Source organism: Mus caroli, unplaced genomic scaffold, assembly GCF_978045245.1.
Source record: "Mus caroli unplaced genomic scaffold, Mus_caroli_1 scaffold_3, whole genome shotgun sequence".
In the NCBI taxonomy this organism is placed as follows: Eukaryota; Metazoa; Chordata; class Mammalia; order Rodentia; family Muridae; genus Mus; species Mus caroli.
In genome coordinates this window covers 10,878,815-10,946,066 of record NW_028227258.1, presented here as the reverse complement: position 1 = coordinate 10,946,066, position 67,252 = coordinate 10,878,815, and the positions used below count along the sequence as shown (strand labels likewise).

At 43.3% G+C, this 67,252-nt stretch overlaps 1 long non-coding RNA gene across 1 annotated transcript; it reads left to right on the top strand.

Annotated features, from left to right (window-relative positions):
- The first annotated feature begins 27,356 nt into the window (after positions 1-27,356).
- On the top strand, positions 27,357-35,875 carry LOC115030601 (uncharacterized). The gene is made up of 4 exons (XR_003836188.2): positions 27,357-27,653; positions 32,040-32,150; positions 33,271-33,579; positions 35,060-35,875. It is a non-coding gene; the product is annotated as an uncharacterized LOC115030601 (long non-coding RNA).
- Positions 35,876-67,252: the final 31,377 nt, after the last annotated feature.

Sequence of the window (67,252 nt, the reverse complement as noted above, 5' to 3'; positions counted from 1 at the left end):
CACTCATACACAAACACTTGCATGCTCATACACACACTCACATACTCACACATACACATGCATACACATACACACTCACACACACATGCTTATATACACACCTACTCACACACTCACACTCACACATTCACACATACACTCTCACACTCATACATGCACTTACACACTCACACATATACACTCACCCACACTCACATACTCACATACATAGAACCTCAACACACACTCACCCCCCCACACACACTCATACATTCATACACTCACATACACACTCAACACACTCATACACACATGCACACTCAATACACTCACAAACATTCACATGTTCATACACACTCACACACTCACATACACACACTCACATACACTGACACACTCATTACACACTCAATCACACACACATACACACACGCTCATACACTCAAACACAGAAAGTAAATGAAAAACATCAAAAGAAAATAAAGGTTGTAAGATTCACATGTACAAACAAAGTTTTCATAGTAATAAAGAATACTGTCTGGGCTGGAGTCTGTCTTGTTTGTATCTAATGTCTGCTCAGGCACTCAGTATACACATCTGCACTAAAAGCATCCAGTAGATCTAACAGACACCTTTAATCCTCAGGAGACAGAAGTAGGCAGATCTCTATGATTTGATCTATGGGCCTGGTCTACAGAGCAAGGTCCAGGCCAGCTAGGACTACATACTGAGATCTGGTTTTGAAAAACAAGGAGGAAGAGGAGGAGGAGGAGGAGGAGGAGGAGGAGGAGCAGGAGCAGGAGCAGGAGCAGGAGCAGGAGCAGGAGGAGGAGCAGGAGCAGGAGCAGGAGCAGGAGCAGGAGCAGGAGCAGGAGAAGGAGAAGGAGAAGAAGAAGAAGAAGAAGAAGAAGAAGAAGAAGAAGAAGAAGAAGAAGAAGAAGAAGAAGAAGAAGGATAACAACAAGAATCAAAAACAGAAAAAAGAAAAGCCTATCTTTTTTTAAAACAAATGTGATTTTTTTTTCTCTGTGTGTTTGTTTGTTCGTTTGTTTGCTTGCTTGCTTACTTGCTTGTTTTTTGAATGGCCTATTTGGCCAAATGTTTATAGCGCTTATTTCACAGAAGAAAAATTAAATAATGGTTTTACTACATTAACTTATTTTAGAAAATAAGCCTGGTCAGAAGCAAGGAAAGCAAGAAGTCCTAAAAATTAAAAAAAATAATAATGCCACAGCTACGGTAGGCTATGTGTAAATCCACTGCAGAGGGACAGAGAGCAAAACAGAACACAGAGAGAGACTAAGAGACGCAGGTTAAAAACTGGGAGAAGTCTCGCATCAAAGAAAAACAAACAAAAGACATTACAAGCTTTTCTTTTATTGGCAAGAAACGAAGAGTTAGAATATATTGAAACAGAAGCACCTGTAAAAGAAGAAAGCAAGCAAGCCCAAACCTGCATGTGCAGGGAGGTGGAGTCGGTACCTGTCACAATTATGTAAAAGTGTCTCTAGCTAATACAACAGCATTCTTTTCAAAATACTCAAGCATACAGGAGATTTCTCAGAATTTCTACTGTGAATCAGTAAGTTTTGTGTCACATTCATTAATTTTTAATAAAGAATGAGTCTCCTAAACCCTCGTTATTCTCTTTTAGACTTTTGTGTGAGAATCCTGTTTCACTGTGCATAAAAATATCCCAACATGATGCTGAGTGTTTAATCTTAGCTTTCCATTTCGAGGAAAACTTGGATATTTCTTGGGTATTAAACATACGTAAGGGCATTCTCCCTTCCATGAACTTTGCTTAATTTAAAATGACCAGCCACGAGAGAGACAGAGAGAAAAGGAGGTGTGCGGGAGAGGGGGGAGCACAGACACACACAGAGACAGAGACAGAAAGAGACACAGACAGACAGACAGACACACGCACGCATGCACGCACACACACACACACACACACAGAGAGAGAGAGAGAGAGAGAGAGAGAGAGAGAGAGAGAGAGAGAGAGAGAGAGAAGCACATGCAGACACGTGTGTGGCCATGCTCGTGGGCCAGAGTCAAGCTTAGGTGCCTTCCTTCATCTCTCTATCTTAGCCCTGGGGCAGCTCCCTCACTGAACCTTTAGCCCATGCATTCACCTGGGCTGGGTGGCTACTGTCTTTCCTGGGTCTGTACTGTCAACTCTGAAGTACAGGTGGAAGTGTCAGCATCAGCTTGTTTTAGAGGCTGGGACTTTGAGCTCAAGTCCTCATGTGTGGGCAGCTGACATTTCACCCACTGAACCATTTCTCCAGATGCCTGTCTGGTCAGTGTGTCCAAGCAACACGGTGGTGATGGTGGTGGTGGTGGTGGTGGTGGTGGTGTGTGTGTGTGTATGTGTTCATTTATTATTTAGAAGTTTGAGGGCACTTAGTAATGTTTGCCTAATAATAAGATAGCCATTTGTTCCAGGTTATCTGGCACAATCTAGTTTATGTCTCTTGCTCTGGCATTACTAGTAGTAGTATCTGTTTTCACTGTTAAAGGTATCTAAGTTTAACCAAGAAATTATATACTTACATCGACCTACCTACCCTTAAGGAGCTCTGAGAGGCAGGGATCTAAAGTGACAAACCCTGTAGAATTTCCCCATATTCCATCATTCAACTTACTGTGAAGCTATAGGCAATTACCTGTCTACTCTGAGACCAATTTTGCCATCAGGAGCATATGGTTAATAATAGCTCATGGAGCTGTTGAGATAACAGTGTTATATCTGGGTAGGCACACAAATGGGGCTCCCATGATTACCCTGGAAGATTGATGGGCATTTACTCAAGGTGATGGATTTTTGCTTAGTGATCAGCATTTTGGGAGGTACTAAGAAAGCACCCATTAGTCGCATCCATCCCTATCACCACCACCCTACTATGCACCAAAGGAGACTGGTCATAAACATTAGAGATGATCCACTTTCTCCCTCTTGGTTCACACTTACACTGCTAGGGGATTTGTATCTGTGGGAGATACTTAGGTGTTTGCCTGGTACCCACAGCAGGAGATGGAGATGCTTAGGTGTTTGCCTGTACCCATAGCAGGAATTATGATCATTTTCTTGTCACTTCAGAGGACTTTGTTTTACCGAGAGGACAGCATTTGGCTCTGTATGTGTGAGTTTACTTGCTATAAGAATGAACGACTTAGAACATCGTAAAAGTCTTCTAAGTGTACAGCATGCATTTCTACAGTTGGACACTCTGGGAAGAACCCAGACCCTTCTGTCATGTGAGGAAGTTTCCTTGAAGTCCCCATCTTCAAGTGATTTCCTCCATCTAATTGCCCATCTGTTTCTACTTTGATTTTTTTAAATATTTAAGAATTTATTAGTATGTGTCTTACTGTTTCAGCTAGTGAGCTCCCAAGATGTGTCTCACCTGGTGGCATACGTCTGCCTGTTGTACTGCACACACCCTAGTGTGAGAAAGACTGGGGCTTGTCAGCCACACCTAGACATTTCAGAAGTAATGCTTCACTCTATTTACATTGTAGCTTTGAGCATGCACTGTATGTGTGTGTGTGTGTGTGTGTGTGTGCCAGTGTGTGCATCTGTGTATGTCTGTGAGTGTGGAAGCTAGAGGACAACCTTGGGTGTCATTTTAATGCTATCCACATTTTTAAAGGGTCACAGGGTTTGGAGCTCACAAGCAAGCTAGGATGGCCTGGGGCCACCAAGCCCCAGGGATATGTGCGTCTCCACTGCCCCAGAACTGGGACCACACACACACACACACACACACACACACACACACACACATATATATATATTCTACACCTCATAGGTGACACCCGCCTGCCTTCCTCCATCAGAATGTCTGTGGAACACATTATGGACCCTCCCTCGCTGGTCCAGGTTTTCTCTTCCAAATTCCCACCCTTGCTTGACTTTGAGGGGGTGTGGTTTATTAATGGCCTCCCCTGACTGGGCATGCATGGTTTGGAGTCCATTTCCCTCAGGAACTATGTACGTGAGTTCTACTTAGACTTTAGAAAAAGCCTTAGCAATATGGTGTCAAGGTGGCAATCCCAGGTCCAGGGTCTGCACAGCCTAACTCTGTTAGTCCAGCTCTTCATCTTGGTGTTCTTCACTGTCCACAATCCTGGATATACATGTATCCAGGCATAATAATCTCCAGGAAGCGCAGTGGCCACAGATGCAGTACAGCCATGTATAGCTTGCCTAGGGTATACGAAGCCCTGGTTCAAACCCCGGTCTTACTACCATCCAAAATCACACCGACAACACAAATATTTAAACATCTATAATCCCATCACTCAGGAGCTGAGGCAGGAGGATTGTTGTGAGTTGCTGGCTAGCCTAGGCTACATAGGTGGGTTGCAGACTTTGTGTAAGTCGGGTCTCCCTCCTAAGAGTGCTCTGAGGAGGCCATATCATCTCGGTCACTACACTCACAGAAAACTAATGATACATCTCATCCCGTATTCTTTCTCTTCCTTCAGCCTGGAATTTCTAGAATAGGTTTTCACTGACAAGGCAGGAGACAGACCCCTGGGTATCTATCCATTTGTACTGGATATGGAAAGGTTTGATGTACAAAGCCACTAGAATCCCAGCAACATTAAGGCAATGGCACCTAGCACATCACAGTATTAAAGTCAGCATTTGCCCAACTCCCTCCTAATCACAAGAAATTAAAACAAAACAAAACCACTGATTTCCATTAGGAATACCTTTTAAGAATGATGAAAACTATTATAAAATCCAAATCCCTGAAGACATATCATTAACGTTACTTATGACAAAAGGAAAATGCATCCAAAATGTAGTTCAGCATCTAAGAAAGATGACGCAGGAGCAAAGAGAGCCATCTATGGAAATGTACAGACCTGAGTTCAAATCCCAACATCGAAGTCAAACCGAAGAGCATGATTACACATTTTAATGATCCCAGTACAGGGAGCAGGGACAGGCAACTCCTGGAGCTTTGTAGCCAGCCTAGCTACAAGCTTTAGCTTCAGAGAGAGACAAGAGTTCACCCTCACAGTCATGGGCATGCGTTCCATACGCACACACATACATATATATGCAGTTCAATTCTAGCAGAAGTCTGTCTTTCTAAAATCATTTGTGAACTGTTAGTGTCAGGGGCTGAACTAGATGTTCCTCCCGTGGATGCCATTTCTACTTCAGGAGCAGCTGACAGCCACACTATGGTGAACTTGCTTTGCAGAGGTATTCTGCAGCAAACGAATAAACAAGCCAGTCCCTGCAAGGAAGACACCCAAGGAGAGATATTGCCAATGGTAAGACGTAAACATCCGGATAAAAATCATAACCTAGTGGAAGATGAATCTGTCATCTGTGAGCTTGATCCTTTCCCACATCCTAGAGATGGGGTCTGGTGATACACTCAGTGCCGATGCGATGCTCGGATACACTCAGTGCCGATGCGATGCTCGGATACACTCAGTGCCGATGCGATGCTCGGATACACTCAGTGCCGATGCGATGCTCGGATACACTCAGTGCCGATGCGATGCTCGGATACACTCAGTGCCGATGCGATGCTCACAGGTGTTTCTTGCTAGATGTGCAAATACGGTGGCATTTACACACGATCTGTGTGTCAATGAAACTCTATTTTCCAAATGAGCAATTCGTGATGTCTCAGAAACTTGCATATAATCTATGGGGAAATATTCATTTCAAATGTAAGATTTATCAAAGCATTTTACGACAAACAAGTTTTAACGACTTTTTTTCTGTGTGTGAATGTGAACATATGTGAGTGTGAGCACATACATGTGTGCATGTTTGGAGTCTTTGGAGAAGAGGGCGTCGGATCTCCTAGGGATGGAGTTCTAGGTAGCTGTGAGTCCCCGAGGTTGCTGGGAACTGAACTCTAATCCTCTGCCAGAGCTGCAAGTGCTTTCAATGGCTGCATCATCTCCATGGCCCTAACAACATTGTTGTAAAACTTAACATGGTTTCAAACCCCATCTGCAATGGAATGGCCCTACTACAGAAGGTTCATTACTGAACGGAGAATTATGTTTCCTTGAAAGGGCCATTAGAATACTCTTTCCTTTCCTAGCTATTTGTGGACAGCTCCTTCCTCTTTCCGTATGGAACACAGCGCTGCACTACGGCAGATTGGCCTAGAAGGGGAAAGGAGAACGTAGCTCCCTCAACTCAAGCCTCAAACATATTCACAAAATATTTAAACAGCATCTCTTCTATAGCTAATTTTCTATCTTACAAATGTCCTCGTTTTTCTATTTTTAAAAATGTGGCTTATGGGGATAGCAAGATAGACCAGCAGATAAAGGCCTTTGCCACCTGAAAGGCAAGCTTAACAACCTGAATTTGATCCCAAGAACTCAAGGGAAGCTCCAGGGAGAGAGATGACTCTACAAGGTGGTCCTCTGACCTCTAAGTGCGTGCAAAGGAGTGCACATAATAACAATATACTAAATTACATTTTATAGTTCTAAAGATTTATTTATTTATTTTATGCATATGAGTACACTGTAGCGTACAGATGATTATGAGCCATGATGTGCTTTCTGGGATTTGAACTCAAGACCTTTGGAAGAGCAGTCAGTGCTCTTAACCACTGAGCCATCTCATCAGCCCTAAATTACATTTTATAGTGTGTCACATAATATGGGTTTGTTATGACTCTTTTTTGTTGACTTAGCAAAGGCTCATGTGTGAACAATAGTAATAAATTAAAATTTATAATGTATCATAGGGAATGGGCTGATTGTGACTCTTTCAGTTGAATTAGTAATTATGTATTTAATTTTTTCAGTTATAATTTCCAATGTGATCAATACTTAAGGATATAACTCCCATAAAAGCATGCTTCTGGGTTCCTCGATACTTTTTTAATCTGTGAGAGAGGGTCTCCTCTAGTCCAGGCTAGCCTCTTACTAGCTAGATAGTTGAGAGGGTCTCCTGTAGTCCAGGCTAGCCTCTTACTAGCTGGGTAGTTGGAAATGACCTTACTCTCCTGATCTTGTTGTTCTTGTCTTCTGGGTGTTGGGGTGACAGCCACACACCAGAGCACACCTAGTGTATGAAGCACTGGTGCTCATGCCTGCTGGGTAAGCACTCACTATAACTCCAGGCCCCTCCATAACCACAGATAATAGAGAAGGGACGACGTTTGATCACCTCTGCATCAGAAGGGACCGCCTTCTGTCTGTCTATCCAAGATGCCTGGTTCTCCTGAGTTGCTTCTCAGATGTTTCTTTAGCAATGAGTAGGGAATGAGAAGCAGGAATTTTATAGAGTCCCTGAAGAATCTGATACAGTAGCAGAAAATATCTTGATATAAAATAAACTGTGTATCAATTAAGATGCAACGTTAAAAAAAAAAAGAAAGAAAAGAAAAAGTTCCTGGTGCTATTTCTGCTTCGTGATGCCTGACTGTAAAACAGACAAGGGATGCTTGACCATGACTCTTTAACTAACTATCCACTAGTATCCACGGAGAAAAACTGCTAGTTACAAGATGAGTTAGCTATCGGTGTACAGAGGGAACAGAGAACCGGTTTCTCTTCAGACCTCTGTTGTCACAGTCACATCTTTAAGCTTACTTATTTAAGTATCAATTTATAAATCTGACAATGTCTTCAAGAAAGGGTAATTCCAGGACCGTCTCTAGATTTTTTTTTTTAAAGCTGGGCCTGATGAGCCCAGCCTGTCACCCTGGCTGGGTTAGGAAGCTGACACGGGAATATCAAAAGTTTATAGTCTGCTTAGACCATGGATTAGTTCAAGGTCAGCCTGGGTAACAAACTGAGAACTGAGAAGCCACCGTGCACATAGGAGGTGCTGGCCTCGGGTGCTGCAAAAAAGAAAACAAAGGAGGGCTTGTCTGGCTTTCCACTTTGCAGTCCTTGGGATAAAATCCAGGGTCTCAAGTATGCTCGGCAAACTTCGTACACTCCACCACCAGCTTCTTGACTATGTTTAAACACTGTACTATGGTTATGATGTAAGGAATTTCAGTGCCTAGTCAGTCCAGTTCCCTAGAGCAACGTCTTGAGTTCCTCTTAGCCTCAGAGGGAGAAGGAGAGGGAACAGTAGGGTACTGAGGTGCTGGAGTAGAGAAACTGAGTTCTGAGTCGCCTAACTCACCTCCCAACTCTCATAGAAACAAGAAGCACGTGAACTGTGCTCTGTCTTCTAACTTAAACCCCATGGTGTTTTCTTCTTTCCTTCGATAGTACCACTGTGCATCCTGCAAACCAAGCTAACTTCCGGCAGGAGACTAGCTGGTGGTGACTATGTGAAGGTACATATGTGGCCAGGGACAGTGGAATAGATCCAGCGCATCTTTTAGTCCCACTGAATTGAGGGGATAACAAGTCTTATCCTACCAGGCAAGGCTCACCTTTGATTTGTGCTTTCTTAACAGGATTTAACAATTGTGGAGAATATAAATACTTACCTCTTCCCATTGATAGGCTTTACATTAAATGAAATTTAGTTTGGAGACAGAAAAACAAAGAAACAAACCAACAATGAAAAAAGCCTACAAGCACACAACACCCTGCATGCTCCAGTTACACTGTGAGACTGGATTCTGGTGAGAAACCTCCAAGGCCTTCCCATGGGGTAGCTAGCTGTTCACTTCCCTGTCCTCTTGAAGAACCACAAGTGTGTCTACTGAGACCGGATCCTGGTATTCTGCAAGGCCAGGGAACTATTATTATTATTATTATTATTATATAACTATTATTATTATTATTATTATTTAATAATAATTTCAATCTCTGGCTCTCAGAGTTTGCACAGGCCCAACCCCTACCCTCAGCCTCTGCAAAACTATTTAAGTCAAATTCAGAAATAAAATGAGGCCATAGGATAGACATCTAAGGGGTGTATTCCAGTTTTTATGATTCAAAATATTAAGCAGTGCCCCCCGCCAAGTTACAGTCCAGTGTATAATTTAAATGCAAACAACAGCATATGTAAATTTCCTCTGTTCTAAAGCACCAAGGAGAATAAGCATGTGCTAAAGTGTTTCTGCCCACGTCACTCTCTGTCCCTTAAGCAATCAGCACTTTTGCAGATGTGCGCAAGAGCGTCAGGAGCACTCCTGCCTCCTCCACCAGACAGTCATGCTGTTCTGGCGGTACACACACACAGAATGGAAACAAAATTGCTTTAAATGATCAAAATACACAAAGGCACTTTTCTCCCCCCCCCCCCGAGTGATTGGAAATAACCCTGACAAATGCTTGCCTTTGGTAAATTATGAGCCAGCCAAGTTACGTTTGCATAAATATAATGAAAAACATTTTTTTAAAAAAAAATTTAGTGAGCATATAAAGCAAGTCACTCCCTTGATGATGAATTTCTGTGACCGAGAAACCAACAACCATGCGGGGCAACTTCATGAAGATGCCTCCCTGCCTGTGTGTTTAGCAGGTGAAGGAGGGGGAGAACAGGGAGAGAGGGGGGGGAAGAGAGAGGGAGAGGGAGAGAGAGAGAAGGGGAGAGGAGGACATAGACAATGGGGGGAGAGGAGAGAAGGAAGAGAGGAGATTATATATACATTATAAACACAAACAGAATCGCACAGCACTGTATAAATGTCAGGAAGTCTTAACAAGTAAAGAGATCGAGAATGAGCCTAGACTCAGGGAAGAAGAACACAAAGGCTGTGCGAAGCCACGCTGTCGACGTGGCACGCAGATCATTCATATTCCTCAGACATCCCTCTCTGATCACCGAGATTACCTAGCACATAAACACATAATTATATTCTCCTCCAACCATCTAGACACCATACCTCAGCTGCGCATGTAAGCAAGCCTCGGTGTCTAGGTGAAGCCAATTTGTGTGTGGTTAATAAAAATGTATTTGAATAGGGAGAAAATAATTTCCTTCTCCCAGGTAATATGGTGCGATTTGCTACCTGGCCGCTGTGAACACACAGAGTGTCAAATATGTGAATGCCAAAGGAAACAGATATGACTCTTAAGAATTCTGTAGCCTTCGGAGTGAGTGGGGCCGGAGAGAAAGGGAAGGGGTCGGGGGAGGAAAAAAAAGAATTCTGTAGCCTTTCACAGTAGCCAGGACTGGGGGACACACCTTGATACAAAAAGGATATGTCCAAAGCCTTTCCCAAACAGGCTAGTCATGTGACACAGGAATTTGTGCTAAGGGCTATGTCAAAGACAGGCCCCCCTCCTAAAAGATAAAGTGGATCAGGAACAATGGGTGGAGTGCAGGTAACTTTCTTAGGGGAAAATTCTCCTGATTCCAAAGCATGAATAGGAGGAAGTGCTTGCCTGCCATTCAGGGCCTGACTCATGGATCATCATCTACTCTTTCCCATTATCCGCCACCCACCTTCAGTTGGTAGAGGAAGTGTGAGGCGGGGGGGGGGGGGGGGAACCAGGACAGCCAGCCTCTGGGTGGATACATGGGGTGGAGAGCAAGTAGATTGATCCTGCCTCCCTCCGAGAATACCTACGCTCTCCTAGTCCTGTCTCTGTGAGTGAGCTCCCAGAAAGCACACTGGCTGCTCCAGTTTCAGGTTTCCCAGGGAGTAGAGATGACAGGCAAGCCCGAAGAGCAGCATCTGCCTTCTCTTCCCATGAAAGAAACTTGCCTTTGCTGACTGTCTCCCGAAAGTCACAGTGACTAAGCCATTATGACATCCCAGTCTGTGCCTCCTGCTTGCCCGCTGATCAGGCCCTCCTGGAAACTGCCCGGGCCTTGCCCTTTTCCCTCACTGGACATTCCGGGTTTCCTTTGAAGCTATAAGCACAATGCCACCCTCCCACCTCCTCCCAGTCTCTACGCCTGGGATCTAAGTTGGTTCTCTACCTCGGCAGAGAGAGAACTACTTGTCTACTCTTTGGGTCACTGACCTGGAAATGGGTTTTGAACAGTATCCAGCTTTTTCTTTAAAAAGATAGGTACTAGCACAGCCCCCAAAGAATGATGTCCAAAGTGAGCTATGTTCTCTCCCGTGTTTGCACTCCCTCGTCTCTCCTTTATTTTATTTTTATGTTTAGTCGCAGTCTTACTTTGTTGCTCGGCCTGGCCTAGAATTTGATGTGTAGATCAGGGTGGCCTTGAACTCAGAGAGACCTTCCTGCCTCAACTTCCTTTCATGCCTCGACTTTCCACTCCAGGATGGAGCAAAAGAAGTGAACCGTTAACATCACCTTCTTTCCAATTTTTAAAATATGTTATCTCCAAGTTTTAAAAGCTTAAAGTCAGATGTGACCACTTCCCTGACTCTTTCAACACTCATTGGTAAATCACAAATCCCTTCCTCTTCTGGGGGGATTTCAACCCCTCTGTGCCTCCTCTTCAGCTTCCTCTCTCAATAACCTCTCCAATACTCTGTAGGACTTCTCTTCATCCAAAGAGATCCACAGATTGCTGCCAGTAAAAGCCTTGTGAAAGGCAGTTTTGGTTTGTGTTTATTTGTATTTTCATAGTTAAATGCATTTTCTCCAGACATGTGCTTTGCCAATGCCTTGCTTTCCCTATGGAAGAAACGTCTTTTCTGTTAACGTCTCACTGTTTCCGCTTGGTGTCTTTGCACAGAGTGTTGGGGTCCAAGAGGTTTTCCCTTCCCATAGAGAAAATGACACACAAGAAAGGCCTGACATCTTTACCTTCAAATCCCGGAGAACCTGACAGCTCCCCACCAAACTGATGTTCAAGAGTCTTTGAGTTTTAGATTAGAGTGATTATTTTGTTTAAAGATCTTTAACATTTCCCCCATTGACTACAAGGTACATACTCCTTTTCCAGGTAAACAGAGCCCTGAGTTTTAGAATCTGGAAAAGGTTTGGAAGAGGAGCCCACACACGAAGACCCGAAGACCGGTAGGGAGTTGGGGGGAGATAAAAAGAAGCAGCAGTAGTTTCTGGGGGGTCTTGGTCCAGAGTTAAAATCCTAGCACTTGAGAAGTGGAAATAGGGGGGATAGGCATTCAAGCTCAGCTGAGGATGCTTATCAAGCTGGAGGCCAACCTGGGGTACATAAGACCTTGCAAGAAGAAGCCAGTAGTATACCAGCAGCACTCTGATGCCATTTTTCTCCTCTGTTCTTTCGATTACCAGATACAATCATCCACTCAAACAGCATTCTCTCCCTCAGTCTCATAAGAGTCTGTGCCCCGGTTATGCCATGTTGAAGCCTGTCACACCCAGAGGATGCCCTGGGCCCACTGGCATACATTTAAATGAATGTTGTCCTCCACTCCTATCTTTAGACAGCCAAACCGGAACAGCTAGTAGTAGCTACGCTTCTGAATGCCCGTACGTATTCTAAACGTTAATGGTCATCCCAGGCAAGTAGAGCAGAAGTCAGGGCCGGAGAGCCTGCTCTCCTTATCAGTGGTATATGGGTGTTTTCCGCAGTTTTTTCTAGCCTAGGGGTGTCCTGTTCATAGCGTCACACCTTGGGGGCTCTGAGTCAACAGAAATCTGGGAAGGAGGAAGGCATGCTACCGAAGGAAGAGCGGTACCAGACTTCCTGTATGGTTCTGTAAGTTCACTCAGTTCCTGCAGCAAAGCCAGAGGTGACCAGGAGGAAGGCCAGCAGGTAGTAGGGTTTTCCTAAGACAAACCCTATGTCCCTTGCTTCATATATAGATCCCCTGCCTACAATCCAGGCCTTGTAGTTGACAAGAGGAATAACTGATAAAACCTTTTTTGTGCACCGGAAGTAGAGAAGCTGAGGTAGTGGAGGAGGCATGCACTCGCTAATGGCGAATTCTATCTCAGTTCTCACCTTACTGTGGCAGAAGGGAAGCTCTGAGAGGAACTTTCCATTTCTTCTTCTTCCCACCCAGTTTCATTTGGAAAGATTGTAAATTGCAGTGTCTTCTCTTCTGTAGGAAGCTAGAGTCCTTTTAATGACTGTGTGATGTCCACCTTCCCTCGATTCTCAGGAGGTGACTTCGCCGATGTCCTCAATAAGATCAAAGGCATCCTTAAAACTCTCTTCACCCCCATCTCAGGCTGTCTCTGTGACCCTGTCTAGGCCCCTCTCTTGGCATGATGAGAACAAGACAAGCTACTTTGTAGCTATCTTGGCTCACTGAACTCAAGTTCAGCCCCGTTAGTGATTCACCTCCCTGCTAATTGCTCTTGAATTGGTGGATATTTTGTCTCCTTAAAATGAAGTCGCATTGTCTTGTTGTTGTTGTTAGCCAAAGTTGGTAGTACAGGTTTGTACTGTTTCTAGGGGATTAAAAGGATTGCAGGTTCAAGGCCAGCCTAGGCCTGGCAATTTAATGAGAGCCTGACTCAAAAGAAAAGAGAAGAGAAGAGAAGAGAAGAGAAGAGAAGAGAAGAGAAGAGAAGAGAAGAGAAGAGAAGAGAAGAGGACTGTCAACTTACATAAAATGTCCTTACAAGCCCTGATAATGAAAACACAAAACTAGGGTATGGGAAAGCCGTTCTGCAGACACATAGATAGCACTTGCTGTGCAAGGTTGAGGATGGGAGTTCAAATCCTGATCTTGAGCATTCCTGTGAAATGCCGGGTAGGTGCAGTGGTTGCCCACGACCACTCAGAAGTCAGAGCTGGAGACTCCTGGAACAAGCTCACTAGCTTGACTTGGTGGAATTGATAAGCCCTGCCTCAATAAATAAAATGAAGAGTGACTAAGAAAGACACCCAAGGTCAACTTAGGGCTTCTCCATACATGTGCAAACAAAAGCATGCATATCCACACAACATGTGTGTCCACATGCATGTGAACATGCATATACATGTACATACACACCACCTGTGAACACACCAAAACTCTCATAAAATATGTAAGTAAATAGTAAAAGTAACGGAGGCTGGAGAGATGGCTCAGCAGTTAAGAGCAGTGGTTTCTCTTCCAGAGGTCCCTGAGTTCAATTCCCAGCAAGCACATGGTGGCTCATGACCATCTGTAATGAAATCTGATCCTCTCTTCTGATGCACATGAAAACAAAGCACTCATATCCATAAAATAAATAAATGAAATAAAGCTTAAAAAGTAAAAAATAACAAGAACAATAAATTAAAATCCAGTTGCAGGGTTTTTTTTTAACACACATATTCTATTAATTACCCTGGATCCACATATATTTTTGCTTTGTGTTCATGGATGTCTGATCATGATGGACTCAAGATGTTTAAACTCAGGGCATTAGCAGCTCACAGTTCTGGAAAACCTGTATTTCAGATTCTGCCCGCCACAAGTCTAGGCTAATGGGAAGAGCCGCACATCAATCTATAGGCTGTGCCTATTTTTGTTTCCCATGGGCTTTTTGGGAATGGTATTTAAAACTTTCTCTTCAGTATATTTCCCATAAGGCTTTTGGGCTTTTCTAATGGATTACTTCATATGCTCTTCATAATTTACCTCAAACCTTAATATGGGGGCATCTCCTTCTGTCTTAGACAAGAACAGAGCTAAGTGATTGTCAGAAAATAAGTCAGTCTACCAGGGGGCTCTTGAGAGCTGTTTTATGGAAGGTCACGGACTCTTTTGTGTAAAGTGGACTTCTGGGGTAGGAATGCTAACAGTGTTTCCCGAGGAAACCTAGCTGAGTCTCTTCTAAAACAGAAGCACTGACGCAGGGGCTGGGTCGTTGTTGTTTATCCCTTGTGCTGTGGAGTGTGTGTGTGGCACAGAAGGAGCATCATAACCATTTGCAGACACGTTGGCAAGGAAACTGTGGCAGTGTGGGGAGACCTGTGGACCTTTAGCACGCACACCGGAGCGGTGTTTCCCCATACCGTTTTCTGAAGGAAGTATCATATACCCTTGGGGTTGTAATTTAGATAGATTGTCCCTGTAGGGTGTTTTCGAGATGCTGAGGAATGCGCTTGTATCTGATCTCCGTTAAGATCCGGAGAGCAGAGTGGAGACTCTGGAATTAAATACTTGCACAAGGAAGTGAGCCAGGTTTTGGCCTGAAGCCTCTGGACCTGGCTGAGGCTGGCCACAGAGACCAGATTCTGAGACAAGGGGGCAGTTCAGCTGTGATCAGCAGACTTGCTTCTCCTGGAGTTTAGTTATACATTTATACTTGAATTTAATTATAAAGATACACCTGAACGTCACTTCACCATTTGCGAAGCATGATCAGGTCGGACAGTCCTGTGAAATGCTGAGTACAAGCTCCGCAAAGCCCGCGTAAGCGGTCTGAATCCGGCAGTGGATAAATCAGGATCGCGGTGACATTTACTGTTTCCGCCTCTGTTTTTGAAAATCCCCAAACATCCTTTTTTAATCGAGAAGAAAACAAGGTATGTCACTGATGAAAGCGGCACACGTATTTTCGTGCTTATTATTTACAGAAAGAGGAAACATCTGAACTCTGTTTGCGAACGACAGTGTGATGGGAGCGAGCCTGCGGGCGGTGTGCAATCCCTGTCTGCTTGCCAGCTCTGCTTAGTCCCAGCGTATTAATGAACAAGTGCAAGTATTTGAAGAATCAGCATTTCCGCGTTTGCATGCAAACTCTCATGCTGGGTAATTATACACAGAGCTGGCACTCAAATTAATTAAAGCTGATTTCTCTGTGACTGCAAACTGGTCCTATTCTCTGCGCCCCCCATCCCCCTGCACTCCCTCCTGCTTCATCCTCCTATGAAGTCATCTCTCTACACTCAATGTGACACTTCTGTCTCTGGTAGTCTCAAGAACGGTAATGTTTGACAATTGTGAAGTCGGCAATAGTTTGGAGAGCGGCTGACAATGGCTGGGTGGTATTATGCTTCCCCCAAACCCTTTATGGTATAAAGATAAAGAACAGCTTCTAAGCATTTGCTTTGTAATTATCTGAAATAATAACATAGACAAATTATATATATTGTTCCAGTGGGTTCCCTCCCTTCTTGAATGACTCCACCCACTTGATTAGAGCTTACAAACAATTCATCAAAGTTAAAATTTTCGTTTATCTAATGTTAACAAACAATTAGTCTTGATGGGCTCAGTCTTAATTTTGAAAAGACTATATAACAAATGGTGTTTTCCTTCCAGAGCTCTGGCCCAGGCCATTCAAGATCGGGGAGATTATGAGAGAGAAAGCAGCGATGACTGCTAGATTTGATTAAGATGTTCTGAGTCCTCATCAAACAGAACAGAATTGAAACGGAGACTCTTATTTGCCAAAGAGATCCCTGGACATTAACTCCTAGGACAGAAGGCTTTCCTAGGCTCTTCTGCAATCAAGCCATCTCCTCTAGTTTCTTGCTTCCTCCGAAGGAACTATTTCTGCCACAATTCTTTTGAAAAGACATCCTCAGAGCAATTAAGATATCATTATGATTCTCATTCATAAATTTAAATCTCTGGATGTGGGTAGCTACCAAAAATCCTCCGATAGGGCCCCTGGAGAGGAGCCATTTTGACAAGTCTCCTTGAAATCACTCCCTACCACTCAGGCCTCCCCCTTCTCTCCTCTTCCTCCCCCTCCCCTTCTTCCTTTCCCTCCCCCCTCCTCCTCTCCAAACTCCTCCCCCCCTCCTCCTCCTCCTCCTTTCTCTTCATCGAATTAACCAGAAATGGCACAGACAGCTCCTGCCAAGGCTGGCTGTCTCTTTGGTAGAGAAAGCAGCACACAGTTCTGGCCGTCCAGTTCAGGCTGCTTACTACACAGCCACGTTTATCCTAGTAATCGACATTTAAAAGGCAAGGTATAGGAGGAAATTTAACGTGTCAGTAAACTCCAAACAAGAACTGAACAAGCCTTACCTTGTCAGAAGTCCTCGATCCACACAACACCACTTATTACCTCCTTTCAATTTGAGGCAAGTGGTCCAAGAGAAGGAGACGTAAGCCTTCTTCTCAGAAGAGGCTTCTGGCCAGAGCAGCCACAACACCACTACTGGGATCCTCCGAAGCCTGCCCTTCTGGCCCGTCATGAATTTCCTACGCAGACAGGTGTCATATTGGCATGAATTTCATTGCCAAGTACATTTTAAGAGGTGGGCGTGGCTGTCATCCTGTAGCCGGTCCCACTAGTCTTTAAACTCCCTTAACCCTCTCTGCTTTTAATATTTCGCACAGGCACCCGGTGACTTCATAAGTACCCACGCACAGGGCTCAACTCACTGAGGTGTGGGAACAGTATCGAGTTAAGTAGCGCAGTCATTGTCGTACACAATGCTCGTTGCTACTGGCAAATACCTATTTGCTGAATCAGGATTGGGCTGCGGGGAGCCGGACTGGGCAGTTCGATGGCTTTCTGTTTGTTTCCTTTTTACAAACCATCCTCTTCTAATTAACCAGTTAGCAAAAAGAGATTCTTCTTTTGATATTTATTCTTTAACACGAAGGCTTTCATCATAAAGGATTACTCCATTTCAATCTTTCTTTTTAATTACAGCAAACATTTACAAAACAAAAGACAGAGTCCCACCACCACCCCCCAATAATTGCAATTAAGTGCTTGCTTATCTTGTTCATTTTGCTCTTAAATTATCTGATGGCAAATCAAACATATGTGTCAGCTAGGATTCAAACATATTCAGTTATAATATTCATTTTTAAGAGGAAAAAGTATCCCATAAACTTCTTGAAGATCAGTAACTTTCTCTAATTCCTCCTTTTCTCCCCCCCCCCCACCCCCATACAACTTGCATAATAGATGGGGATATTAAAAATGATTTTTATATACGTATCTGTCTTATAGACATTTATAGAAGCAGAATTTTGGATATGTCACAACCATACACATTATCTGTTAATATATCATGATAAAAATAATGTTTAGAAAATGAGCATCTCAGTGAACATGAAGGCCTGGCACTACATATGATTTGAACTGTTATGTCAACGGACTCAGGGCTGAGATTGCAATGTACTCAAACCTCTTAATTCCTGTAAGCAAACTTGCAATTTTAAAAGTTATTTAATCTCAAATATCCAAGTGTCAACCGATACTCTCTGAAAGTATGGATTTCTTGTATCATACCATAGTCTTTGCTTCAAGCTGCCCTCTATCCATCTCAAAATTGACAGATAAGGATGCTCAGTTGATAGCTGCAAACAAACTTTTACAGGTATGTTGATGATTACATAAGTGGAAATTGTATGAGGTTCACATGAACTAACCTGCAACCTTCTGTTGCTGCCCTCTGTGTATTGGAGTGATAAGCTATGCACATAGGTGCACATGGGAATTGTTTCCTAAGTAAAGGAAATCCAGATAACTTTAAGAGAACACATAATTAGCTCTTAGATTACTCATTCTTGTTTTATTTAATATACATATATATTAAATACACATGTATGTATATACATCATATGCATATGCACATACATTTACATGTACACATATAGTGAGTGTAGGGGGAGTGAGTGTGTGCATGTGGGTGTGGGTGTTATATGTGTGCAGGTACCTATAGAGGCTGGAAGAAGGTATCAGATATGGAGATGGAGTTATAGTCAGTTGAGAGCTGCCTGATGTGGGTGCTGGGAGCTGAACTCCAGTCCTATACAAGAGCAACAGACTGAGGGAATCCCTGAACCATCTCTCCAGCCTGCACTCTTGTTTTAAATAAAGCTCTTCATTAGTTTTAACCATTCCATTTCTGAATAATCTATTCTTTAGTATGAGTGGGTCTGTTATTTTTTTTTTCTTTCAGGAAAGCTTCATAGGATAAATTTAATCCCTATTCCACATGAAAGTTATTCAACTATTTGAAAATGGCTATCATTTTTCCCAAAGTCGTCTTTTCTCCAGATGGAACATTCCTTTAATCATTATAATATGATATGGCTTTTAAGGCCTATCATCATGTTGGATGGATTCCAGTTTGTCCGTGTCTCTCCTAAATGTGGCAGTCAGAACTGAATGTATTACTTGAAATGTGGTCTAATTATGCAAAATACAAGCGTCCTGCAGTTGCTCAGGCCTCTATTTCAAGTCATTTATAGAGGCAGGAAATGCATGCTGCAAAGGGGGGTGGTATCCTGATCATATTCTTCGTTCCTGAACTTGAACTAAAATGCCTGTCTTTTTTTTTTCAGACAGAACTCTGTTTAATCAAATCTTTCATGTCTTGTTCTTGTTGGAATTAATATTTTGAGTGGAAAAAATGAGTTGTATGCCTATCCACACTAGAGTTCGTCTTTGGTGCTGGTATATTGTTCTAATCATTTATGATATATTTTTTGATGCCTGACTTGGCTAACCAATGTGTCTGCTACCATATTTTACTGGGCATTGTTAAAAGGCATCTGGGTGGTTCTGGTGGGTCAGACATCATGTTGTTCACTGATGATACCAAGTGCAAGAAGATGAGGGTTTATCCAGAAAGAGCTTTGCACACAGCAAGGGGCCTGCTGGCATAACTGTAATAACTTAGATGCTGTCTTCTTAATGAAAACACTCTAATTCTGCTTCTAGGTGTGCCTATATTGATCAAATGGCTTCCCCGAGTCCAGTTCCACACTCTCCTGGAAAGGAGATGAGATGGGTTACCTTAAGGTTGTTTAGTTCTGAATAGAGCAATGTTCATTTGCAATAGCCAGAGCTGTGTTTTCAAAACGCTCTATTTGACTTTATGTATTCTGCGTAAACTTTCTTAGAGAATGATGTGAAACTCAGACTCTACCTTGCATTCTTCCTAAATCCAGCTCAGCATTAACTGAGTCTGCCCGACCGTCCTGTTTCCTTTGATTCCACGGACATACTGGGCAGAGCTGCTCATCTGAAATAACTTTCTAGGGAAGGCGCTAGAACTTACTGATATTTATTCATTTCTGCTTCTTGAGGTTCGCTTAATGTAAAGGCATTTATTGGGAGGAAAGTAAAAAATAGAATTTGTTCTGAAAACAAAAACACAAACAAACAACTCAAAGATACTCCTTAAAATATCTACCAGGCAGTTGGGTATCAGGGGTGGGGAACATACAGTGATGTTTTGTAAGGAAGAAGTCAGAAAGCATTTCAAAGTCACAGCCTCAATTGGTTGATGCTTGGCTAACATGCATGACACCCCGGGTTTGAGCCTCAGCAGCTTCTGTAGTCCCAGACTCCGGAGGCAGAAGGAATTAGAAACTGAATATCACTTAAATGAGCTGGAGGTTAGCCTGGGCTACATAAAATCCTATTTGAAAGTGAAAATAAAATAAACAATTGCAACTCACAAATCTAAAGTACATTTGAAAATAAAAGCCTATGGTGGCGCTATCTGTTCTCCTTGGCACAGCGCTGTTTCGCTAATTCACCGCAGCTGGAAGACCATGCTCACTCAAGAACTGAAGTCCAAATTCCCAGCAGTTGCTTGCAGAGGGGCAATTAGGGGAGCTGGTCTGGTCTGGTCTGGTCTGGTCTGGTTTCATCATCCAAGATGAGGGAGAAGAAAACGAAAGGGGAGGCTTAAATAGTGCAAGGCCCGTTGTGCCTGAGAGTTCTTTTTGTTTTAATTATCTAAGTTTTCATTAGTAAGTGCTTTGAAATATATGATCTTGTTGTTGAGGTAGCTGTTTCAAGTTTAAAAGATTAGTAGTTTGTTTTCTACTATATTTAACTGTAATATTGCTAAGAGCTAACCTTTTATACGTGTGTGTCAGAGACTGCAGTGCTAAACATTTTCCAGTTTCTTTTTTAACACTAATTTCAACTAAAAAATGAGGAAAGCTAGGCAAAAAGAAATTAAGCAACATGTCCACTTCACACTGTTATTCAACGAGGGAGCCGGGATTGAAATCCAGGTAGCGTGTAGACTATACACCCCTATTCATTTACAACCGCTCGATGCTTTTTAATGCACACCTTATATTTCTTAACTGATCTTCTATGATCTATACTCTTATGAGAGAGAGACTCATCTTCCTAATTTATTTTATAGAGTTAGAAATTCTTAATGCCTTATCTAAATTGAGTATAAAATGTGTAAGATTTTTTGTTAGGCTTCTGCTCAAGGCAGTCAACTTGATTTCATCAGACAGCCATGTGTGCCATCTCCTCTGCATCCCTGTATAGATGCTCATCTGTGCCCACAACAAACACTGCACCTATTTGTTTACACGTCTCCTTATCACTAAGCCTTAAAACACTACAAGCCCTGAAGGACATTTGTGGAATGAATCGATAACTGGGGCCAGTTCTTATCATTTCTTTATCATTTTTTGACATATAATTTTCCCTGCCAGGTACCAATTTGTCTCCCGCTGGGGTGAGGCAGAATGCTGCCTTCTTGAGACTGAATTAATGTTCTCCCTGTTTACTGAACTAAAGAAAGCAAAGAAACGTAGAGTCATAAACTCTCTGTTCAAGCAAGGATTCTCCCTCTCCCTCTCCCTCTCCCTCTCCCTCTCCCTCTCCCTCTCCCTCTCCCTCTCCCTCTCCCTCTCCCTCTCCCTCTCCCTCTCCCTCTCCCTCTCCCTCTCCCTCTCCCTCTCCCTCTCCCTCTCCCTCTCCCTCTCCCTCTCCCTCTCCCTCTCCCTCTCCCTCTCCCTCTCCCTCTCCCTCTCCCTCTCCCTCTCCCTCTCCCTCTCCCTCTCCCTCTCCCTCTCCCTCTCCCTCTCCCTCTCTCTCTGTGTGTCTGTGATGACAGGCTCTCATGTAGCCTGGCTGGAGTTGAACTCCCTATGCATACAAGGGTGACCTTGAGCTCTTGGTCCTCCTACCTCTGCTTCCAGAGTCCTAGGACTACGAATGTGCACCGATTTGCCCAGTTTTACAGTGCTGTGGACTGAATATAGGGCTTCCTCCGAGCTATGTAACCACTCAGCTGAGAAGGGTCTCCACCCTACAAGGAACATTTTTGAAAACTAATGAGTTTAGCAACCTGAATCTACAATCCTTCTATTGGTTGCCCTAACTTTTCCTCATTGCCTAGGATAGATTCTCAAATCTCCCTTGTTAGGTAATTTGTCCTTTAGTTTAAACAGGCGAAAAAGCCACAGGGTTGCTGCTCGGACACAACCTGAGTGACAAATCAGCCAAGTGCAGGCCAGTGTATTAACAGATTCTTGCTATTCCTTTCTTACGTCACTCATTATTCAATAAAGGACATGGAACAGGTAGGAAACTGAAGACAGACTACAAGGACGAAGCAGAGGACCAGGCACATCACAAGCAGCAATCAAGACTAAGGTTATTCAGGAGAGAGAAGTGGGAGGCATTCTGGGGACCATCACCCATCACACTAGGATGCGAAGGCCGCTGAGCCTTTGGACACTAGCCACATCCAGTGCAACAATGGAATGCTGGACAGGGGAAATGATGTGCTAGCCCAGTTTGCTTTGGTGTGAGCACTTCGTGGTAAAAACAAACAAACAAAACAACAACAACAAAAAACAGATTTTAGGCTTCCCTCCTCAGGGGATGAATGGCCTTATAAAAATCCTCTTACACCAGATGTTCAGATACAGAAGACCTAAAAAGGCCAAGTGAGTTCGAATAACTGATAGGAGTCCGGGCCCTGGCATCGGGGTTCTGGTGCTGATAGACATGGGGTATCTGGGCTTGAATCTGCCCCATGCAGTTGCCATTTTCAGCTTTCATGTACCCAAGTTTTTATGGTATAATTTTTAATTTTTTTCTATTTAATTAACATTTTGTTAAGTATGGTAGTAAAAAAGTTACTTGTGACGACTCTACAGCCCTTGATTTAACTTTTTAGCCAATCAGAATGCTGGAGTACGCTTTTGTAATTTACTGAAAAGATAAACTTGATTTAACTTTTTAGCCAATCAGAATGCTGGAGTGCGCTTTTGTAATTTACTGAAAAGATAAACATAGAAAGTTGCAGTGGTAAGACAATGTATAAATCAATCCTGTTATCATTAACACCATCAATTTTCATTCATCCAACAAGCTTTGTCTGCCTTGCCCTGTGTTGCCCTTTTTTATTCTTTGATCCTACAATGATCTGAAAACCAGCAGAGCATACAATAACCTGTTCTTCAAGAAACTGTCCCAACATCACTGGGTAAAGACTGGTTGGCAATTCTGCTTCTCCACAAAATTCAATCTATTTGAGTAATTGGGTCTTTGCTTGGCAGTAAGATGAATATAAGCGCTTTCAAAATACATTATTTAATTTGGTTTTAAATATACTTATATATGTAAGGCTGAGGGAAAGTGGCTTGAAAATACGAAAGCCACCTTGCCCCCATCTAAGAAACTCTTATTAACTGAAAGCCTTAAAAATAAAAGAGTAGACATTATCCAAGTATGTTGGTATGTACAGTCAAAATAGTCTTTATTTTTAAATTATTGTTTCTTTTCTCCAGCGTCAAGATTCTCATGCACTTACAGGAATTAACTAATTCCTTGTTAAGCCTTATTCAGTCTCTGTGCTGAACAAACTCAACAGAACTGAGCCCAGGGAACGCTCGGAACACCTGAATGGCTGCTGGAACGAAGTATAACGACCAGATAAGCCCGTGGCAGCCTTAGAACTGACCTGACTTGCTTTCCTTGAGAGCCAGGAAACAGGATTTACCTCTGTCTGTCTCCCATGAGGTTGGTGTGACCCTGCCAAATGGCGACCTCACAGGTTCTGCACCTGGGCCAGTGTGGGTGGACAGGGCTGCAGGGTTTTCACAGAAAGTGCTCAGACTCGCCACAGCTTGTGAACTCTTCAGAGAGCAAGCATTTCACAAGAATCTCATGACTGTTGCCCCACTGCTGATCAGAACTTACTTCTTCAGGAGCAGCTTTCTAACAACCAGCTCTCATCTAAGCGCTTCTGAGAGGACTTCTGTCATTTCATCAGCTGTGGCAGAGGCTTCCGTGGTGGGCCACGCAATGAGGCTTTAGATTAAACAGCTCTCTCCAGGGTTGCCCTCTGAATGCATCGAGCAGCAAAACTGAAGTGAGTCACGTGCTTCCTGACACATTTTACTGTAAATCTTAAGGAATCTAGCAAGAAAAGTAGGCTTGTCTAAGAAAAGAGAGCAGGAAAAATGTACAGGGAAGAGGAAAATCTAGAAAGAAGAAACCAGGTTGCCAGTTCTGTGCTTTTTAACCGAGAATACTAAAGAAAACAGCACCACCTCAAACAAACAAAGCCATAAGCCTATAACCGTGTGTGTGCTTGGTGGTGAGGAGTGGGTGCATGGTGGCATTTACACTGTAGATGAGGCTTCAAGCAAACAAGACTGGGAACATCGGAAATGGTAGAAGGGATGGCTTCGGTTACCCATAGTGTGGACTGAAGCCAGAAAGAATGAAAGTAATTTGCTCCTGTTGTCAAAAATGCCCCCTTTTCTTTATCTCTCAGCCCTGTGACTAAGCTGGAGGAAAGGACCCTTGTTAAGGAGGAATGGAAGAAATGAAGAAATTAAGGTTGCAGGCTACTGGGAAGTGGTTTTGTCGGAAGGTTGGGTCTTATCACATTTTAAAGACTTCCAAGGGGATTACCATCAAGAAAGTTTCATAATCTCAATCTGATATGTGATGGACTATCATCTGTGAGATTAGATCACTCAAACATTCGAATTTAGCCCAGCCTTCACACACACCAGTTTCCCCCTGCCCTGTTCTGAGCTTTTCCCTCACCCCACCCTAAAGCCATCACTAAAAGCCTATTCAGCCACCCCAGCCCCCATGACATGCATGGGGGTGGCATGTGGCAGGAGGACAAACAAGGTGGGATGGAGTGTGACCTTTGTCCCACTGGCCAAATGTCACCACTCCTTGTTTTCTATCCTTTCCTTTCTATCTCAAGATGAGTTCGGATGAGCGGTTTTGAAAAATTACAGTCTCACAGAAGATCTTCTCCATTTACAAACAGACTAGAGGGTTGATTAGAGTTTCTCTCCATAGATACATGTCTTCCGCAAAGCCATGGAAGGTCTGGAGAAGACAGCAGTGTGTTATATTATTTCTAAAAGCCGGAAGTACTTTACATTAACTGGTGCTTAACAAATCTATGTTGACTAAGAGAACAGTGCTCAGAAACAATCGTTTAGAAAAGCATTCTTTTAGATGGTCGCTTAACATAGCTCCAGGTCAGCAGCTGGGAAAAGAGTTGTGAAATAAACCCAGAGGAGCCTGGGCAGGCAAAAGTGCAAACTCTTCAATGCTAACTCACTGCGAGAGGAAGGCAGAGGTTACAATGTAACTGAGGCCAGGAGCTCACTCTGACCACTGCGCTAAAGTTATACTGGCAAGCGGAAGCTGTGGTTGTTAGCAGGAGTAACAGACTTTCTTTTGGGAGTGGGGGATCCCAGGAATGTTCTTCACCCTTCCCTGAGAAAAAGAGACGTTCATTCCGACTTGCAAGATTTACATCTCAGGCAAACCGACATCCCAGGTTAAGAAACTTCAAGATGACGCCTTTGAATGGTGACCTTCAAAGTGCAAAAGAGGCCATTCAAGGAGAGGTTTCTGTTCAGGTTCGGAACAATAGACTCTATCCAGCACACTTAGAAATTCCATCCATTCCACTGGGCTGAATTGAAAGAAAGCTAGCTGCATGGGGTGCCACCCCCTCTCTAGGAAGGTTACAGGAGATTCAACAACACCCCACAGAACAGAAGAAGAATCACACAGCTGGCTTATGGTCCTACCCTCAGCTCTGGCAGCTAGAGAGAGGCACAGAGTAGGTTCACAACACACCTTAAAGACTGTAAAAAGGATGGGGCTTGTGCTTTGAAACTTCAACCACTTGCAAAACTACATTCAAAGAGATATTGCTGTTAATAACAATAATCTGCTTCTTCAAAATGCTTGATCCTCACATCTCAAATGTGAGCCCTGTCATTCCCTGAGACCCGGAGGTGGGAGCAGTTCTTGCTTGTGAGGGACTGTTCTTCCTTTCAGCGGTTTGTTTTGTTTTGTTTTAATTTTCTTCTGTATTTGTGTACAGTGTGTGTGCCCATGCCCATTCAGGTCAAGGGGAAGACCGGGGATTGGCTCTCTCACACTGAGCCCAGAGCTCTGTGTTTTTGGATAGCCTGGGAACCAGCCAGCCTCAGCAATCCTCCTGCCTCTGCTTCTCTAACGTCACTCCCCCAAGCCCAAGGGCTTGGTTCCAGGCTCATGCTTTCTCTCACCCTTGTGTGGGTGCTGCCTGTCTGAATTCAGCTCCAAGGCTCTGCCTGGCTCGTGTTTGCTTGTTTGTTTGTTTGAGAGTCTCACTATGTAGCCCTGGCTGACCTAGATCTCAGTCTGTAGACCAGGCTGGCCTCGAACACAGAGACTCTTGCCTCCCTCTGCCTCCTGAGTGCTAGGATTAAATACCCATGGTATCATACTAAGCATGAGGCAGGGTTCTGGAGTCACCAACTTGCCTACTAAAGCAGTCAGACCTCTTCCCCACTGAGCATTCTTCCTGCTCCTTTATGTCTTTTCTCTTTCCCTGGTAACAGCTTCCTCTAATAGTTTCCTTATTGCAATGGCAGAAAGAAATGTATATATATATATATATATATATATATATATGTGTGTGTGTGTGTGTGTGTGTGTGTGTGTGTGTATATATATATATATATATATATATATATATTCTTACTGAGCCAACCAGAATCTGAACTGTTGCTTTTTAAAACGCTTTTGTAGCCAAACAGATGTATTTCTAAATTTTGCTTGCGTTCATTCACTGGCTTCTAAGCTATATTTAGGATCCATGGCTCATTCTCTTATCATTTTCGATTTCATTGCCTTTGTTTTACATTGGAGGAATCAGAGGTCAAATGTAATCCAGGCTGTTCTGTTAAAAAAAAAAAAGCTAAAATCAGATAGAAACTGTATGATTAGCAGTATGAATCATCTGTTTTCTAAAACCAGGAATGTAAACAAGTGCTCTGTGGAGCCCCACCTGCCTGGCTGCTGTTGTGGGGGCTGTGTGTATCTGGAGGAAAACAATCCCTCCTTCTCAAGGCTGAACTAAAATTAGGCTCCACCTGCAAGATGTTAAGGAAACGTACACAGCTGCATTCCGGAAACAAGTTACTCAGATTGCTTTTGGAACGCTCTGTGTCAATGCAAACTTGTTAGCTCTTTGCCTAATTCCCAAAGTGTAGTATTAATTTTAATGGTGATTATTAGCACAATAACTGACTGATAAGTAATCTTAAAATAGATCCAATATTATCAGATTTGAAATATACTGTGTTTTTTTAATCCAAACATCCTGCCTAGTTTAACCAGTCACTCGCCAATGATGCTCTCCTGCCTCTCTCTCTCTCTCTCTCTCTCTCTCTCTCTCTCTCTCTCTCTCTCTCTCCCTCCCTCCCTCCCTCCCTCTCTCTCTCTCTCTCTCTCTCTCTCTCTCTCTCTCTCTCTCTCTCCTCTCTCTCTCTCTCTCTCCCCCTCCCTCTCTCTCTCTCTCTCTCTCTCTCTCTCTCTCTCTCTCTGCATTTACATACTCATCCAGGGTCAGGGGACCATGGGAAGTCACTAGAACAAGGCCCAGACAGTTCTGCCTTTCCTGGGCTCCTTGAAGGGACGAACGGGCAGCTTGTGTTCTCCTTGCCCTTGTGCCTTTCTGTGGGTTCCGGAGCTTTCCTTCAAACCCAAGATTCAGATAGAAACCAAATCCCATCAGGCTTGGGGCCAGCTTTTTCTGCAGATTTCAGATAGGGAGGCAGCCTGTGAATTCTTGCCAGAGAAGGCGAGTTCACTTTCTACGGAGGACAAGCCATCCCAGCTCTACTCCGGAGGTCAAAATGTCCATCCTTGCCCCCGCCCTCCTAGACTGCACTTCAGCACTTGCCCCTTCACAGGGAACGGTAAGAGTTTAATTATTTACTAAAATTTCTGTGTTAAAAAATTCAAGCAGTTGAGCTGTGGAGAAAGCTCAGTGGATAAGGTGCTGGGCGCAGGAGGAGAGGAACCACATTAGAAATCGGGGAAGGGGGTGAGGGCACACAATCCCGGGTCCAGGAAGGTGGAGACAACTAGAACCAGAGGCTCAGCTTACTTTTCCAGTTCCAGGCTGGACCCTGTCCCAATAAACAAAGTGGAGGGGCACCTAGGGAGTCATCCTCTGGTGTGTGAACCCCCACAACCACAGCCACCACCATGAACCTCGCGCATACACACATGCACACACACACACACACTCAAAATAGACTTTAAATTTCAAGAAGGGTGTAACTGGAGGAAGGAGAATCTCCAATTCGTATAAATCCAGTCTCACAAAACCACCCATAAACCTTCTTTATCATTTTCTTTATTGCATCCTCTTTCCTCTTGAAGGGAGCAGGACACAGTGGCAGTGCTTTCGATTTGATCTGCTCCCATTGTCACCTGTGTCGTTGTATAGACTCTTAGCGTGGTTTTTTTAAATTAATTAATTAATTAATTTTTTTAATACCTGCCTCTTTCTAAAAGCTCTCGGAGACTCTTTAAAATCAACTAGAAGTCAAATAGTCTCAATTAGGTCCCGAGCGGCAAATTCAGTCTCTGTTAGAGATTAAACAATGGGGAAAAAAGCGAGGCTAACGAGAAGGCTGCTTTTCATTACCCTATCTGATTTCATTAGCCTAATTCACGCTTATTAATTATCGGTCTGATGAAATCATCAATGCAGGCAAGCCAGGCTCATGACGGCTACATTTGGGAAATAGTCTTTCTCAGGCCCTTCCTATAAGTGCTGAGATAATATGTCGGTTTTAGTTCCCCTTTAGGCAAGCTGTCCGACCCTGTAACTCCATCTGCACCACCTAGGAAACCAGCATATCCTTGGCACAAACGGGGTTTCCCACATAGACCTACTTTGCATTGTCAACAGTGAGAGAGAAAAAGAGCTGTGAGTTTTCATTCCTAGAGAGTGAACTCCTGTGAGTTTCGACAATGTGGGTCATTATAGACTGGCTGCCCCCTGAGATTGGGCAATTCTCGCTCGCTCGCGTTCTAACAAAGGGCTGCAGATCTGGCAGGGGTGGGAGTGGACTGGGCCACTCAGATAAGTTTCATTCACTGTCGGAGCCCAGGGGAACAGCACTTGGAGGCAGCACCACGGCAGCTCCTGGTGTAACTTTACACGATTTTTCCCCCTTTAAGTCGCTACTGATCCCTTGGGTTTCCATGTGTGGAGGAGGGGTAGCGTCAGAGAAAGGCCGTGTGAAAATGACTGACAGCCTGCTTATAAATAAGATCATATAGACTAGCTCGGAGTATGAAAAGACAGACGAGCCTTCGAAGGTTCCCAGGAACCGTAGGACAAGGCTCCCAGTGTGATTTTTATTTTTAATTTTATTGTTTGGGCTGTGTCTAATGACAGCAAACAATTTACTCTCCAGGTTCAAATTTGGTTTTTAGCATGTTTCTTGTTTACATAATTACTAGTGAACGTTGCTTGTTTAAACTTGAACTTCTCTTTCTGAAACAAGTCTTATTCTTTCTAAGAGTCCTGAGGGCAATCAGGAAAAGCAAGAAACCTTGGGTATCAGAGGATGCCTAAGCATGCAGTGTGTCCTGACTGAGTTCCCTAAACAACGTGAAGGAGAATGGTGGAGAGTGTTGTCTTTTAATTCTCAGGACTAGTCTTTGAGGTCTTGTTTCATTTTTCCAGGTCTTGGGGGCAGAAGCTAGGGGCATTCCTATTCTAGGAGCATGTATGTCCGTTCTATGTAAGCGCTCAGCCACCGTGTTATACTCTCATCCTTTCTTACAGGCGCATTTTAAAGACCGAAACAGGCTTACTTAGCACCTTACAGAGAGACAACAGTCAGTGAAGTAGCAGATGAGCCACCAGTCTTTGTTACACTTTTGAGACCCGGCCTCCCTAAGCATCAGGCTGGTTTTGAACTTGAGCCTGTCTGTACCCTAGGCAGGTTTTGAACTTGTGATTCTAGGAATCCGGGTTTCCAGATAACTAGAACTGCATTCCTGCCCAGCTCTGCTGTTCCCTATCAAAAGTGAGGAAACTGAGGCTGAGAAATGGTCAAGCTCTTCTTGGGACTCGGATCCACGATGTCCTTTATCTCCCTACCAACCTGGGAAGCCGGAGGCCTCCTGTCCAGCAAGGACAACACAGACCCACATGGCCAGTCCAACCTCCACATCCCTCGGGGTCTTCATTATTGCCAGTCCATCTTTCATCTCATTCCTTACGACTCTGGAAATTGGCCTGACCTCTTACCCTCTCCCTTTTATGAAAACACTAACTCTTCTCACACCTCCCTTTGCCATACATGCCATCCTGTCCGCCCGCCGGCCCCTCCTTGGGTTTTTCCGCCTCTCTAAGCCCTCCTACAAACAGCCATTTGGAAGCAATTTCCAGGTCTGCCTCCTTCCTTGTGCATCTGTCTGTGGTAATTTAGAGGTTAGGGACTGTGTGTTTTCTCCTTGTCATGTTTATGCCTCACACTCTCTGGGTACCTAATAAATGCTGAATAATAGCAGCTCTATGATAGTGCAGAACCAGAAACACAGGGTCTTATATTTGGTATCTCATCACCAGCAAAGCTCATTTATTCATGGTCAGCCCCAGGCTAGGCACACACCGGACTTCATTAGCAGAGCCCGGAACCTACCTTTGCATACCAGCTTTTCTCTCTTATTTTCTTAACAGAACCAAAACAAAACAAAACAAGGCTACCATGGACCTTCCCTTCTCGTTATATTCTCAGCATCCTAAAGTCAGAGGTAAACAAGACACAGAGCCTCTTGAATGAGAAGTCAGAGTCAATGCCAAAGCTGTACGAAAGAGTCAGTTTATTGCTGTGCGTTCCTGTCCTTGGCCTTCCTTTTTGATAGCATGCCAAAAACAAAAAGGGAAAACAAAACAAGACAAGAAAAAGCAAGGAATTGAATGACCTAAAATTTTTATGGTTTATAAATAACAAAATACCTGTGTGTTTGTACTATGTCTAAACTAGCAGAGGAAATAGATTATTAAGCTTGAATATTTGGGTCAAAATGCATTTGCTTGTTAAATCAATGCAATTGACTCAAGGGAGCTTTAGAGTTGGCCCAGGAAATACTGCTCTTACTAAGGACCTGAGTTTGTCTCCCAGCACACAACCTCCTGTAACTCCAGCACCAGGCTTAACCAGGCTAGATACCTCTAGCTTCTTTGGACATCACCAGTCATATTTCAGTACTCCCTCCTTATGCATACACACAATTGAAAATAAAAAAATCACCTTTAATATAGAGATGTAAACTAGCAATGGTTGTTTCTGCTTTCCAGACTTCCTTTAATGTACTTCAATTCTGTTTCTTTCACTCACCAGTGTAGAAAGAAACTGCACACACACACACACACACACACACACACCATGAAAATAAAAATCCACTTGTAAATTGGGATATGTTAATCTAGGAGCTGATTTTGTTGTTGTTGCTGTTTGTAATAGTTAATTCAGTAAATACTTACCAAATACTACAACGTTTTTGGCCTTATGCTAAACATGGGAGGGTGCTTGTTCAGTGCAGAGACAGAGATATGCACAAGTAATTGATGAAATATGGTATGATATAAGGTATATAATTACAAATCCTACAGGAAGACAAATTCTTCTATGTGTCTGAGAAGACTACATATAAGAAGTAACATTTCAGCTATGTCATGGAAATGAATGCTTGTTCTCTGTCTGAGGTGGGAAGTGTCTCCTATAAGGATGAAGAAGAGTGAGCTCAGAGACAGATGGTAGAGCTTCAGTAGCTAGGTCAAGAATAGTGAGTTCCTTACTTAGAGGGTGTGGTGAGGAGAGCAAAAGCCAGCTCTGAATCCCCTGACGACCAAGTCCTCCAGATATCCCTTTAAGAAGATTACATTGTGTTTTATGGCCATTGGGGAAAATTGTAAGCAGCAAGACAGCATGACTGACTATGTTTATTCCCAGGAAAGATTTCAACATTTAAGAAATGGGTTAGGAATAGTGCAGTCTGTGGGTAAGAGAGAAGTAAGCAGCCGTCATCCTAGTCAAGGGGGGGGTGGCAATGCAGGGCTTGATTTAGGTGATATAAAGGAGGACTGAAGAAAGACAGGAGTGAGAAGCATGGAGGGCAGACAGGCATGGTGGCTGGGCTCTTAGGGGAAAGGAAACCAAGAAGTCGGCTTCATCCCAAACAGCTCAGGAGCTGTACTGGGAAATTGCTTCATATTAATTAACTCAACTCTCACAATAACATTGTGACACAAACCATACGTGCTGTTTTCTTAGGTTCAAGAAACTGCAGATGTTGCTGAGTGTCACAAGAGCATGGGAGTGGGTTTGAACCCTGGTACCATGGTCAGAAGAGCTGTGGTCAACACACATTGCCAGAGTTTCCAGGTAAGAGTCAAGAAGTCTCATGTCTAAGATCATAGTAAATCCTGAATGTTACTGTTATAACAAGTGAAATTCCCTTCATTCTGCATGAAATGCCCTTTCTGTCTAAAACTCTGTTAGAGCTGGTAAGATGCCTGGCCAGAAAACAAACACAAAGAAAGTAAAACACAACCTACAGGAAGCAGACGCTTCTGTCTCGCTCTTTTTCTTTAAGGAGTGAAATCTTCGTCAAAAAGAAATCTTTGCTGTGACAGAGTGTTCTAGAGATGAGCCTAGTATGTGCATAGAATAATGTTAGTTTTCAAATAGCTAATCATCTTTGTTTCAGCTCATTGGCAATTTGACTTTCAGTTTTTCAATATGACTGATTGGAAATACTTAGGAGGCTATATTATCAAATAAAAATAGGTCTAAGATTAGCTGAGCAGAAGTTTCCCCCCCCCCCCCCTGACTGGTGCAGAAGGCTCCTATTTCACAAGCAGTCATTAAACAGGGGGCGGGGCGTTTTCTTTGTATGGCGCAGGCCACCAGATTTCTCCTGCTGACTCTGCTTGCCCTTCAGCTCTTCCTGTCACTTCACTTCAGGGTCTCTTGCATTTGTGGAGACTTGGGAAGGCATTGGTTTGCATGAGCGTACAGCCCTGGCCTGAGATTCACGAAAGAATCCAGGATGAAAAAAAAAGAAGAAAAAGAAAAGAAAGGATATAGCCTCCAGCGCTCTCTCCTTTCTTCTCTTTTTATTTTACTTTTTCCTATGAAACATCTTCCTGCAAGGATCTTCTATATACAGTGGAGGATGCTTTTGATATGTAGATCAAGCAAAATGGTAAATACATGGCCCTGCCTTTCAAGGCTTCCTTATTCTACAATGTGCCTCTGGTGGTAGCGTCTGATTTTTCATGAGGGTTTGTACTGTTAACTCGCTATCTTCCATTGCCCCTTACCACAAAAATTCCTTCCTGAAACCTACATGCAGCATTTAATCCGCCAAGCTGCAGCTCATTTTTCCTCTCCTTCCTTCTGGAAGATTGGGTGACTAAGTCTTTGCTTTGATTTTCTCCCTGACTTTGAGGGTTCTCCCTTGCCTAATTGCTACAGTCTGTTGTCTCTCTTTTTTGCCTAGGAATAAACAAAAACAGAAACAACTGAAGGCACACAGAACTCTCTCACTCTCGTGTAACCATCACAGGGGGAGTCTGGCCCTCTGGGTCCGGATCTTTCCACCCCACCGTGGGACCTCAGTTTCAGGACAGTCTGTACTGTACGGCAAGTGCTCCGTTTGGCAGAGTCTACAGCTCTGCTGTAGGCGACACCATGAGTCCCGTGGCTTCAGACTGAAGAGCAGGGTCCCTCGAGATCATTCTCAAGATCATTTGACCCCTGAGTCCCACCACTGTTTTCTAGACCTGCATTTTTCAGTGTCCAGATTGAGGTGGGTAATGGCTGGGTAGCTGTGAGCAACCCTGTTAGGGCCAGTTAGAGCCGCTTTGGCCTGAGGGTAGATGATTTCATGTTATCCATTTCTCTTGATCCAATATGGCAAGGTCTGTGTTTCCTCTGATGCTTTGGGACCTATTGATAATGTTCTAAACACAGAGAAAATGGGAAAATGCCCATTAAAGAAAGGAAAGGCAGAAAAGTAAACATAGAACTGTTGTCTTTTTTTTTTTTTTTTTTTTTTGCAAGTGTTAAAACTCGAAGAGGAAAATGGCATCTTTTAATGTTACCTGTGCTTTTCTGTCTTGGTCTTCCATAGTATCTCACAATGGAGAGAAAGATTTGAAAGTAACCATTAAATATGTTTTAACTTCATATTACTTTGAGTAACATAGTACTAAAGAAACAAGAATACAATTTTAAATAAGAACAGAAGTATATTAACATGCTAACAATGTGAATTCTATGAACTGGACCTTAACATATAGTTTTAGTTTGTCTTTCACAGCAAGAAAGCTAAGTCCTACATGAAATCTTACAAACCAAGAAAAAAAAATGAAATTTACATGTTTTTCTGTATGGAGGAGAGATTCTCGGGCAAATATATTAGGTGTGTTTGTTTTGTTAAGAGTGTGTGGACAAGGCCAGCCTGGTCTACAGAGTGAGTTCCAGGACAGCCAGCGCTACACAGAGAAACCCTGTCTCGAAAAACCAAAAAAAAACCCAAAAAACAACCAACACTACCACCACCACCAACAAAAGAGTGTGCGTACAATTAAAACTCGAAGCATAGTTAGGATTCTGTCAATCTTATAAAAACCAGTTACATAACTCGCTTACTAAAAGAAATACAGTGGCCACTCACTCCGTAGAACCTTGTGCTTTAACCTTGGATGCCTCCGATGGCTACATGAAGAACATGGGGCAGAAACCTCTCCACCAAGCACTCAGGAGACACAGGCATGGGGATCTCTGTGAATCTGGTCTGCAGACACAGCTGGCGCCACACTGTGGTACCTCGTCTGGAAACTTACATGGACACCCTAAGAGTACCACACGCCACTGTTACATAAGCTTAGACTCTTTGGAGAAAATAAATTCAAGGCAGTATGTCTTGTTTAGATTTCTTTTTTAATTGAGAGGTAGAGATCTCTCTCTCTCTGTGTCTCTCTGTGTCTGTCTCTCTGTCTCGGTTTCTGTCTCTCAGTCTCTGTCTCTCCGTATGTGTGTGTGAGTATATGAGAGTATGCATGTGCACATGTGGTTATACATGCCAAGGCATGCTTTTGGAGATGTGGGGACAATTGTTATCAAATCAGTTCTCTCCTTCATCTGTATGTAAGTGATGTGGGAAGTGATAAATGATATGATGCGGATATCAAATTCAGTTGCCAGGTTCACAGCTGCCTTTACTTACTGATCCCATCTCACTGACACAATATGTGCTTGCTGTTCCCCCTTGATTACGTCTCCAGGATCACCTGTTGAACGTTTGATGACACACACATGGGTTCTACTGTTCTTAGAAGACCGAGAGAGCGATTCTGACTCGAGGGTTAGCTACGAGCATCCTGGAAGAGAAGGAATTTAACTGAGCCTGAAAATATAACCAGGAGTTTGAAATGTAGGAAAGACTGAAGACAAATATTTGTCACTGTGAGATCACATGGGAAGCTGTGAGCAGTGATGCCTGTCTGGAGACTGGGGTCGGGCAGGGGCAATTGTGAGTTCAAGGACAACCTGGGAGTATAGCAAGCTTGACTGAGCCAGCTTGGACTACAGAAGGAGACACTGCACAGAACGAAGTGGACAAATTTTCATTAAAAAGTAGGGGTACACTCACTGGAGTATGGTCACAGTCCCAGGGGCCAGCCCCTTATAGAAATTCCAGTCCTTTCCCACCTGCACCCCTCAGAAGCCACCGATTGTGGAAAGCGGTACTTCAGCATCCTTGTCACACGTTTTAAGGGATTTCTTCAGTAGCTTTCTATCTAGGCTGTTACCTTTTGGGGGTTGGGGGTAGGAATGGTAGGAGTTGTCACAGAAACCTTCCGTGTCTCTCTTTCTCATCTCTTGAATCTGCAGTCATCAATACCATGGCAAAAACAGCCTTCTTGCCCTTTACAGGACTTACACATGGTTTCTGGAGCCAGCATGGACCATGGACCGCCACAAGGTCTCTAGTGGCAGGCAGCACATGCCCTGGACCTCAGCTTAAAGGAGAAGAAAGTTGGCATATGCAGCCAAGAAGGAAAGTTGAAACGATGAATAGTCTTTGCTTCAGTGCCAGAATTAAGATATGTTTCCTTCTGATTGTGTAAGATAAATAAGGTTGAAAGCTGGAACACCGACAAAGTCAGTTTATTCAATGAAGCAAATAAATGTGCAAATAAATAAATAAATAAATAAGGGTCTCAGTCCAGTGTGCTCTTTTCCCCGAAGCTGGACGAAGCCAGTTCAGTCCCCACTGCTGAATCCTATGGGTGGCCCAGCAGTGCAGTGCGGAGCCATAAACCCTGTAATCGCTTCTTGCATGTTTTTAGACAATCCTAGTTCACTTTGATTGTGACTAACAAGAAAATGGCCGTTTCACTTACGATCTGTAAATTCTCCAGGGGAAACTTCATCCAAAGCACAGGAGGGCATTTCACATTTTATTTTTAAAATGTAGAATGATACCATTGGCAAATATATTTACCCTTAAAACATTAGTCAGTTTTCCATGATGTAATCTTGGTTCAATGTCCACCGGTTTTTAATTGCCATTTCCCACAAGTCTGAGCTGCTTTAAAAAAGCATATATTTTAGATTACATCTCATCTAGGTTCAATGAAAAATGGTAACATTTCCTCCCCGCAGTTTTCAAAATGGCTTTGAGCTGTGTCGCCAGAGGCACCACCGTCCTTTATGTGGCTGAATTTTGCTGGGCTACAAGGAAAAATACTCATTACAGCAAAGAAGATACTGAGTAAAATTTCTCGAAGCCAAGTGTTTTCGAGCTAGCAAAGATGTCCTTAAATATGTATCAGTTCCTATCAGAGGACACAGTTAGCCTGAGTTAGAAGGATACAGGCTGGAGCTGCCATCCAAGAGAGAGCAACCCGTGAGAGCTTGTTGAAAGCAGAGAATGATTTAGAGAGGGAAATTTCCGAGATGACAGCTGTTTAAATCTAATCAAAAACTCTTTTCTACACCAGGAGACAGTTAGTCTTCCATTTGCTCTAATATGTATCTTAGGAATCTGTAGGGTTTTAGAAGGCTGCCGGAAGCTCCGCAAGCAACACTTGAGAGCCCAGTTTAAAGATAAGAGCTGATGCTAGCCCCGCCAGCAGATAAGAGTGGAGGCAGAGTGGGTACGAAAGGTTGGGCATAGTCTGACACAAGATTCTAAAGAATACATCTAAAAACATAGCTTTTAAACTCAGACTGCTGTAAAATGCAAATTATTTGATTTTAATTTGAATTACTATTATTATTATTATTATTATTAATTTTTGAGACAGAGTCTCCATGATTTACCCCTGCCAGGCCTAGAACTGGGAACGTATTCCAGCCTGGCCTCAAGTTCACAGAATTCTTGCTGTCTCTGCCTCCCAGATGCCGGGGTTTAAAGGGACAGAACAGCAAGCCTGGCTTGTGATTTTGTTTTAAACACAGGTTATTTAAATCTCCATATCACACACACACACACAGACACACACACATACACACAGACACACACACAGACACGCACACACAGACACACACACAGACACACACAGACACACACACAGAGACACACACACAGACACACACAGACACACACACACACAGACACACACACACAGACACACACACACAGACACACACACGTACACACAGACACACACAGACATACACACCCCCCCACACACAGACACACACACACAGACACACACACACAGACACACACACGTACACACAGACACACACAGACATACATACCCCCACACACACAGACACACACATGCACACACATACACACCCACAGACACACAGACACACACACATACACACCCACAGACACACACAGACACACAGGTGATTATTACTGCACTTATTGATCTTGCCACTCAAAGCATCGTCTATACGCCCTTATAGAGACAGTTAACACTTCAGCTCACAGGGCATCGTGGTACACACTTTAATCCCAGCACTCTGGAGGCAGAGGCAGGAGGATAGCTGTGAGTTAGAGGTCAACCTGGACTACATAATGAGTTCTAGGACAGGCTGAGCTACATAGTAAGACCCTGTCTTGAAAAAAAATCTTGAAAAAAATATTCAGAAGCTCAGCCACTACCATCTCCCCAAACCTGGATTCTATCTGATCCCTGTGCGACTGTGGTACACGTTAAGTTTTAAGACACATGGATTTAAAGGATGCACAGCTCTCTCCTTTAAACGTGTGCACCTTCAGTTTAAAACCATTCTGAGCTGCACCAGTCCCTAAGGCAGCACTGCTTAATGAGGGACTGAGGCAAGAACAGTTCCTGTTTAAACGTCCCGCTGGCCATTTCCCGGGCTAGCTGGGGTTTCTTTCCAGAGCTGGCCCTGATGATGTGACTGAATGGAAAAGGCAACATACAGAATGGAACACAAGGTTGTAGGAGGTTAGTGTTGGCCCTAATCTAGAGCCTCTAGTGGGACTCTTGCCCAGACCTTGTAATGCTATGAAGTGTGGTGGATTAAAACCAACCTGTAGCTACAATGCTTATGTTTTCGTGAAGTCATTTTGTTACTGTATATTTCTCCCATCTCTCTTCCTGTTGCCCCTGGCTGGCTAGATGTAGATGCTGGCCCAGTTCCCCTGTCCTTTGTCACCTGGTTTCTCTGTCCCCACTCACACAGGAGAGTTCTCTCTGTCTCCTCTCACTCGGGAGAGAGTTTTCTCCTTCAACTCCCATTCCTCAGTGCTTCTGGGCTCTGTGCCAGAGTCTGACAGTGACACAGGGCAGTTCGCGTCCCTACATACACAGGTAGAGCTCCTACCACGACAGTCTGTGTTCTCTAATCAGACTGTGAAGAGGGAACAATCTAGAACTGGAAGTTTTCCTCAAGGTAAGTCAGCACCAATGATTCCAGGCACAGAAGAGCACACCTCTAATGAACAAGAAAACACACGGGGCATTTAGAACCCAGTCCCTCTATGCCCTGGGAAAAGAGGAAGGTGACAGTGAGCTTAGTACAGATCAATCCCTGGGAAGTATTTGGACGTTCTTTAAAGGAGTGATAGTCAGCCATCCATTTATTAAAAGATCTTTTAAACCTCCCGTTTCCTCTAGTTTGAAGACTCTAGAAATAAACAAAATCTCTTAATGTCACACATTATTTTAGGCTGTTTCCCTGGACCCAGGCTAATTCTCCTCTTATCTCTAGTGAATTGGGAAGTCTTCCTAACCTAGCACAGGTGTCTGGGCTGTTTGAAACACTCCAAGCATCCTGCATGCCTTCTTTACAGTCAGTATAATTAAGGATTTGGATAATCACATGTTTTGTGTTTATCTCTCCAGCTATAAGCATTAAGAGAATAGGGCCATGTCCCATTAGGAGGCAGAAGCAGCAAGCGTGCTTACTGGATGAATGAACACTTAGTCATGTAAGTATACACTCCAAAAGTCTTATAAAAAGCAGAGCCACCCAAATGAGCATGAATCCCATACATTTTCTCTCTAGATGTGATTTGGGTGGACTCTTTTGTCTGTTTTTCCCAAATTCCAAAAACAAAATCAAACCTTACAAGTAGTGAAAGGCAGGGCAGGGGAGACAGATAGGAAAGGGAAGAACAACAGTGGTGATTTGATTGGCAGTTTCCTGGTACAAGATGATAGGAAACAACCAATGAAATAACTCAAGTACCCAAGCAAGGCGGAGCCCTCACCAGAGCCGATGCTCCCGAGAACAATGTGGGATTCCCACGGTTAACGCCAGTAATTATAAATCTCAGCTGAGACAGGTCTGAATGGGCAGCTTATGAGAAATGTTTGGCGGACGTTCCATGAGAAATAGGTTGTCTAAAACTGAGTCTGTGGTGGCAATGGTGTGCTTCACCAATTAGGAAGCATGTTTTAAGACTTCACCTGGCTTGATTTCTCTTACATACAGGAAGGGGACATGGCAGAAACACCAAGAACGCTTGGTGTAAACGGCCACTTCATTCCATAAAAAAGCTAAGCAATTGCTACCAACATGCATGACCACTGAACACCGCCATTAATGTAGAGATTTGATTTTAAAAGATTATTTTTTTGGAGGAGAACCATTTGGTTAAACTTCCCAAAAGGTTTTTAGCCTAATTTTTTCAATATTGATTTATAACACGTTAGATATTGTATTTAAATAAAATGGTCTACATATTCCAGCAGCACCAGAGAGTTGCCTCAGAGGGTCAAGGCTGTGCACCAACCCTGAGGACCTGAGTTCAGTTCCCGGATCTCACGTGGTAGAAGAAAGGAACAGACTCAAAAGTTGTACTGTTACCTCCACATGGGCACCACTGCCCGCGGCATCTCCCTCCCCATGCAGAATAAATGATTAGATGTAAGAAAAAGTAAACCCTATAGCAGTGGCTCATAAATAATATAGAGCAGGCCTTATAGACATTCAATAGGTGCTCATCTTTATTATTTATCATATTTTAAGAGTAGATATGTGCTGGACATTAACTTATAATTTTACATTCAATATGCCTTTGTATTGCTACAGTGTTCTTTCCTTAATGATGGACTTCACAAAAAGCAAAAAAACCAAAACCAATAACAATAACAACAACAACAAAAACCCACACTTACTTTAAAGAACAGAAAGAATGCGAAGCTTAGCATAAATTTCAAATGTGCTAGTATCTAGAGGCTTTTTTTAAATTGAAATAAAGAATAATAGCAACCAGTTAAAAAAGAGTAACATATGTCAGAGGTGACACGGACTTGGTGACAGATGAAAGACAGTTGCAAGGAAGTGCTCCACTTGATAGCCACTGTGGCACAGCTGTGTGACACTGTCTCTGCATAAACTGTTCTGTTGAAGGTTCCTTCTACAAGAGATTAAAGTTAAGTATATGCAGGAAGAGAATTGGAGGACTAATGGTCAACGCCAGGGCATGAAGGGAAAGATTTCCAGAAAAAATAAAAGGTGTGACAAGCACTTTGTCTAATGATTGTACTTTAAAAATAAACCCAAACTATAGTGTCAATTATTCTCATGATGTGTGCGAGAGGTCACACTAAATACTTCCTCTCTGGTTTTCCACCCAGACAGAGACAGGTTTTGCCTGTGAGATTTCCAACCTGGTGATCACAACAAAGCCCACTCTTTGTTGCCCTTACAGTGTCTCTTGGTCTCAACAGGTCATCAAAGGCTCGGGTTAGCCAATCACTTCTTGGTAATGTTATAAAGAAGCAGAAGTCTCTGCATTCTGACGTCACTCAGACAGGAGTGGTGGCCTCCTTCTTTCACATGGCTTCCACATTTCCTTCTCCGATCCCTTTTTTGGAGGACTTGTTCCATCTACAAGGCTACACTATACTAGATGCCTCTTAAAACGCTAATGCTGTAATTAGGGGAGTGTTGTTCAACCCGCCAGCACTTGTCCCTGTTTACAAAGTTATAATGAGATGCCTGACCATCAAACCCACGAGTGGAGAATAATGCCCTAAGCCTCAGGGTGAACCAAGGATTGGTTAGACTTTCTAAACACTGCTTGGACACTCACAGGGACCAGTGTGCCAGCTTTAAGCAGTGTTAGAAGTTCACTCATCACAGAACCATCTACATGACTGTGTTTCCATCAGGCAACTGGGGGAAGAGAAATTCTTTAATAGCTGGCCCAGAAGAAGCACTTGGTCCAGAGATGCCCGTGGACAGCTAAATGATAAAGAAAGATAAGAAATAAAACAGAGACAGAGAGTTTTATCCTCACGGATATGTTCTTATATCTTGTCAAAAAGCATCAAGGTTCCGTTGCCTTTCGCAATCCCCTTCTTTTAACTACTTTTTAAAAAACTGGAGAGAAGAGCTGCCAAGGGGCCCGTGGTACGTCGTAGCCCATGGAAACTACTTCCTTAGAGCTAACAGAGCCTTCCTTACAAACACCTGTGTCACCATCACAGTCTTCTGGCATCTCCTCTCTGTCATCTAGGCGACGCATGGAGCATCCTACTGTTTCTGAAGTGCACGTTAGTGGGTTGTCGTGACGTGCAGTAGCTGCCTTGCCTGGAGAGTCTGTTTCGAAATTGATTTAAAAGGATACATTACATTTTAGCCAGGCATGCATGTCACTAGGCCCGAGTGCTTATCGGTTTGATTGTTTAGGGAGGGTTTCCCACAGCCTTACTTAGTGACACCATTATCTTCTGGGAGACATTATCTTCTAACAGCAAGGGAAGACGGGACCAAACTCAGAGGACCATCAGTAGATCTTCCCTTTTGGTTCTGTTGACTTGGCTTTTATGAGTCAGAAAGGCAGAAAGATGGCAACGTGGAACCACCCACAGTGTCCTGGAGGTGATTGACCGGAACTCAGTTCTCTGCAGGCTCCTGAAAAAGTCAGTCATAGCCATGACAAGCTAGAAAAGGAAGGTGCCTTGGCCATCACTCTGCAAAGGCTCAACTGCATTGCTGCTAATACTAGAGGCTCCTGGATGTATGTAATCTTTCATTCGGAGATTTGTGTCTCACATGGAGACACAGTAGGAAACACAGAGGGTGTGCTTCTAACATGAATACTGATTCTGTTGTCCAAACTAAGAGCAGTAGATACTATACCTCTGCCTGGCTCATATTCATAGTATATCTCCGGGATTAAGTTCAGTAATGGCTACAATATAGCAGCTCAAATACCTATAAAATAAATAAATAGAGCCTCGAATTTACTCAGATTAAATCCATTTCAGGCTGAAGTCCCAGTCTGATACATATAATTAACAGATTAGATGAACTTAATCAAAGACATAATATTGACAGATACTCTGAGACCAGAGGGTGTCAAGAGAGGAGATAATGTTGTCCTGTCGTTCAGGGGCTAACAGAAAAGCTGTTTCTGAAACTGTCTCAGTGCTCTGTGCCCTCGTGTCATTTCTCAGACTGAGGAGACAGTACAGCTCTTTTTCCTACTCTCTGGTAAGCAAGGCAATCAATGAGACATTTCTTGAATCCATGCCTGGTTAGGGAAACTCTTGAGAATTGAAAGAATTTGATTCACAAAAAAGGTTTAGCAGCATTCACGGAACGCGTGTTCTAATTACTACATGCTGTTTGTGGAAAAAGCAGCGCTGATTATTTCAGAGGGAAGCGCGCCAGCACTACCACAAGCAGAATGAAATGGGGATTGTAGGCTTCTAGGCTGAGACTTAAAAGAATCCCTCCCTAGGATGGTTAAACACACACGGAGATTTGAAAGTGTACAAGGATTATGAAAACACGAGGACATACTATTTATTAAAATCTGGGATGGGTTTTAGTGTCCTATGTTTTAAAAATCTAAGATACCATAAAGGTATAAGGTAAAGCTGTCTGTTCATTTTTATTTTTACATTATAAATACCGTGTGCCCGAATCTATGTACATAGTGCGTATATATAATCATGCTTGCAAGTGAGTGTGCATGTGCATGCCTGCATGTGTGTGTGTGTGTTTAGATAGATTGTGTATGTGTGACACCAGATACTATCCTTCATCATCATCTGGCTTAAGACATTGACACTGAATCTCTGATTGAGCGTGGATGGGGCTGGCTGTGTTTTGAATAAATTGACTGAGCTGAAAGTTGCAGGAATCTGCCTGTCTTAGCTTCCTCCCTCTCTGATGAGGGTTTACAGGGCATCCAGGCTTCTTCCTGAGTTCACATGCAAATTAGGTCCAACGAGGTCATCACACTTACACAGTAAGACTCTTGACTATTGAAATGCCATCTCCCCAGCCCTGATAAATATTTCTTCAGGAATTGGCTATATAGCTGTTTGGTGAGCTTTGTATAAAATACAAAGATTTCCCAGACATAAACAACATGGAAACAGAAGTTACAAAAGAAAATGCTAAGTCAAAAGCAAAATGAACATCAAGATGCAGAATTTCCTTTTGCGGCTGGGATGCTTTAAGCCAGCAATAAAATTACAGAGCAGCAGGAAAGCAGTTTTCCCATGATCCTTCTTGCTTTGTAAACACAGGATAACATAAAGCAAGATAGGCACCCTTCCTTCTCCCTCAAGAGTCTAAACCATACTGAACAACTGTTACTGTATTTATTTACCATCATTGAAGGACATATTCTACAAAGCATGTGAAGACTATGGACGTTAGGATCTGATTCGTGCTTCTACCCTTGACTTTAATGATTAGTATGGGCAGCAAATGTCTGCAGCACACAAATGGAGATGTCGTAACCGGAACAAATGGCCCAAGGCCACCACCTGCTCAGGCCCTTTTGCAAGAGCCCAGTCCTAATTTCAACCAAACAACAGAGTCACATGTATCACTTAGTTGAAAAACTGGATGAGGAACTATTGGCAGATGGCGCGCAAGTAATCTTGCCCCTTCTTTACTAATGTGCTGAACTAAACTGTATCCACAGTACTGTCTCGCCTGTACTCTATCATAGTGAAATCGTATGCTGCATCATTCAGTAATCAAAATCATATTCAGAGTATGAGAGGATAGACAGCCAGGAGGGTTAGAGATTAGAGAGGGCACACATTGTTCTCAACTCTCTGAACAGAGTTTGGAAAACACACAGGCAGCCGTACAAATGATTGCCTGAACGCAGTGCTTTTCAAGTGTGTGGGGAGGATATTATTAATTACATCAAACAATTGGTATAAACTGGGACTGTCCCTAGCAAATTGGATTGTATAATAAACCTATGAACAAGCAGCCATAACTGTATAGTTTCAGATGAGCTAATCTCTGAAATGAGTCCACAAAATGGTGACATTAGTTGGCACACACAGGCTTCATAAGATAACAGTTTTAAAAACAGTACATATTTTTGTAGTTTCTTATTTGTAATTTATAAATTCATGGGTACCATGTGAACACAGGTGCCCACAGAGGCTAGTGGGCATCTGATTGCCTAGACCTTGAGTTACAGGCAGGCAGGCAGTTGTGTCTGCTTGATATAGATGCAGAGAAGTGGACTTGGGTCCTCTGCAAGAACTGCGCATACTATTAACATGTGAGCCCATCTCTCCAGTCCTGAAATGTTTTTAAAATTCTTGCTTGATTCCTGCCTACCTTTGAAAATGGTGGATGTGACTGAAAACATCTTGCCTGTTTACCATGGTCTCTGTGGCTTAAAATTTTAAATATGTTTGAGATACTTTCCCTAAGGAATGGTTTGTGGAGTCTTCACCTTCATTGTCCTAGGAGGTTTTAATATCTAAGCCTGTTATTAGAATACAATTTCCTAGTCCAGAAAGAAAAAAGTACTACTAAGTAAGCAAGATCTCCAAGGCTAGAGGGCCAAGGGCCTGGAGTACTGTGTGGCTTTCTTGACCTCCCTCCCTTCAGCCTATTTTGGCATTCCCATTGCTTCAAAAGCAGTCGTATCACTTGACGATTTCATGTTAGCTTCTTAGAGACACAATGAGGAGAAATGGGATGTTTTGGAAATTCCATACACACCTAATATATGGAAGTCTTTTATTTTTCAATCTGTTGCACTAAAGAAGCAACAGAGGTGTTCTTGAGATCTGGAGGTGGGGATAGATCAGCGCATTGGCTAAAGGGTTGGCTCCATGGCTCCATGGGTGAAAACACTTGCTTCTGGCTGTGACAACCCGAGTCATATCATTTGGACCTTTAAGTAGAAAGACAGAACGGATTCCTCAAAGTTTTCTTCCCATCTTCAAAGGTATATCATGCATGGTACGTATATGCATACCATAGACTATGTAGACCTATACCTGAGTGCACACACACTAAATAAATAAAATATGTATTAAAATAATGTAATGTGAAATATTTAAATGGAGGAAAACTTTAATTTTTAACTGGAAACCTCATTTATAATGTATTAATAGCTTCGGCAGGCCTTCCTACAACCCCATAACTTCACCTTGAACTCTGCCTGTAATAGTAAATCATTACTCCGTGTTTATCTCCTTCTCTTACTAGAACTGCACGCCTTCCAAGGTTCAACCACATTTTATCCATTATTAAATCATAGAGTGTTTGATCCAAAGTAGACTCCAAAATGATCTTTGATCAAATTAATATTGATCACAAATTTAGAGAGTTTTCTCTGTTTGGCCATTAATATTCCTCATTTGATCACCACCAGAGTTTATTTTCTTTTGAGCTTTCTGTTTGACATTTTTTCCAAGTCCCACCCACCCCTCCTCCCAGTTCCACTAAAATCTAGAAAGTCAGCCCATAGGAAGGCCTGGAAACTCTATGTGTTATCCTCACAAGACATCTTTCTTCGGCAACTCAGGAAACGCCAGTTTAGAACTTCAAGTTGTATGTGGCTCTGTGCAAGGCGTCTTCTTCCTTGCAAAGGTATTGATGTTAGTGAGGGGACAGCAGTAATAAAGGTAAGGTTACGGGTTTTATTAGCTTGACACAGAGAAAACCTACTGCCGTGTCAAAGACTGTGCCTGCACCCTCAGTGAGTTGTCTTAGGTCACGGAGTGTAGAGATTACTCAGAACAGGATCATTAACTGTTGGAAAAACAAACAACTCTGAGAGAGATGTAATATACAAGAGCCAAGGCAGTTTAACTTTTACAATGCTGACACAAACCAGGTCTACCAAAGGAGACACACTTAAAACCTGCATTTTTGTCCCGTTCCCTTAGACCTGGGAGTCTTCCTTCTACAATGGGCTGAATTAGCAGGAAAGATCAATTCTAACTGCTAGAGACTGTATCTAATTCATTGCTGGAACCTCCACTTGGTAACCAACTCTTAGAAGTGTAGCTATGCGGCTGGAGAGATGGCTCGATGGATATGCAAGCTTGAGTTGGATCAGCAACCTTTAAGGCTTGAAGTGCCTGTAACCCTGGGGGTGGGGCAGAGAAAGGGCGGAGTCTGTGGAACTCATTTGCCTGCTAGCCTGGCCAATGGATGAGCTCCTGGTTCGACAAAATAAGATTGAGAGTGATCTAAACAGACACATGGCATCTATCTCTGGTCTGCATGTATGCGTGCTTATATGTACATACACTTATAGTCACATGTATATATATATATATATACATATATATATATATGCATACATCACACACACATACACAGGGGGAAGGGAGAGAGAAGGAGGGAGAGGGAGAACACAGTCCATCTGAATTTTTTTTGTGGTGATTATGGCAACCATCAGAAAGTGACTTAGTATGCTCTAGGGCATTCGAGACCATGCTACGAGACAGACATAAGAACTGGCAAGATTGAGTGAGCTCAGACCCCAGGAATCTCAGAGATTTGATGTAGGTAGGAGTAGAGCCACTCCCTGTCTGTGTACCTGTCCTGGAACATGTAACTCTGACACCCCACTGAGGACTATGGGCACTGAGTCATGTAGCATTAAGACCTGGAGGTCTTCTCCACACTAATGAGGTATCTAGATAGCTCTGAGCATTTTGTTTCCTGAGTACTCCTTCCTACAGAAGGTATTTAATCCTCCCAGGTCACCCCGAATAAAACGTATGCACTTATGTCCACCATCAGAAAACAAAACAAAACAAAACAAACAAACAAAACCCCTGTATGTACAAGCAAAGGATTGCCTCAAAGAGATGCTTCATTAAGGATTGCCACAAGGAAGGCCTTCAACTAAAGAGCTACTCCTGAGGAAGGCTTTCTCCTCTCCAGCCCCTCTGGTATTCTCAGCACTCATTCCCAGTCAGCCCTTGTTCCTCTAGTCCCAGGCTCTGCCTCCTCTACTGCCTGGCATTGACTGCTCGGGGGATAGGGTGAACCTCAGACTCTAGTTCCTGACTTCTAGCGGTATGGGCGGGTACAGGTTGGGTACCCAGATAGAAGACCGGGAACCACAGCATTCGTCCGAGATCCTGCTCTTCCTCTTCAGGTCCAGCAAAGGTGAAGGAAGAGACAGTGGACGCCCCCTCCCATCCTAAACCCCTGTTTTGGACCTTGCTCTGAGGAAAGGTTGGTTGCAGTATGCAACTGATACTTTACTAAGCCAGCACAACCCCCAACTTCAATCTAAACATTTGTTCTTAAACATAGATAACTGTAGATGTCATCTGCCATCAAGGAAACGTCTCTGCAACAGAAAGAAACCACTGTGGAAAACCCTAACTGATGAAAATGTAGAATTGTGGGGTCCACTCCAATATCAAATGGTCAGTGCTGAAAACAGACAGTTTGTACTGTGTATTTAGAAACACACACACACACACATACACACACACACACACACACACTCAGTACCACCACCATCAAGAACAACAATTAAAGTTAAAGGGACCATTGGTTTGAAAGAGAGCATAAGAAGAAGCAGGGGAGAGGTTGGAGGTAGGAAAGGAATTAATAAAATTATAGCCCTGGCCGTCCTGAAACTCACTCTGTAGACCAGGCTGGCCTCAAACTCAGAAATCCACCTGCCTCTGCCTCCTGAGTCCTGGAATTAAAGGCGTGCACCACCACGCCCGGCTGGCTTTTGTTTTAAAGACATGTTTTCTTAAACAAGAGCCACACATTATTAGACGTGACACTCTGCTTTTTCTGATAAGTACGATTTCCCAGCGCACTGGTTAATACCCAAAAGGAGCCATTGAGGAGTACGTTTTACACATTCTCATATGATAAATTCGGTTTCAGGGCATGCAATCAGAAAGCAGAGAATCAGTGTGACCCACTGACAGGTAAGGGAGGTAAACTGTGATGCCATTTACAAGCCACACGGTCCTCAGGAAGTGGTACTTAGGAGGAGACGTTTGGTGATACGGTGGGTACTCTGCATAGACCTGCACATCCTGTGGTCCAGGTTTTAAGTCAGCATCCTTACTATGAAGACTGACAATAACCAGTTATCTTGGCTGGGTTCTCGTGTGAGAACAGAATCTAGCTTTTATCAGGAGAGGGCAACTGCTACCAAATCCCTACATAATCATTCTTTTCTGAGTTCATTTTTCATTTCCATTGCTTTTATCAGAGGCTATATTGGGGATAAGTGAAACAAAGGATCATTGTTGAATTCTCAAAAATGTCACCAGAGGGACCTCAGGGTCCTGCAGGCTCTGCTGGCAAAGTTTCTGCTATGCAATCATGAGGGCTCGAGTTTGGACCCCCAGAAATCATATGAAAGCCCTGTGTAGTGGTATAAATTATAGTCCCAGTGCAGGTGCTAGGGACAGAGACCTCACTAACCAACAGCCTGGCAAAATCAGTAACCTTCAGGTGCAGAGAGAGTGTCCTTAAAAATAAGGTAAAAGGTGATGGAACAAAACACCCAAAGTCAAACTGGCCTGACTAAATATGTTCACATACACATATCCCAAATACATGTGGACATACACACTGCATGTGTGTGGACACACAAAATGCTAGGATGCATTGATACCATGAACTGCATATCAGCAGAGAAATTTAAAGGCATTATTTTATACAGCAACAGATAATAAGACATGGATAAATACCAAAGACTAGACTCTATGGTCTGTAGTCACACTGAGTAAGAGTGTCCCTGTCAGCAGCCTCTCTCAGGACTCAACGTGCCTCTTCACTTGCTGTCACTTCTGCTTCTGTGCATTGTGAGCAGCTGAACTATCCTAGAAGCAGTAACATAAGGACCAAATAATCAGCCAAGTAAGAACCAATCTATTATTGAAAATAATGTCGTAACACGGCTACAGAAGATGCAATGATTATTATAGGTTTTATTTAACCTTGCGGTTTTGAAGCATTAAATATTTTGGGGATATCCCATGATTTTTTGGTCTTATTCATAAGACATTTTTTCCCACATTACCTAAGAAAGTACTGAAACAGAGATATCCCATTGTGGTTACCTATGAACGCATGCAGAATGTATGTGAGATTTTCCTATAGGCAATATTTTCCCTGGTCGCACACACACACACAGACTTCCTTAAACTGACTCAGCTCTGGCAGACGTGAGAGCTGGGAGCCTGGTGCCCAGAGATGAGTGAGCGGAAGTGGAGCGTCTCAGACAGTGCTGTAGCTGGACAGGTCCATTAGATTATCATATGCCCTAAGCCTCAGTGTGTTTGAGCTGCTATAACAAAATGCCTTAGACTGTGCAGCTTATAAGCTTATAAACAACAGCCATTTATTTTTCATAGTAGTTGAGATTGGGAAATCCAAGATGAAAGTGCTGACAGGCTTGGTGTCTGAGGAAGATTCACGCTGCTCTTTAGAGACATGTGCTTCCTGTGTCCTCGTACAGACAGAGGAACAAACAAACTCGTGTGGCTCTTTTATAAAGGCAATAATGCCTTCTTGAGGGCCTTACTCTCTGACTTAATTGCCTTCTCAAAGGTAATGGTCACATGGGGGACTGGGTTTCGACCTACAAGTTCTTCAGGGCCACAAACTCTCAAACCACAGCCCTGTGCAATAAAACCAGGCTGGGTCCCTGGTTTATGTTAGAACTCCCTCCCTAATAAACATGTGTAACTCTCTGAACAGTTTAAAATTACATAGGCTGAGTGGCCCAGATACCAGCAGGCTGCTTTGCAATCCCTGTGGCAGAAGAGGATTCAGGGGTTAGGATGCCTAGAGCTCGTTCAAAATGTTGTAATAGATCCTGCTATACAGTGGAAACACTGGCTAACGATGGCTGAAAGCCAGACATCAGGTCCACAGTGGGTTATCCTACTCGTAGTGTTTAGAGGTACAACGGTGCCTCTTAGTACAGGAGTCAGAAAGACCCAGTAACTTGCCAGATAACACAGCTCGTGAGAAGCAGACAGGCATCTGAACTTCAGCCCATCCGAATTTAGAATCTGAGCCACATGATAGGATCTTGACTTCTGTCACCCATTGTCTGTGTGAACATAGACTTCCTGTGTTCGGAGAGGTAGCCGTCTATGTTTATATCTTTAAAATGTAGAGAATGCCTGTGTCGGGGAATGGACAGAATTGATCAAATCTTTGAGACAGGATAATTTAAATGCCGAATATTGCATCCTTCCTCCATAGACCTGCCTCAGATAAGTAGCTGCTCAGCCCTGCCTGAGCTAGATATTCAAGACAGAAGATTTCCCTTCCCACCAGATACTGGAGACCTAGTGAAAGAGAGACAATTGTCACTTACTGTGGGAATGCATTTTGACCTTTTTCTCAATGTGTAAAAGAAATGAAAAGGGCATACTCTGTTTGAAGGGCTGTGGGTGTGTGTAAAGACAAGGGTCCACCCACTCAGCCTCTCCCAGTTGTGTCCTGCTGCCAGGAGTCACCTTCTCTGAGCTCTGAAAACAGTCTGGGCCATCTCAGGTGGGGGTGGGGGAACTTCCACACGGTATCTTGATTCCTGCAGTAGATGCAGATATGAGCACAAGAGGTGGCCCACGTATGACAAGAGGCACCAAGGACATGTCCATTCAGGCAGAAGCAGATGACAGTTACCCTTTCATGGAAGAAGAGAAGAAAAGGTCAAGACTGGGGTCACGTAGAAGGCGGCCTTTTACCTCCCTGAGAATTTCAGGCAGCTGAGATCACTGCTGAGGAGGACGGAGAGGAATGAACTGTTTTCAGAGGCGAGGTGAGACATAAGAAAGGAAGGAAAAGAGGAAAGATGAGGAGGCACTTGGGGCAACCGTGGGTAGCCAGCCTGGACTCTAATTTGGAGTCCAGGGGAACGGAAAATAGGAGAGACGAGCCTGGAAACCAGACACAGTGAAGGTCTCCTCCAACAAGCAAGGGCTGTGTACTCAGACCTGTGGGTTGAATTCTTGGTTGGCCACTCATCAGCTCTGGGAACAGGGACACCTGATGTAACCTCAGAGCCTGTGTCCCTTGCTTGGAAATGGCAAGGGTAAGAATGATAATTCAAAATAAGGAAACGAGCAGAGATGCATTTATTGAGCAACCACAGATGTTAAGAGACGGATGCAGGAGAGGCGGACAGACCCACCTGCTGAGTCACTTGTCACACAGTTGATAAGATAGGGATTGGAAGGAATCCAGACTTTCTGGTTCTAGAGCCTCCCTCATTATCACATGGCTACCCCAGAGTGTGTTGAGAATCAAATAACACCTATCACCTGCCTCACCCTAAGTCAGGCACAGAGGAAGGTCACAGTTGAATTAATACTAGCACAGAAAAGGAGGGGGAAGGGGAAGGAGCTGTGAGCGAACCTTGAAAGTCTTCCATACGTAGAAGCTCTGACATTTGTAGTTAGTTCACTGGGACACGTGAGGTTACAACAGGCCTGAGGTCTGGTCAGAGCTGGGACTTAAGAAAGATTCATCTGTTAACAAGGCTCAGCTTAAAAGGACCGGTAGTGAGTGATGACCAATTAGACTTTTACTGCAGTAGTCATTAAATGAACCCCAGAACGCAAAGTGGGGGTGGAGAAGTAAAGAGGCAAACAGATGTGAAGGCTTCATCCAGCTCGCTGTGGACAGTGAAACCAGCAGACAGATATAAAGGCTTCATCCAGCTGGCTGTGGACAGTGAAGCCAGTAGATGAGAGGTAAAGGCCTCTGTCCAGCTCGCCGTGGACAGTGAAGCCAGCAGACAGATATAAAGGCTTCATCCAGCTGGCTGTGGACAGTGAAGCCAGCACATGAGTCAAGGTTTGAGGCTGGGTGAGTGGGAACACAGCTGATGTCATTAATGTTACTCCAAAAACCAAGGAAAGAAGCTGGACCTTGAGGGGACAGAGGGCGATTGCACGATTACAGGCTGAGTTTAAGGTAAGGACATGTCACTCAGGTGGAAACATTTAGCAGATGGTTAGTTTAACAGAGAGAAAACACGCTCTGTGATAAATATATCTCTCCCCCAGAACAGCTTTACTGAGTATTTTGAGTCTCCTGACACATATTAACAAATTCTTTGCACACACTTCCCTCCCAATGTTACAAATGAAATGCTTCAATAATTATGAATTAAAAGTAACTCCCCTTTTCACCCCAATGTTCTGGGAGGTGTTTGGTATCTCCTGTGATAGGTTACTTCCCATTTTGGACACTGTGGCTGTAACCTCTGTTCCTTTTCTGTGTGAGGAAGCTATGTGTTTGAAACAAAAAGATTGTCTTATGGCTCCACGAGCAAACGGATTTTCCTCTTTGTCACACCTCTTGATAGAGTACTAACAAAAGGGGAGGGGGTGTCTGGACGACTTGCTATTCTATAAACTTTCACCAATAAGCAAAAAGCTCTCCACATAAGGTTTTGATGTAGCACTGTTAGCAAAGATGACGGCAACCAAAATGCTCAAAAGTGGAAAAAACTCAGAATGCTTGCTTTTCTGTGCAAGGACTCAAAATAATCCTTGATGCACCAGATGAGGTGGAGGGATCTTTAAGATACACTAGATTAAAAAGGGAAACCAGTTGTGAGACGGGCATCTTGATGAAGAGTATCTTATTGGCAGTGAAGTGGGCTGGGGGGTGCTAAGCAGACAATGGCCTGCTGTCTAAGCATGACTTGAGTTCGAATCTCCAGTATTTACATAAAGCTTGCATAGTAGCAGCACTTGTGCTTTTGTTTCCGGTGGCAGGGACAGGAAGATCCCCAGACTCTTAAAGGCCAGCTAGCCTGTCACATGCAGCAGAAAACAACAAAGGAATCCTGCTTCAAACAAGCTAGACACCCAGAATCTACTCCCAAGGTTGCCCCCGACTACCACATGTGTATACCTGCACTCTTATGCACTCTCATGCATATACATGTATGCACACACATGCACACACTCACATGTGCACACACTTATATACACACATACACACAAACATTTTTAATCTTAAATACATACATACGTACATACACGTTCATTCACCCATCCATCTTTACATTTGACATTGAGTTGGACTGAGTAAGCCTCTAACAGAATCATCCAGCTAAGTCTCCTCACACTATTAATTTCTAGTAGTTACAGAGAACGGAGAAAAGCATTGGACAACACCAAGCGAAAACAGTCAATAAAACCCAGACTGAAGTATCTACTCAAGACAAGTAATTCATTGTCATTAACAAATTTGCAATAGAGAAAGTCCTGGATGGAAACGATGACGTGAAGAAACAAGACAACAGCAAAACCAACCTCTATTGCCCACCGGTGCCTGCAGAGTGACAGGGAAGAAGGAGAACGTGGTGTTGGAAGGAAAATAATGAGACCCACGGGTCAAGAGCACATCAGGATGAAAACTAAGTTGTTTATGGTTATTAGTGAAGTCCTATGTATGAGATGAAATATTGTACTATAATTACATAGTTTATATACTTTTCAGTTGTCTACAAAGTCTGCTGTTATCCACAGGTATCCAATGATGGTGTGCTATGAAATGGAAGCAAGAATGGGTTTTCATTTTTATTGTGTTCTATATGATTCTATCCTTTTACAATAATGTGACCATCTGGGGCAGTGATGGCGCACGCCTTTAATCCCAGCACTTGGGAGGCAGAGGCAGGCAGATTTCTGAGTTTGAGGCCAGCGCTACACAGAGAAACCCTGTCTTGAAGAAGCCAAAAAAAATCACCTATTACTTCTGGAATTAAATGTAACATTAAAAGGGAAACGGAAAAATAGCAAGCCAGTGTGCACAGAGTGATTTGGTCATTTCTGTTCAAGGCTGGAGATAAAACAGACATTGTTTACTGGTGCTTATATTGTAAATGTGAGGACCTGAGTTCGGGTTGCCATGGCCCATAAAACACTGGGTGCAGAGATGGATGCCTATAATCTCTGAGTCTCTGGGAAAATGGAAGTTAACGACAGCAGAATCCTGGGAAATTTGCAGACAAGCTATCTTTACTGTATCCAGAGACAAATAACAAGAGGCTCTTCTCTGACTTCTTCACATAAGCCATTGCATGTTGCCTGACCTACACATGAATGTACATACAAGCATACACATCACACACAGAGACCTCCTCCCAAAATGCTTAATAACCAAGAAATGGACTTCCATGGATTTTTGGATTGGAAATGCAGAATTATAAAAATAGGCTTAATTTGGAGAACTGGGAGCCCTGAATCAACATTTGGACTGGGTTTGTTTAGCTGGTTTCTTGTTGGATCCCCAAATATCAAAGATACTTTTTTATTATCTGATACTACCTCTGATTCACAGGTCTGTGCGTTTGCCAGGTACAGGAAACTTAGGAGAGACTGAGATGAGAATCTCAGGTTAATGACAGGGATGCACTGCGATTTTCAAACAGATGCCAAAACACAGTGACACATATGTAAGGATTACATACACTCATATGTAAGGAAACTCCTGTTCCAAAGGATAACTGGACTCTCAAGAAAGGCAAACTGCATCCTCGGAAAACCAGTATTGTCCTGGCATTCTTAATGCTACATGTTTGCTTTAGATCTTTTTTTTTTCTCCACAGAATAACATCTTTATTGCATTATTTTGTATATGTTTGCAGTGAATCTCGCTTAGGAAAATACTGCTCTATGCAAGGGTCCCACTTGGTCTGTGGGTAGAAATGTATGAATCCGTTTTGCAAAGCTCTGCGATGCATCTTTGGTCTTGGAGCCATTTGCAACAGATTCCTGATTTGCTATGCAGATCCTAATGGAGATGATTGGAGCTGTAATGGTTTGATTTTCTTTTCCTTCTTTCTTGTAGGTAGTAATGAACTCTAAAATGAAATGAAGAAAGCGAGGGGAGGGGGGAAGCCACAGTGCACATCTTTGCTCTCCACGATCAACAATTTCCAAGCTATTTAGCAAATATAGGACAGCTGCTTTATTGAGCTAAAAAAAAAAAAAAAAACTGACTAGAAAATGTACTGGTAGCACTTTGGACTCTATTCTGATCTCCCTTACACTCCACACAGCTTGGATTTTTCTGTAATTTTAATGAAAATGTGGCGCCCCCCCCCGACCCCCACTCATTTAAATCATGCACTGTCAGTGTTTTCTGCTTTGCAACTGAAGCACTTCTTGGGACACACGCCAGGTAGGAGATGGGAGGGGGAACCTGAAAATAGAATGCAGAGGTGGGGGCGGGAAACTGGACAAATACCCGGGAAATGGCCCAGATGATAAAGAGGGATTAAGGTGGCCTTAGTGGGTCTAACTGGTGCTCAACCGGATTCGTAACAGGGGAAGGAGTACAACCCTGAAGCCTGTTGAGCGTTGAGAAGTTGAAAAGGATTTTAGACAGTTTATACTTATTTCTACTTAGCTCGTTCAGGTTTTCAATGAACAAAGCCTATCTCCACCGTGCCATCTTTGTGCGCTAAGCTTATTAATAAGTATTTGTAAGAGCTTGAGTTAAGAACCAGAAGAGGGAGGGGAGCAAGGGGGCGTGGTGGAGGGGGAGAGAGGAAGAGGGACCAGAGAGGAGAGAGAATATGGTAAACCCTGCTCTTTTGTAGAATTCATATGTACGTGTTATACTTTGAGAGAAGTGGTTTGTGTATTCTCGTAAAGGAAGCACACTATATTCTCATCACCAGGGGCATCCATACAGATGTGACATAACTTTTAAATGGGGGCTGGGATGTAGTTCAGTTGGTAGGATGCTTGACAGGACTCGGAAGACAGATGTGGATTCCATCCACAGCACCTCGATCTATTGGGTGTGATGGAGGCACATGCCTGTAATCCCGGAAGTAGCCACTGCTCACTGTCACCTTAGCCCTACATCATGCTGCCTTCTCTCTGTTTCTCAGCCAACACCTGGCTTTTCCGACCAGGTGCTTTTCTATTAGGTCTCTCTGGTTGAGAAAGAGGCTCTGCGTTTTGACGTGGGTTTGACTCAGAGCTCCTTATCACGACCTCGGGCTAAATGACTTAATGCTTCTGAGTCTGTTTTCTGTAAAACGGAGATCTTGATAAACCTCCCTGGGGGGCTGTGGCAAGGAGTCAATAATACACAACTTACGTGTCCCGGCTCAGAAAGAGTTAATGGGTTTTAAAAATAGAACTCTTGAAAAATGAAGGAAAAAAATCCTTCCAGTTTATTATGCAGTAAGTTAACAAGATAAGTCTGAAGACAAAAAAAAAAAAAAAAAAAATGGAAATGAAACACTTAGTTGGGACTAGTGTGGGGAATAAGGAATGCCCAGGGAAGGCTAAGGCCTCTAGACCAAAAATAACTTTGCACACACTAAGAGATTTCCTGCAGGATAAGTTAGCAGATCTCTCGAAATGTAAACCCTTGGGGGGTAAGAGAAGCAAGGTGATCCTGTTTCTGGGTGACTCACTCAGCTGCAAATTCTATCTAACCTGAGATCTCCACAGTGAGAAGCTGGAAAGGAATTCCTTAGTTCACTTTGAGACAGAGTGGTTTCTGAATGAGAGAGACCTTAAATGCCTTTGAATTGGCCCATGGAGATCCCAGAGCCCCAGGAAAAGGAGAACATTCCAGAAGAGGGGGAGGGGTCTGTGGAACAAGAGGCCGGTCCAAGACAAACTTCCTGAGTTCTGCAGCTTAGGTTGGCTCACTAGCTTCCCGTTGTCGATAAAAATGGGGCTGATGCCAGAGTTGGAGTCTGGTCTGGACAAACCCTGCCATGTGGCCCAGACCCTGTGTGGTCCAAGGGACGACCCAGCAGGGAGAGTCAATAGCCCAGGGAGTGTGGGGATGGCTTCTTTGGTGAAGCCTGCTTGCATTCCTAACAGAATTATGGCTTTGTTTTCATTTTGAGACAGGGTCTCATGTAACTTAGGCTGACCTCTGACTCTATATGTAGCTTTGAACTGCTGATCAACCTGCCAGAGTTTTGACTACAGGCATGCACCACCATGCCTGGTTTATGCTGGGAGATCAACCCTGGAGGGCTTCTGGTATCCTAGGCAAATACTCTTCCAATTGCTATCCATCCCTAGTCAAACTTGCTGTTGTAAAGTTTAGGGTTTTTTTCCCCCAAAGACTTTCAAGCAGTGGTGCCTAGGAATATCTGCTTCTCGTTACGACCCATTTAGTAATGGGGTGGATAGAATGAAAATTTAGGATTCCAGAAGTGTTCAATGGGAGCTGTGTCCTGGGAGGTTTGCAGCCCCCACCTCCATCTCCCACATTACCATGGCCAGTCTCTCCTTCAAGCAGGATGAGAAATTTCATTTTTTTTGTCATTAATTCTTTCGTCCCCTATCTCTGTCGAGTGCAATCCCTTGTTGGTACACCACATTTTAACTATAATTATCCAGGACCTCTGGACATGGTATAATTATCCACAAAATCTGGACATGGTCTTGAGTCCAGTGTTCTCAGAGAAAGGTGTACCTTTTCTCTGTCTTGCTGCAGTAAACACAAAGGATTTATACAGCATTGGGTTCGGCCATGTCCTCTCAATGTTCAAGGAGGAGCTAGGGCTGAGAATGAGACAGGCAGAGAACTTGAAGGCCTTGGGCTTGGAGTCCTATTTGACTTTCATCTGTGACCCTTGTCTGTCTTTCCTTTTCTGGATCAATAGTGTAAAGGTGTTGCCTTCTTGGGTATCTGTCTCTAATACTTCAAATTTGCGTGGTCCTCTTTTCCCCGATGTAGAGGTGATTCTAAGTTCAGTGTTCAATTAGAGGCTCCTTGGTTCTGATCTCATTACAGCTCACGGGATAGAACAAGCATTTGTTCTCCAATCCCTGTCTTTCAGGCTGTGTTTAAAAGCAGAAATCCCTAAGTAGTATCTTATCAAGGGCTCCAATCACACCTCCCTTTTGGTTTCTTTGCATCCAGCCACCCACTGACCCACACTGGAACAGGAGGAAGTTACATGAAAAGGGAGCAGGCATAAAGTTAAGTCAAAGCTGAACTGCAGATCAGTGGTTGCAATTTTACCCCAAAGCAAGGCTGTGCTCGTGGAAGGACTAAGATTTATTGGTTGCAACACATGAAGATGTAAAGTGCACAGTTATCGCTTTTCCCCAGAATGTGTCCTGGCACCAGCCTGGGGGAACTGCATGGAATAGCAAGTTCGGGCTGTCATCCTGCGATAAGTCAGAGTTCTAAGGCAATGCCCCATCATGCTGTCTTGTTGGAGTGAACCCTGGACTAGTATTCATTATGACTAATTTGATTATGATGGTTTAGACGCTTTCATGTTTAAATGAGGCAGACTCTCATGGCATTCTAAAGTTTGCATTCAAATAGAAGGGAAACTCAAATTGCTTAAAAAATGTAATTTAGTTTTATTTGCATGCTTGTATTTTATTTATATGCTTGTATGCATGTATGTGCAGATGTGTTCATACACACACACACACACACACACTCACACACACACACACACACACACACACACACACACACACGGGGGCTGTGGAGACCAGAAGAGGGCATCATATCTCCCAGAGCTTTTGAGTTAGGGGTGGTTGTAAGCATCCAGGTTAGGAACTAGAATCACAACTTATATCCTTTGCAAGATCAGCAAGTTTTCTTCATGGCTAAATCATCTTTCCAGTCCCTAATTACATTAATTTTAAATGCACTTATTTTGCTCTTCCTATTCTTGATATACTGTAAAATAATGAAATTATTATATGCTGAAAAGGATGTGGAGTTTTAGAATAAAAAGATTTTATCTGAGCCTTTTGGAATATGCTGGCATTTCTTTATGATGCTCAGTTATTTATTGTTTATCATCTTCATCATCATCATCATCATCACCATCACCACCATTGACAAGGTTGGATATAGCCCAAACTGGCCTTAAATCACTGTTCGTAACTGGGTTTGATCTTGCCACCTTTACTTCCTGTGTGCTGGATCCCAGGTCTGTGTCATCCATCACCCTTGTTTTATATGCAGCTGAAGGTCAGACCTAGGGCTTCACACATGGTAGACAAACACTGAACTGTATCCCATTTCTATTTGCTCAATTGAGTTGCTACTTTCTTTTCTTACATCTTTGGGAGGTAAATTCAAGTGTCTGGCTTGTCTGTGTACTGAAATAATACTTTATTAGCAGATTTCCTTAACAACTATAACCTCCATTTAAGAGTTGACAAAACTACTTCCATACATGGATCTACATTTTGTTCTCAGCCCCCTCTGGAAACTGGTAATGCCATTTTAACTCCATATAACAGATAAGAAAATTGAGGCCCAGTGAAGGTGTGGAGACATAGACTGCATCAGACATCAGCAAACTGGATATTAGGCTCAAAGACCATCCCCATGACAATTCCCCAATGAGAAAACCCAGGAAGTGCCCTCTCGGGCTATGCACAGAATGTCTGAGTGACCTTATGGGCTCAGAGGAGGAGAGGGCTGGTCTGTGAGCATGCAGCTGTGCCTCTGTGGTGTCCAGTCTCTAGGAATACATGCTGCAGTGGGAGTCTAGCGTTCACCTCCCCTGCTTCTGGAACTCACTGCCTTTCAGAGCAGGTTGGGCTGCATTGCCATCTGAAAGCTGCTGGTTCTGAGATGCTCTGAGCAACATAAACAAGTGCTTTTATTTTTAAAGAGAGGGCCATATGTAGTCAAGCTAGCCTTAAACTCACTATACAGCTAGGGATGACCTCCAGTTTAAGATCCTGCCCCCGACTCCTCACTGCTGGGCTTGGAGGCACACAGCATTCCACTCAGTTATATGGTTATGTTCCTTGCTAGTGACTGGCCCAAGATTTCACTCATGTTAGAGAAGCACTCTATCACCTGACCTACATCCTCAAACCTGGAATAATGTGAGTACCCCTTACATTAACTTGTTTATTGACTTTTTAAAAATATAACCAATCATTCTTTAGATGTATAAATCTCTTACTAGCAGATGGGTCTCATGTCACAGTAACTTTGGAGAATGAACTGGCCTTATATTAAAATTAAATTCCATTAGTATTTAAAGAAAGAAACCTAAGTATATGACTAAAGAGAGACATGCTAGGTGCCCAATGCATAGCTTACCTTAGTGGGGGAAATATATAGAAAGGGGAGACATATTAAGGCAATCCCACAGGAAGAGTACCTTCCCCGAATAATATTCATATCAAGTCAGTTAGAGAAAACAGAGGCAATCAGGACTGAATTAGAAAGAAAGCTAGTACCTCCTGTGAGGTTTCTACAGTGACATTTTCAGGCTGCAGCAGCATCTAAGCCATTAAGAGTTCTTACTGCTTCTGCAGAGGACCCAGGTTCTGTTCCCATCATTCACATATGGCACCTCCCAGCTGCTTGGAACTCTAACTCCAGGGAATTTGATGTTCTCTTCTGGCTGCCATGGGGACTGCATGAGCATGCTTCCCACACAGACAAGCACATATCCATCCATCCACACAAACAAAAAATCAATTAAAAATTAAAGAAGACCATGGAGCTGGAAAACTAGCTCCACCGTCAAGAGTCGCGCTGTCCAAACCAGTAGCCAACATCAAAGTAAATGGAGAGAAGCTGGAAGCAATCCCACTAAAATCAGGGACTAGACAAGGTTGCCCACTCTCTCCCTACCTATTCAACATTGTACTTGAAGTCCTAGCCAGAGCAATTAGACAACAAAAGGAGATCAAGGGGATACAAATCGGAAAAGAAGAAGTCAAAATATCGCTTTTTGCAGATGATAGGATAGTATACATAAGTGACCCTAAAATTTCCACCAGAGAACTCCTAAGCCTGATAAATAGCTTCGGTGAAGTAGCTGGATATAAAATTAACTCAAGCAAGTCAATGGCCTTTCTGTACACAAAGGATAAACAGGCAGAGAAGGAAATTAGGGAAACAACACCCTTCTCAAAAGTCACAAACAATATAAAATACCTTGGCGTGACTCTAACTAAGGAAGTGAAAGATCTGTATGACAAGAACTTCAAGTCCCTGAAGAAAGAAATTAAAGAAGATCTCAGAAGATGGAAAGACCTCCCATGCTCATGGATTGGCAGGATCAACATTGTAAAAATGGCTATCATACCAAAAGCAATCTACAGATTCAATGCAATCCCCATCAAAATTCCAACTCAATTCTTCAACGAATTAGAAATGGCAATCTGCAAATTCATCTGGAACAACAAAAAACCTAGGATAGCAAAAACTCTTCTCAAGGATAAAGGAACCTCTGGTGGAATCACCATGCCTGACCTAAAGCTGTACTACAGAGCAAGTGTGATAAAAACTGCATGGTACTGGTATAACGACAGACAAGTAGACCAATGGAACAGAATTGAAGACCCTGAGATCAACCCACATACCTATGGTCACTTGATCTTTGACAAGGGAGCAAAAACCATCCAGTGGAAAAAAGACAGCATTTTCAACAAATGGTGCTGGCACAACTGGCGGTTATCATGTAGAAGAATGCGAATTGATCCATTCCTATCTCCTTGTACCAAGGTCAAATCTAAGTGGATTAAGGAACTCCACATAAAACCAGAGACACTGAAACTTATAGAGGAGAAAGTAGGGAAAAGCCTCGAAGATATGGGTACAGGGGAAAAATTCCTGAATAGAACAGCAAAGGCTTGTGCTGTAAGATAGAGAATCGATAAATGGGACCTCATAAAGTTGCAAAGCTTCTGCAAGGCAAAAGACTCCGTCAATAAGACAAAAAGACCACCAACAGATTGGGAAAGGATCTTCACCTATCCTAAATCAGATAGGGGACTAATATCCAATATATATAAAGAACTCAAGAAGGTGGACTCCAGAAAATCAAATAACCCCGTTAAAAAATGAGGCTCAGAACTGAACAAAGAATTCTCACCTGAGGAATACCGAATGGCAGAGAAGCACCTGAAAAAATGTTCAACATCCTTAATCATCAGGGAAATGCAACTCAAAACAACCCTGAGATTCCACCTCACACCAGTCAGAATGGCTAAGATCAAAAATTCAGGTGACAGCAGATGCTGGCGAGGATGTGGAGAAAGAGGAACACTCCTTCATTGTTGGTGGGATTGCAAGCTGGTACAACCACTCTGGAAATCAGTTTGGCAGTTCCTCAGAAAATTGGACATAATACTACCAGAGGATCCAACAATACCTCTCCTGGGCATATATCCAGAAGATGTTCCAACCAGTAAGAAGGACACATGCTCCACTATGTTCATAACAGCCTTATTTATAATAGCCAGAAGCTGGAAAGAACCCAGATGCCCCTCAACAGAGGAATGGATACAAAAAATGTGGTACATTTACACAATGGAGTACTACTCAGCTATTAAAAGGAATGAATTTATGAAATTCCTAGGCAAATGGATGGATCTGGAGGGCATCATCCTGAGTGAGGTAACATATTCACAAAGGAACTCACACAATATGTACTCACTGATAAGTGGATATTAGCCCAAAAACTTAGGATACCCAAGATATAAGATACAATTTGTTAAACGCATGAAACTCAAGAAGAACGAAGACCTAAGTGTGGACACTGTGCCCCTTCTTGGAATTGGGAACAAAACACCCATGGAAAGAGTTACAGAGATAAAGTTTGGAGCTGTGAAGAAAGGATGGACCATCTAAAGACTGCCATATCCAGGGATCCATCCCATAATCAGCTTCCAAACGCTGACACCATTGCTTACACTAGGAAGATTTTGCTGAAAGGACCCAGATATAGCTGTCTCTTGTGAGACAATGCCGGGGCCTAGCAAACACAGAAGTGGATGCTCACAGTCACCTATTGGATGGATCACAGGGCCCCCAATGGAAGAGCTAGAGAAAGTACCCAAGGAGCTAAAGGGAACTGCAACCCCATAGGTGGATCATTATTATGAACTAACCAGTACCCCAGAGCTCTTGACTCTAGCTGCATTTGTGTCAAAAGATGGCCTAGTCGGCCATCACTGGAAAGAGAGGCCCATTGGACTTGCCAACTTTATATGCCCCAGTACAGGGGAATGCCAGGGCCAAGGGGTGGGGGTGGGTGGGTGGGGGACTGGGGCGGGGAGTGTATTGGGGACTTTTTGGATAGCATTGGAAATGTAATTGAGGAAAATACCTAATTAAAAAAAAACAGATTAGGAGGAAAAAAAAAAAAAGAGTCGCGCTGTTCTTGCATAGGACAGGCTCCATTCCTGCTGTCACCTGGTGGCTCACAGCCATCCATACATTCAGTTCCATGAGGTCTGATGCCTTCTGCTGACTGTTGCGGGCACCAGCCATGCACATAGTTCACATAAATATAACCAGGTAAAACATTCATGCACACACACACACACACATACACACATACACATACACACATACACACACATATACACACACATACACTCACACACATACACACACACACACCCCAAATCTATAAAAGTAAGCTAAAATATTCAAAAATTAAACAACAACAACAACCAAACAGTGCTTTGGGGCTGTAAATGTAGCATTAAGGTAAAGATCTCAACTAAAATGCATACAGCCTTGGATTTATTCTCTACCCTCTCCCCCCAATATACAAACACACCTTTATGGCCTGTTATAGACTTATAAATGTATATACAAGTACAAAAGTGTCTAGACAAATTCTAGCAGACACATGCAGAGTGGGTACCACTGATGGCCCGTCTCTCTGGGAGTGCTGGTCACCACTGGAAACTTTAGAACTGTGATGTTGAATGTTTTATAGGAATGCATTCATGTATTCAGAAAGAGAGAGAAAAGGCTGCCCAGTGGCCCAGCAGGTAAAGATGAGCATCTTCGCCAGTCTGGAAGCCATAATTCTATCTCTGGGTCCGTGAAAGGGAAACGGTGAGAACAGACCCCACGTGTGCAGCATGGAACGTGCTCCCGCCATGGACATCACACGCTGACGAAAACAAAGATGTTTAAAAGGAAAGTAGCCATTTTCTAAGCATCCTGGAAACCAAAGTCAGCAGACACGAGCATAAGAGGAGTAAATAGCCTTTGGCGTCTCTGCCGCTTCGTTTTCTTTTACCTTTGTATTTTGGAGGCCACCCTAGAATCCGCTTCCGGTGCTCTTGTCTCGGCCTCATGGGTGCAGAGATTACAGGGATGCAGGATTTTATTTGTTACTTGTGAACAGATTTTAATGTCCGGAGCAAACTTTGAGTGACAGCAAACAGCAGAATCAACAGAGTCCCTGTCTGCCCCGCCCTCCTAGCTCACACATGTGGCTTCCGGCTATCGACAGCCTGCGTGAGTGCAATGTACTTGCTACAACTGTTGAACCTCGATACACATTGTCACTCAGTCCACAATCTACATCAAGGGCACACTCAAAGCTGTTTGAGTTCGGACCAATGAATAACCATACACACACACACACACACACACACACACACACACACACACACAGTAGAGTGTCTTTTCATGTGGCCATTTGCCACCTGCAGAGCTTTCTTAGTGAGGAGTCTAAATTTTAACCTACTTTTTGATGAAGTGGTTTTGGTCTGTGCACTTTAAGCATTCTGTGTTTGTCAGCTTCCAATTATTGTGACAAAATGTCTGAGGGAAGTGTTTTAAAGAGTTTAAAGAGGAGCAAAGACCTCTCGGTCCTTAGTATTTCTTCTAGACTCTGCCCAACAGTTACCTAGCATAGCCAGGTATGAGCCTGGATTGCTATAACAGGATTCTCTCTCTCTCTCTCTCTCTCTCTCTCTCTCTCTCTCTCTCTCTCTCTCTCTCTCTCTCTCTCTCTCTCTCTCCCTCCCTCCCTTCTTCCCTCCCTCCCCCTCCCTCCCTCTCCCCTCCTTTGTCCCCTCTCTTTCTCTACTCCCTTCATATCCCCATCCTCATGCCCTAAATAAACTTCATTTTATATAAGACCAGTCATATGGCTAGTACCTGGGTAGGGGTAGGATGGCTCAGCATGGGCCCTCTAAGGCACCCCTTTCTGCCACATCTTCCTGACACATTACAAAATGTATCAATGGATTCAAAGGTTGCAGTCCACATTCATTAATGTCAGGATATTTTGAGGCAGGTCATCATGGTGGCTGGGCTGGTTGAGGATTCTGCTCACTTCATGGTAGGCAGGAGTCACAGACAGAGAATGAAGAAAGGACCAGAGACAGAAAAACTCTTCCTCCTCACTAGCCCTGAGAACTGCTTCCTAGAGGGGGCACTTCGTCTGAGCCCCACTTCTGTGTGGCCTATGAAGCTATAGCATTACGCTTGATTAATCTGCTGATAAGAGAAGTCCTGATTCGGATACCTCTTGCTGGTCTCTGATGTCTGGACACTGCTGTACTGGGGACCAAGGATACAACACATGAGCCATTAGAGGACACTCCCGATTAGTATCTAACAGATGTTGTATTTGACCAGCATCTGCTGCAGAACAGAAGCATCTAACTGTAATCAGATCTGGCGTATTAATCCTTTACTCTATAGATTATACCTCTCTCTTTTGTGCTGCATTAAAAATAAAATCACCAAACTCTTGTGCTATCAAGTTTTCTCTTAAATTATTTTTTGAAAGTTTTCTACTGTCCACGTAGCTCTGTCATCACTTGAGAGTACTGTAGGATCTGCCCGTAGAACCTGTGTGTCACTGTTTTGGGTTGTCTCATTGGTTTTGCATGAGGATGCTCAATTATCCCAGCACTATTTGTTAAAAGACTATGTGCCTCACCTCTGTCAGGGATCTGTTAAGTTATGTGGGTCTCTCTTTGGGCATTCTTTTTGATACCACTGATAGATTTACCTGCTTTTATTGTTTGTTTGTTTTTATTAAAACCACATGGTTTTGATTAGTTTTCTGTCATCTTAAAGTCAGACAGTCCCGGTTCTCCATCTCTGCTCCTGTCTCTGGTTCTTATATTGGTTACTGTTCTGTCTTTGTACTTCCCCCTCCCTTGTTTATCTCTGTGCAGCAACAAGGCTTTGGGATTCTTGTCACCATGCACAGCGTTAGCTAAAGCTTTAAAATTAGTTATTCTTCATTAAGGCATGGAAGCCCTTTTTTAAATTCACAGTTAAATTATTTTTAGTGTTAAGTTCTATTGAATGCTTTTTATACATCAGTGGATATGATTGCATGATTTTTTCCTCTAGCGTGTGTGATATATTATACTAATTGATTCTTGAATGATGAATGGGCCTGAGGACCTAGGGTACATCCCACTTGGTTCTGTATACAACACTTTTTATAGATTGTAGAATTCTACTTGCTGTTTAGTTTAGTTTAGTTTGTTTGCTTTTGTTTTGTTTTGTTTTGTTTTGTTTTGTTTTGTTTTGTTTTGTTTTTCATGACAGGGTTTCTCCAGAGAGCATTGGCTGCCCTGAAACTTACTTTGTAGACCAGGCTGGCCTCTTACTCATGGAGATCTGCTTGCATCTGCCTCTGTCTCCCAAGTGCTAGGACTGAAGGTGTGCACCATCATGCCCAACTTACTAATGTTTTATTGAGATTTTCATATCTACACTCATGGTAGATAGTGGTTGAGGATTTACATATCTATACTCATGACAGATACCAGCCTATGGCTCTGTCTCCCTTTCAGTCCCCTCTACCTCTTCCTCCTCCTGCTCCTCTTGCTCCTATTTCTCCTCTCTCCCCTCCCCTTTCTCCTCCTTTTCAATGTTACTTTGTGGAAAAGGCTGTTTTAAGAACAGAATGTGTACTGTGGTTCAGGTATTCCTTACTTCCTGGGCAAAACGCCTTAATGCAGCGTTAGAAGACTGAGGCCTCTTCTCCAGGTTGTTCCCACATAGGACAGATC